Source organism: Petromyzon marinus, chromosome 62 (genome assembly GCF_048934315.1).
Source record: "Petromyzon marinus isolate PM22_M1 ecotype Great Lakes invasive population chromosome 62, UKy_Petmar_22M1.pri1.0, whole genome shotgun sequence".
Lineage (NCBI taxonomy): Eukaryota > Metazoa > Chordata > Hyperoartia > Petromyzontiformes > Petromyzontidae > Petromyzon > Petromyzon marinus.
In genome coordinates, this window is record NC_133728.1 from 10700126 (window position 1) to 10772214 (window position 72089).

Consider the following 72089-nt stretch of genomic DNA (forward strand, 5'->3'; position numbering starts at 1 on the left):
CCTTGTGGGCAATCACAGAGGTCAGACGTTTATTGTAGTTGGCCACCAGGTTTGCACACATCTCAGGAGGGATTTTGTCCCACTCCTCTTTGCAGATCTTCTCCAAGTCATTAAGGTTTCGAGGCTGACGTGTGGCAACTCGAACCTTCAGCTCCCTCCACATATTTTCTATGGGATTAAGGTCTGGAGACTGGCTAGGCCACTCCAGGACCTTAATGTGCTTCTTCTTGAGCCACTCCATTGTTGCCTTGGCCGTGTGTTTTGGGTCATTGTCATGCTGGAATATCCATCCACGACCCATTTTCAATGCCCTAGCTGAGGGAAGGAGGTTCTCACCCAAGATTTGACGGTACATGGCCCCGTCCATCGTTCCTTTGATGAGGTGAAGTTATCCTGTCCCCTTCGCAGAAAAACACCCCAAAGCATAATGTTTCCACCTCCATGTTTGACGGTGGGGATGGTGTTCTTGGGGTCATAGGCAGCATTCCTTCTCCAACACGGCGAGTTGAGTTGATGCCAAAGAGCTCCATTTTGGTATCATCTGACCACAACACTTTCACCGAGTTGTCCTCTGAATCATTCAGATGTTCATTGGCAAACTTCAGACGGGCATGTATATGTGCTTTCTTGAGCAGGGGGACCTTGCGGGCGCTGTAGGATTTCAGTCCTTCACGGCGTAGTGTGTTTCCAATTGTTTTCTTGGTGACTATGGTCCCAGCTGCCTTGTGATCATTGAGAAGATCCTCCCGTGTAGTTCTGGGCTGATTCCTCACCGTTCTCATGATCATTGCAATTCCACGACTGAGATCTTGCATGGAGCCCCAGGCCGAGGGAGATTGACAGTTATTTGTGTTTCTTCCATTTGCGAATAATCGCACCAACTGTTGTCACCTTCTCACCAAGCTGCTGGGCAATGGTCTTGTAGTCCATTCCAGCCTTGTGTAGGTCTACAATCTTGTCCCTGACATCCTTGGAGAGCTATTTGGTCTTTGCCATGCTGGAGAGTTTGGAATCTGATTGATTAGTTGCTTCTGTGGACAGAGATTAGGAGCACTCCCTTTAAGAGTGTGCTCCTAATCTCAGCTCGTTACCTGTATAAAAGAAACCTGGGAGCCAGAAATCTCTCTGATTGAGAGGGGGTCAAATTATTTTTTTCCTCATTAAAATGCAAATCAATTTATAACATTTTTGACATGCGTTTTTCTGGATTTTATTGTTATTCTGTCTCTCACTGTTCAAATAAACCTACCATTAAAATTATAGACTGATCATTTCTTTGACAGTGGGCAAACTTACAAAATCAGCAGGGGATCAAATGCTTTTTCCCTCATTGTACGTACAATATGGATTCACGTGTATAAAGGAATGTGATGGGAATCAGCGGCCTCACATGATTTGCAATGACAAGTTGAGCAATTCTAGTCTAGCACCGGCAAAACTAAAGGAACACTTCCTAAACTGCATGGAGATGGGAAATACAAGAACACAACGCTCGCTGAATTCAAGGTGAAGAGAGCCAGATTCGATGAAAAGGCTACTCTGCCTGTTCTCGGGTTTGTACCCATCGGCAAACCGATCCTCACAGCATCGTACGATGTTGCGTACCTGATCGAAAAGCAGGGCAAACCACACACCATTGGTGAAACACTCGTAAAACCAGCTGCGTTGAAGATGGCGAATATCATGCTGGGAAAATCTGCTGAAGATAAGTTATCCCAAATTCCTCTTTCAAATGACACTATCAGCAGCAAAATAGACATGAGCGATGACATCTTGGCTCAAGTAGTTGCAGATCTGATTTCAAGCCCAGCAAAATTCAGCCTCCAACTCGACGAGACCACCGACGTTTCCAATCTAAGCCAGCTTGTTGTATTCGTGCGCTATATGGAAGACGACGTGATAAAGGAGAATTTTTTTTAATTTTGTAAGCCTCTTACAACAACCAAGGCAGTCGATGTGAAGAAACTCGTGGATGACTTCTTCAGAGACAACGATCTTTCCTGGAATATGGTTTCTGCATCTTCTGGGTTCTTTCGGTAAAGTCACGTAGAATGGGAATAAAATAATAAAAATAATAATAACAGAATAAAATTCTCACGACGTATCGGCCACAACACAAGTAGCCTTCGTCAGGTGAAGAAACAGGACTGTCCGGAAGACAGTGCTTGAGTGAACACTGCCAAGCAGGGCCAGCGTCTTTGAAGCTGTGTGGGAGGAACAGAGCGCCTTGACAAAGGAGTTAACATAAATTAGCATGTAACTGGGGGATTAGCATGATGTTGGTATGAGGGATTAGCACCACGGAGAGCGGCGAGCTATGTTCAAACGGACGAGGGGAGGGGGGAGAGGAGTTTACATATAAATTAGCATGTAACTGGGGGACTAGCATAATGTTGGGGTGAGGGATTAGCAGCAGTTTACATATCAACAGTAAATTAGCATGTAACTGGGGGATTAGCATGATGTTAGTATGAGGGATTAACACCACGGAGAACGACGAGCTTGTGTTCAGACAGACGAGTCCATCTATGTTCGGAACGGAGGAGGGGGGGGGGGGAAGAGGAGGAAGCAGCCACGGTGCGCTACTCTGTCCTGTGTTGCGTTATAACTATGCTATAAACTGGACTACTATACATTACAATATTATACCTTCCAATCTAAACTACATTGTATAATATCGTATCCATAGACAAATCCCACCCTTGAATTATATAATGCGTTACTATACACTACCCTATACTTTAGACTATAAAATATTAGGCTTGTAGTATTACACTATGTATTATATTAACCCTACTGTATACCACACTGCTGTATATTCACTATACAATTACGGTACTATATATTGCCTTATGAATTATATTAAACATTACGTGACTTTACCGAAAGAACCCAGAAGATGCATCCCTGCAGTCACGAAAGCTTTAAATCGAAATGATTTATGCAGTTTGTTCGGAAGGAGCTTCAGCCATGCTGGGACGACACTGGTTTTGGAGCGCTGGTGAAATCCGATGCACCACACATCATTGTTATGCACTGTGTTCTGCAAAGGCATGCGTTGGCAACACAAACCTTGCCTCCAAAACTGGCAGAAGTTTTAAAAATTGTAGTTGAATGTGTGAACTACGTGCGAAATAGTGCTATGACGTACCGCATCTTCAAAGATCTGTGTAAGGAAATGGGCCCTGAATTCGAGGTACTTCTGTAACATTCTGACGTTCGGTGGTTATCCCGGGGAAAGGTACTGAATCGCGTTTTTGCCATGCGTTTCGAATTAGCCCTGTTTTTGCGAGAGTACCAACATTGTCACGCAGATTGCTTCGAAAATTCTGAGTTCATTCTCATTTTGGTGTACATGGCCGATATTTTCAATGCTCTCAATCATCTCAATCGACAGATGCAGGGCGGTGGAGTCAACATCATCGAAGCGGAAGAAAACCTGAAGGCGTTTTAAAAAAAGCTACCTTTATGGAAACGACGAACAGAGAATGATAACTTCGCAAACTTTCCCCTGCTGGACGACTGTGTAAGTAAGATCGAAGACGTGTCTGGAATTGGAGACATTTCTGTACCTGGGGAGCTGAAGCAAGCAATTGCCATGCACTTAGATGAGCTCGCAAAGTCACTCGACGGATACTTCCCCACCAGAGAGTCATATCCAGAATGGGTGAGACAGCTGTTCACGTTTAGTGTTGCGACAGCAGATGTCAACGATGAATACCTCGAGGAAATCATTGAACTTCAGCAGAGCCAGCTTCAACAGCAACTCTTCAGAACAACAACGCTCTCAACGTTTTGATGTCACTAAATCGTCACCTCTTATTGCTAAGAAAGCCCTTGAGATACACCGTTTGTTACAACGTATCTTTGCGAGAAATCTTTTTTGAGGATGGTAGACATAAAAACTAAGAAAAGGAACAGACTTTGTTGCGAAAATGATATGAGAGTGGCACTTGCCAAGGTGAAGCTGCGCATTTCTGAACTTGTATCTGAAAGGCAACAGCAAAAGTCACATTGATTTGCAGTCAATATTCATTGAGTTATGTTTTTGCGTGAAATTCATGTTTTGTTGGTTTTGTTCTTTGAACACAGTGATTTTGTGTGCAACTGACGCATGGTTCTTTTTGTGCACTAATAAAATATATACCTATGTTTTGAAGTAATACTATTTTATTTTTCCAATTACGAAGGTTTCGGTGAATGCACTGATGAAGCTTGCAGGGTTCAGTACCTCCAATAAGGTTAAGAACCACTGCACTACACTATACATTGCTACACACTACTATACACTACATTATTATATACTACTCCGCGGTACTAATATTGAAAACTCATTTCATTAGAACTGATTTTTTGTGTTGTTAGTTTGTTCTTCCCCTGCACCTCCGATTAGCACGGTTGGCTGCGTATGGTGCGAAATAAGTTCATAAATGACGTCACGCGATTTTGGACAAATTTTGACCCCCCCCCCCTCGTCACACGGCATCACAAAAAGTCAGACCCCCCTCAAATATGACGTCACAAAGCTCTGCCCCCCCCCCCAAACCATATTTCCATTTTAAAGTGCGCATTTAATGTGGCGCTGCACTTTGATGTTGTAGGAGTGTTATAACAATTGGTGTTATAACAATTCTATATTTGTTTAAAGTTGCGCATTTTGATGTGACGTCATATTTCTCACCCCCCCCCCCCTCGTCACACATCGTCACAAATGTCTGACCCCCCCCTCCCCTTAGGTGCGTGACGTAATTTATGGACGGCCCCATACCTACACACATGCATAGGTACAAACCCTCTCTGCTGCCTCCACAGTGCTGGATTACAGGCCACGTGCAGCATACCCACCACCGCCACCCGGCTCATTGTAACCCGATTTGTGAGATTAAATAGTTGAGAATATTTGGCTGCTGCTGGTACATTTCCTACATCATGATGATGATGATGAGTCACTTTCGTTGAGATATCATTACGGGTGGCCACGTCGCTTCTGAAAAAACAGGCTCATAGCTCAGTGGGGTTTACCTGGTAAGATAAAAATAGTTTATTTGAATAAGGATAGTTTATTTTTATTTGTACTTTTTCAATAATGTGTTTACCTTTCCTGTACTTTGCACTCCCCTCATGTTTTTGTATTGTGTTTATTGTTGTTGTTATAACGTTCTGAACCCGTGCCCCTTACTTGGACACCCGCGAAGAAAAGTGCTTTCCTCCCAGTTCCAAAATAAAGATTCTGATTCTGACAGATCTATTTCGCCACGAAGCAGTGAAGGCCTTCCTCATGTGTGGCTTTGTGGGCCCTCCGAATTAACGTGGCGGGCGGATAGTGTTCGGCCCGCGAGTCCCGTGAGGTTCCCCCATCCATCCCCTCCCACCTCCCGTTGTGTTTGACGGGCTGACGATTGGCTGCCCACTCGCAAACTGCGTGGCCGTCGTGGCTTTAGTTGTGGCACAGGGGTCCATTGTTCTGCCACTTGTTTGATCGGTGTCGGTGTTTGGAGGTGGAGGTAAATGAATTGTGACGCCGCTTGGTTTGTACAGATGGCAGGGCACGCCATTCAGCAAGCGGACACCGTGTCAATGTTTGGGCGGGCAGGGTTCTTGGCGGTCGTGGTGACGCTGCGGCGATGATAACTCACGTTTGCTCACATCACAGAAGGGAGACCCCTGGGTTCGATCACACCGACTCGGGCACCTTTCTGTGTGGAGTTTGTATGTTCTCTGCCCTGTTCTGCAGAGTGAGGGTGTGAGTGCGCGTGAGTGAGTGTGAGTTTGTGTTTGGGGAGCGGTGGTGTAGTGGTTCGCGCGCTGCACTATGAACCTGGTGACCCGGGTTTGATTCCCGCTCAGGGCCAACGCCAGTGGCGATTATTTGAACCGGTCTGGAGCCTCCCCAGGTCGATTCAGCCTCAAATGACTACCAGGTGCGGTGTGTAAAAACATCGCCGCTGGGGAGACAAAGGCGGTCGGGCGTGGTGCTGGCCAGGTGCGACTAGCTAACAATACTTGCCCCAACTGTCTGTTAAGGCTATACGGTGGATCTTTGTCTTTGTTTATGTGTGCAGCTTCCTGTATGTTCTCCCCCTGTTCTGGCATGGGTTTCCTCCGGGGATCTCCGGTTTCCAGCAAATATAAAAAAAACACCAACACACAACACCCGCCATTCGCCACGAAGTGGCGGTCACGTCACCACTGCGCTTGTGCCAGGCTATGTGGACGTTGAGGACACGTGAAGTGTCACGGGACAGACCCAGGTGCCACGGGTCGACTGACTGAGATGACTGGCTGATGCACCACCTTTGCCCCCTACTGTGCCAACTTGCTGTGCTTTAGCCACCCGGCGCTCCGCTCGTTGTTGTGAGCGTCGCTTCTCTGCTCTCCATTGTTGTTGGAGGGCGACTGCCTCCAACTGCCCAGTAGCGTCGTTCACGAGCCTCCTCCACAGAGGCCGATCTTGACACCGTTGGTACCAGTCATCGGCAAGTCACTCCATCTCTTTTCGAGCCCTTGCCGCGACCGTTTAACCCCCTTTATCCGGCGAAACAAAAGCTGTTTATGAATGCGGTGGCCGGGCATGTGGGCTACATGACCCAGCCAACGCAGCCTTGCCTGCTGGAGGAGCTCACTGATGGGTCTTTGTCCAGATCTTTCAAGGATTTGTGAGCTCCTCACACAATCCAGCCTGTTTAAACCAAGGATGGATCGTAGGCAGGTCAACCTAAATGTTTCTAACTGGCGACAATGTTCCATTAGGGGGGGTCCACGTTTCGCAAGCGTAGAGAAGGGAGGGAATGATCGTGGCCAAAAAGGCCTGAAGCTTCGTGCGGAGCGACAAACCAGGTAGCTTCCACGCAGCATTACACAACCAATGAAAATGTAATGCTGCTTGACTGATTCGGAGTGAGACCTGCTGTCAAACCGGAAATTTGAAAACACTCCTTTTTTCGATTTTCTTGCTGTGGTTTTCACACCTGATGATGATTGCTTGTGTTGCAGTCGAAACGTCGTGATAATTTTATTGTTTTATATTTTTATTATTTTATTGTTTCCCTTCTACGTGACTTTACCGAAAGAACCAAGATTATGAATTCCTGCAGTCACAAAAGCTTTAAATCAAAACTAAAATCCTAGCCACGTAGTTTTACCCGGACCCACGCACCATCATGAAGGTTCTTAATGATCGTGAGCAGAGGGTCAGGGACTCTCAAAGCAGGAAGAATAACCCAGAGCCCAGGCCTACTGATGGTATAATAGGCCTTGATCAGGTCAACAAAGCAGAGATGTAGGTTTTGTTGGAATTCCCTACTTAAAGAGGGGACCACCAGGGCATCCTTCCATCCTGCAGAACCCGTCTAGTGGTCCAGATTGTTGTTATGATGTCATGTAGGGCAGTCTGTGCACAAACGCCACCCTCCCTCGGAATTACACTTGGGAGATCATCTCTGCCCAGTGCCTTTCCTGTTTTCAGACTCTAGATTGCCTTCAGCGCTTCTTCAACAGATGGCACCTCAGCCAGCCAATCACAGTGGGTGACTTCTTCTAATATTTGAGACACCGCAGCCTCAACAGGGTCATCCCCACCACATCTATTACCCAATTATGGTAATAAGTGTGGTGCTGCAGGTTACTTTATGATGGAGTTAAATAGCTATTTGTGATCGCAGGCCATTGAGGCAGACTCTATCTCCTCAGCAACCCGCGACCACCACCCATCCTTGCAGCACCTCAAGGCTCTCTGAACCTACGAGCAAAGGCTGCGGTATGCCTCCTCATTTTCTGATGTTAGATGTTGTAGACGATGAAAGTGGGCCTGTCGCTTTTTCTCGGTCAAGCCTGAACACCTCTTCTGTCTACCAGGGTCTCTGGGGAGGTCTGGACCATGTTCCAAAAGCAGCCATTGCAGCTACATGAGCCACAGTCCTAAACCTTGCCCATTTTCCTTCGACATCTGGAGGAGTGGGGGACGATGCCAACCCAAGCCATAAGCGATGATGAAACTCTCCCTTGCAACTTTTATCAGTTAGCTGAGACTAGGCCGCTTTGGTTTTGAATGGGGTCCTGGTGGGTGTACACCCACCACCAGAGTGGAAGAATGGCAGGCGCATCTTACAGATGACAAGTCGATGGGCAGTGGGCAGATCAGCTCTGTGGTAGGTCCTGGTGTCAAGGACATGGGATCGCATCCGCTGTTCCGTCACTATGTAGTCCAGCAGATGTTCTTGCTTGGACCTGACATGCATCCATGATGTTGTGTGGATGCGCCGATGCCAGAACAGCGTGTAGGTAATTACGAGCCCATGGGCTGCACAAAAAATTAGCAGCCTCCTACTGTTGTTATTGAGCTGATCTGGCCCATGCCTTCCAATCACTCCAGACCAGGTGCCAGCTTCGTGACCAACTCGGGCATTGAAGTCGCCCAACAAGATGACTCTATCCTGAGAGGCCACTTTAGCTAGCACCTGTGGCAGGAGGTCATAGAAGGCATCTGACTCATTGGCCTGGCCTGCATCCCTCCACGGATGTTCCTCTTCAGTGGGGGCATAAGTAACCACGATCACCACTCCTCTCCTCCGGTTGATGGAAAGGCGAGCCCAAAGTAACCTGGGGCTTACCGCTTCCCACACCTCACCACCATGCTCTCACGCCCCTTCATTTTTTTGTTCAGAAGAAGAGCCACTCCCTGTTGTTTGGCAGTTTCCTGCCTCGAGTAGAGGACTCTCCATCCCTCATAGTGGTAGGAGCCAGAGCCAGTCCACCGGACCTCCTGAAAACCACAGAGATCCAGGCAGTACCGGTCCAGCTCCCGACAGAGGAGTGGCAGCCTCTCCTCCGCAGTGAGTGTTCGAACATTCCACGTGGCCACCTGCAGTGGTTGTTTGTTGTTTCTGGAGGACCCCTGAAGGTAGTGATTCAGTCTCTAGGCTCCACCAAATGGGGTTTGGTCAGATGCCTGTCCCCCCGGGGCCTCCAGCACAAGCTTAATTAGATATTTTAGACGTGGTTTTCTTATAATTATTCGAAGGTGGAGGGGTTACCAGCCCCTCGCACCTATCCAGAGCCCCCATTTGCTCTCACGCCCCCTTCATTCTTTTGTTCAGAAGAAGAGCTACTCCATGTTGTTTAGCAGTCTCCTGCCCCGAGTAGAGGCTCTCCATCCCTCATGGTCGCAGGAGCCAGAGCCAGTCCACCGGACCTCCTGAAAACCACAGAGATCCAGGCAGTACCGGTCCAGCTCCCGACAGAGGAGTGGCAGCCTCTCCTCCGCAGTGAGCATTTGAACATTCCACCTGGCCACCCACAGTGGTTTTTTGTTGTTTCTGGAGGAGCCCTGAAGGTAGTGATTCAGTCTCTAGGCTCCACCAAATGGGGTTTGGCCAGATGCCTGTCCCCCCGGGGCCTCCAGAACAAGCTTAATTCGATATTTTAGACGTGGTTTTGTGGTAATTATTTGAAGGTGGAGGGGTTACCAGCCCCTCGCACCCGTCGAGAGCCCCCATTTGGCCACTGTGGTGGTCACAAACGCCATGAGGGGAATGGCCAATCAAAATTGGCCCTCCCCCAAATGGCACTGCTCACCACAGTGTTGCCGTCCGGCACCAACGAGGAGGTAGGGGGTTGTTTTTGCCGGATAAAACCACATGCATACAATGTGACCAACATTGGCCAAAACATCCCAATGCTGACGAAATACCTGGCAAATTACTCAATTGGGATGTACACAGCAGCGGCATCAACGTCGCCACAACCTCTGCTGCTATGACAACCTTCACCCTCATGTGAAGTCTTGACAAAACCCTGCTGACAAAATAACACTTTCAAGTTGTTAACATCCCGCCACCGTGGCACCCCACGTTAACTAGCTCGCCTGGTATACAAGAGGTCGTGGGCTCTATCCAGACCCTGACGCCTGTATATTAAGAGTTTGCATGGTCGCGTGAAATTTTCTCCGGGTCCACCGGGTTTTCCCTCCACATTTAGAAACATGCATTTATAATATTTGGATGCTATAAATTTCCATACAATAAGCTACTTCGCTTAACTGTCATTTGTGATAGCCGGTCGCTTCTGAAAAAAAGCAATATAGCTACAGTGAGGGAAAAAAGTATTTGATCCCCTGCTGATTTTGTACGTTTGCCCACTGACAAAAAAATGATCAGTTGGTTTATTTGAACAGTGAGAGACAGAATAACAACAAAATCCAGAAAAACGCATGTCAAAATGTTATAAATTGATTTGCATTTCAATGAGGGAAATAAGTATTTGACCCCTCTGCAAAAACATGACTTAGTACTTGGTGGCAAAACTCTTGTTGGCATTCACAGAGGTCATACCTTTCTTGTAGTTGGCCACCAGGTTTGCACACATCTCAGGAGGGATTTTGTCCCACTCCTCTTTGCAGATCTTCTCTAAGCATTAAGGTTTCGAGGCTGACGTTTGGCAACTCGAACCTTCAGCTCCCTCCACAGATTTTCTATGGGATTAAGGTCTGGAGACTGGCTAGGCCACTCCAGGACCTTAATGTGCTTCTTCTTGAACCACTCCTTTGTTGCCTTGGCCGTGTGTTTTGGGTCATTGTCATGCTGGAATACCCATCCACGACCCATTTTCAATGCTCTGGCTGAGGGAAGGAGGTTCTCACCCAAGATTTGACGGTACATGGCCCCGTCCATCGTCCCTTTGATGCGATGAAGTTGTCCTGTCCCCTTAGCAGAAAAACACCCTCAAAGCATAATGTTTCTACCTCCATGTTTGACGGTGGGGATGGTGTTTTTGGGGTCATAGGCAGCATTCCTCCTCCTTCAAACACGGGGAGTTGAGTTGATGCCAAAGAGCTCCATTTTGGTCTCATCTGACCACAACACTTTCACCCAGTTGTCCTCTGAATCATTCAGATGTTCATTGGCAAACTTCAGACGGGCATGCATATGTGCTTTCTTGAGCAGGGGGACCTTGCGGGCGCTGCAGGATTTCAGTCCTTCACGGTGTAGTGTGTTACCAATTGTTTTCTTGGTAACTATGGTCCCAGCTGCCTTGAGATCATTGACAAGATCCTCCCGTGTAGTTCTGGGCTGATTTCTCACCGTTCTCATGATCATTGCAACTCCACGAGGTGAGATCTCGCATGGCGCCCCAGGCCGAGGGAGATTGACAGTTATTTTGTGTTTCTTCCATTTACGAATAATCGCACCAACTGTTGTCACCTTCTCACCAAGCTGCTTGGCAATGGTTTTGTAGCCCTTTCCAGCCTTGTGTAGGTCTACAATCTTGTCCCTGACATCCTTGGAGAGCTCTTTGGTCATGGCCATAGTGGAGAGTTTGGAATCTGATTGATTGCTTCTGTGGACAGGTGTCTTTTATACAGGTAACAAGCTGAGATTAGGAGCACTCCCTTTAAGAGTGTGCTCCTAATATCAGCTCGTTACCTGTATCAAAGACACCTGCGAGTCAGAAATCTTTCTGATTGATAGGGGGTCAAATACTTATTTCCCTCATTAAAATGCAAATCAATTTATAGCATTTTTGACATGCGTTTTTCTGGATTTTGTTGTTGTTATTGTCTACTGTTCAAAAAAACCTACCATTAATATTATAGACTGATAATTTCTTTGTCAGTGGGCAAGCGTACAAAATCAGCAGGGGATCAAATACTTTTTTCCCTCACTGTAGGTGGGCCTTACCTAGTTTGAATAAAAACTCTGTGAGGCTCTCCTGGGCAAAAAAATGGAATAACAAACATAAAATATGTAAAAATTGCGAGTGTTGGTCAGTATTGGGTTTTAAGGTCGTGGATGCCATTGCCCTCTCTGTTGAAAATTCATTAATCACGACAACAGCGGGACTTCTTTTCCTGTCATCCTCGCAGCAGCAGCGGCTTCTGGTTAGCCCTCAAACAAAGACGGTCACCGCATCACACACTTTAAAATGCACTTCTGCGGCCGTCTGGAACGCTTTTTCTTCCAATATTAGGAAGCCACTGGAGCTGTGTCCACTTTGAAATCATATAGATTGACAAACTAATTTCTTTAGAACTGTTTTTTGTGTGTTTAGTTTGTTGTTTTATTTGGTTCTTTCGGTAAGGTCACGTAGAATGAGAATAAAATAATAAAATAATAAAATAACACAATAAAATTCTCACGACGTTTCGGCCACAACGCAAGCGGACGAAACGTCGTGAGAATTTTATTGTGTTATTTTATTATTTTATTCTCATTCTACGTGACCCTACCGAAAGAACCAAAGAAGATGAATCCTTGCAGTCACGAAAGCTTTAAATCGAAATTTAGTTTGTTGTTCTCATAATAAGTTTAATAATAATTTAATAATAATTCAAATTTATAATACGCATTCCATCCTCCGATCCCTCGAAATTACAATTAACACGGTTGGCTACGTACAGTGCAAAATAATTTCAACATTATACAGTAATACAGTCAGTCTGTTCTCCCATAACGCGTAGCATCACCACACAAGGCAGTGGAATGCTGCTGGATGCTTCTAGATGCTGCCACCCAGGTGCCTCAGTCTTTGTTCGGCTTGCGGTACACATCTCACACGTTATATCATGGACTGTGCTTTACCCCCTATGTTATGTATTATTTATGATAACGCGATTTTTACATCACACGGTGTCCTTCAGGAACGCAACTACTACCGTGTTACAGGAGAACGAAATGTATTTCAGGCTTCGTTTCAACCAATGCCTGTGGAACATCAACAACAACTGGCAGTGGACCAACAATAATTCAAGCAAACCTGACGTATGAAAGACACTGAACGTCTGTCATAGTTGAACGCATTTGGTTAATGGCGCTGTCGTTCTCACAGTGTGGGGTGATTATCGCTAACAAGCGGTTTCACAGACGCAGCCTGCGGGAAATTCACAGCAGGGAGAGGTAAAATCAGTTTAACACATAGGCTTTCGTGACCGCCTGATGATGCTAATTGTAATTACTGACCAAACGTCGTACTCAAGATTGTAAATGTTGTGGATTTGGTCTCCAACACACCGGTGTGCTGTACCAGTGTAATGGCGACTTCGCTGCACTTGTCTTGAGATGGTTTCTTTATTAAGGAACCACATGCTCACACTCGAACACCCCATTACAACAGCCCCAAGTCTCCCCACACATCTCCCTTATATACTGTCTGAGGCCACCCCCCCATTCCCTTCTGTGACCACTAGTCCTATCGACACTGCAGGCTGACTTTCCTGTCATTACCTCCCGTGGCCACTAGTCCACTAACACCATAGGTTGACTCTACTATCATTACACTAGTAACGGATTGGCATGTTTTGTTTACGGGACAAACCTTACCAATTGGCTGTGTCGGTTGGTGGCGGGTTTAACGACTTTCACATTTACGCAATATAACCTGAGAAACATATATTATGGTGGCAAAATGTTGCCACCGCTGCTGCTGCTACTGCGAGCAATCACAATTGAGTAATTTGCCGGTAATCTTTGATAATTTCCGATTTCGGGCCATGACTGCTGCCACGCCAATGGCCCCTCTACTCTTTTCGAGGGACCTCTGCCAGGAGTGATGCAAAAAGGCGGCGGCACAGTATATATTCTGCCTGCACAGTGGCCCGGCCAGATTTCGAAGCGGCAAGCAGCGAGAACGCACTTCCGTGAAGTGGAGGCGTATTTTGTGCTGGCGTCACGGCCAAGATTTGGTAACATTTCCAAAAAGAGTGGAACATCTCTGGAGTTGGGATTTTAAGTCTATTTTTAAGTCTATTTGGTGTTTGGAGATCTTAACAACTGTTTTATTGCCAGAAAGACTAAAACCTATTCTTATTTTTCATCACTTTTGATACTGCCAAAAAGACCCCATTGATATAACTGCTCAACTAGAGATATGTGTTCTGATACTTGCATTGTCTTTGTACTGTTCGCGTTCCCTGGTCTAATGCTGGTGGTTATACAAGGCCATAAAGAAGTCTGTCTCTGGTGTAGGCCAATCAGTTTCAAGGACAATGCAAACATTAGTATCAGAGCATGTTTGTTTGAATGTTCACCACAAGTATGTGTGGTTAATGCACTGATTACCAATCGATTATATAATTACAATACCCCCCTCCGCCTCAAATCACTGCACCTGAAATGAGTTAAATGATGACGTCACCCTGCTGCTCTATTTAAGACCGGGAGCAAGCGAGGGCTTTACCATTCTGGCGAATTGCCCGATGCTGCTGGAGTAATTGCCAGCGAAACGCGTTCCTGTTCTTGTTCTTCCTGACGCACTACTGCAGCGCTCATCGGTGTCTCGTGGGTTCTCCAGCCACCCCGGGGTGTGCGAGGGCCCCAGGCCGGGTGGTCTGGGGTGGCCTTGCTGCCGGAGGGTGGGGGAGCCACAGGCGCCGCAGGAGGAGTGACCCCGCTGCAGCGGCCACGTGGAGATGGCGGGGATGGAGACAAAGTCGCGGCGCACGTCGCGGACCAAGGAAGACGCCCGGGGTGCTGCGAGCGACCGGAGGAGCGGCGCGAGCCCGTCTGGTGCGGGGGTGATGTTGGGTGAGGCGCAACGAGGGAAGAGAGTGGAGGGGGTGGATGGGCTGGAGAGTGCGGGGAGGGAGGAGCGGGGAGGAGAACGAGGGGGAGCGCCGGGAGGATGGGGTGGGAGTGCCCCTAACCAGAATGGGGAGGAAGGGGCAGGAGAGGCGCCTGCAGCCCAGGGGCCGGGGGAGGGGCAGTGGAGGGAGAAGACCACGGGCACTGGCCCGGTGGGTGCGGGCAGGCCCGGCGGAGGAACGGGGAGGTGGCGCAGCGGAGCTGGGGCGGGCCTGACCCCGATGCAGGCCAGGAGGCACAACTGCGTGCGAGTCGAATTTAAGGAAGATGTGGAAGAGGGAGTGACCCTGGACGGGACGACCTTCGTGAGGTCGGTGGTGCTTGGGATGCTGCGGGTGGAGGTGGAGGACCTCTATTGCTTGATTGCTCTGCCGGGGGGGGAGGGCGTTTGATGTGAGCTTCAACTCCAACATTCTGCTGCAAAATTTCCTTGCCCGTTTCGAGGAGAAGGCAGGGGAGAAGCCGCTAACCTCCATGAGGACGCGGTTACTGTCGGACCTGGAGACAAAGGTTGTGACCGTGTTCCTTTATAATGAAGCATTATATGATCAGGACGTGGAGGTGTGGCTGAGGCAGCATTGTGTGGTGCTGTCGGGTTGCAAGAGGGTGCTGGATGCGGCGGGGATATGGACGGGGGCCAGACAATGGAGGGTGCGTCTGAAGACGGAGGGGGGGGGGGGGGGGCACTGAGGCACGTCCCGAGCGCATTGAACATTGGGGGGAACAGGGGCTATGTTGTCTATGCGGGACGGCCCAAACTGTGTAGGAGGTGTGGGGGAGGGGGGCACCTGGCGGCAGCGTGCGTGGCACGCGTTTGTTACAGGTGCAGGGCGCTGGACCACACGGTGGAGGAGTGTGGGGAGCCGGCCCTTTGCAACCTGTGCGGCAGCAGAGGGCATCTGTATAGGACCTGCCCAGAGTCCTATGCTAACAGGGTGCGGGCATGTCGGAGTGGACAGGTAGAGGAGGCGGCGGAGGAGGTGGCCGGACGGGAAGCGGGCCGGATGCATGGAGGGGAAGGGAAAGGGGAGGTAGAGGAACCACGACCCCCTGGGGAGGGTGAGGGGGGGGGGGATCTGTGGGGGAGGGAGCACCACCACCACTGGAGGGGGAGGGGGGGAGGAGGGGAGGGGAGATGGAAAAGAGGACTCGGAAACCCCAGTGGGGGACTGGGCGGAGGTGATGGGCGAGGAGGAGGGCGAGGAGGGGCAGCGGGTGGAGGAAGCGGATGACGCATGGGAGGAATCGGGGGGGAGAAAAAGGAAGCTGGACAGAGTTCTGAAAGAAGCTAGTCCCCAGCAAGATGCGAGCCTTTCAGGATCCTCGCCGGATTCGGGGGAATCTGGGTGGAGGTGGGCGGAAGGGGGGGGGGACGTTTGAACCGGGGGAAGCCCCGGAGGTTGAAGGGGAGAAAAAAGGTGAAGGAGAAGACGGACAAAGGCAGACGGGGGGAGCGCGCACCAGAGTCCGACACGGAATAATGTACGCCTCGGCATGGACATATCTGTAGCATCTGTTAATATGAGAGGAATGATGGGGAAGGGAAGGAGAGGGGCAATCATGCAGTGGCTGCAGATCACCAGACGTGACGTAATTTTCCTCCAAGAATGTCACCTACCCTATACCCTAGGGCTCGGAGGCTCTGCTGGACGAATGGAAGGGACACTACATTTGGTACGGCAGCAACGGGAACAGATGTACAGGCGTAGTTACCCTCCTAGGAAGAAGGGGAATGAGAGCGGTAGGGACCCAGGAAATAATACTGGGTCGGCTCCTCTGTGTAGATGCATCTTACCAGGGTGTGGAGCTACGGCTGATAAATGTGTATGCCCCGGTACGATGTATGGACAGGACAGAGATGTGGGAGAGCCTGGCGGGCTTACTGGCCACCAGGAGGCAGGTCATTGTGGGGGGCGATTTTAACTGCCCGTTGTGTCTGGCGGATCTGGTGTCGGTAAAGGGGAGGAGGAAGTTAGATTCCTCTTCCAGGAAACTGAGGGAGTTGATGGAGGACTTTGGGATGGTGGATACGTTCAGGAGGGTGCATGGCACGCAGCCAGGGTTCACGTGGGCGGATAAGAGTGGGGGCACACAGTCACGTATTGACTTTATTTTCGTCTCCGACAAGGTGAATGTGGGAAGTGCGGGGGTGGAACCTTTTCCCCTCTCGGATCGCAGAATGGTGGTGGCGGGGCTTGTGATCCCAGGTGGGGTGAAGAGGGGGAAGGGTGTGTGGAAGATGAATGTGGGCTTACTGGTGGATCAGGAGGTGGCGGAGGATTTCACGCGAGCGTATACCAGCTGGAAGACGCTGCAGGTGTGCTTCCCCACGAGGGTGGAGTGGTGGGGGCAGATAAAGGGTAGGATAAGAACGTTCTTTCAGCGTTATAGTAGGAGGAAGGGGGTGGGTAGGGAATTGAGACAGTGGAACGCTAGGTTAGAAAGGCTGTATAGACTGCTAGAGCTAGGGTTCCCGGTGGGAGAAAGGATAGAGTTGAAAGGGAGGGTAGCCTCAGTCCTGGAAAAGAGGACTAGGCAATTAGTGTATAGGGCGAGGGTCAGGGCAACAGAGGATAGGGAACAGTGTACAAGATTTTTCTTTAAGGCGGGTAGGGAGGGAGACAATGAAATGAGGGAGCTGGTTAGTCCTACTAGGGGTAGACAGGTGATGACGGAAGGGATGATTAGTGTAGCGGAAGACTTTTATGGGGATTTGTATAAGAGGAAAGGGATAGATGGGGGGGGGGGGGGGGGCGGCGGGAGGAGCTGGGGAAGAGGGTTGAGAATCCGGAGGTGCTAGAGGAGAGGATTCGACGGGAAGAAGTGGAAGGGGCGGTGAAGGGGCTGAACAAGAACAGGACCCCAGGCCCGGACGGGATCCCAGCGGACTTCTATATAAAATTCTGGGAACTCCTGAAAGAGGATATTATGCAAATTTGTAGGGAAACTCTGGAGGAGGGGCGGGTGCCGGACGACATGCGGGAGGGCCTGGTCACATTGATTTATAAAGGGAAGGGAGACCGAAGGGACCTGGGAAGTTAGAGGCCAATAACCCTCCTGAATGCGGACTACAAGATCTTGGCAAGGGTAGTCGCGGGGCGACTGGGGAAGGTGGTGGGTGAGGTGGTGGGGCCGGACCAGACGTGTGCGGTCCCGGGGAGGAGGATCGGGGACACTTTGGTAGTTTTGAGGGAGGCGATTGAAGGCGAGAGAGAGAGGGGGTGCCCGTTGGGGATCCTAAGTCTGGACCTGGACAAGGCCTTCGACCGCCTCTCTCATGAATTCATGCTGGCAGTGATGGAGAGGATGGGGGGGTGTGTGGGCCCCTGGTGGAGTGGGTGGAGCGACTTTATGGGGGGCTCAGAGCCAGGCTCCTGATAAATGGGGAACGCTCCGGGATCATTCCAGTGGGTTCCGGGGTGCGGCAGGGATGCCCGATGTCCCTAGTACTATTTGTCATGTGCATAGAGCCTCTGGCGCAGATGATAAGGAATGACCAGAGGATTAGGGGGGGTGGTAATACCGGGGAGCAAGGAGCAAGGAAAGGTGACCCTGTACATTGACGATGTGGCCGTGCTATGCAGGGACGTAGCATCGGTATGGAGGGCAATGGAGGGGATGGGGAGGTTCTGCGCGGCCTCTGGATTGAAGGTTAGTGTGGGGAAAAGTGAGCTGATGGTTTATGGAGACTCGAGGCTTTTAGAGGGTCGGCCACCGGAATTGAGTCTACAAACAGAGGGGATAAAGGTACTGGGGGTGTTCTTCTGTGGGAATAGGATGGGGGAAAATAACTGGAAGGGGGTGAGGAAGGCAAAGGGCTGTCTGGGTAAGTGTGCTGGGAGGCGGTGGTAAAGACAGAAATATTTCCATCCCTAAACTACTTGGCGCAGGTTTTCCCGCCAGGTGGGAGGGAGGCTAAGGCCTTGACCTCGGCGATTTTCAGGTTTATCTTGGGGGGAGGGATGGAGAGGGTGAGGAGGGCTGCGGTGTGTCTGCAGGTCGGGAATGGGGGGAGGGGTGCCCCAAATGTGGGGTATACCCTGCAATCGACTTTTGTCTGCAACGCGCTGCGGCTGTTTTTCTCTGCGGAGCCGCGGGGCAAGGCAGCGTGCTATATGAGGTATCGGCTGACGTGGCGGTTGCGGGGGCTTGGGATGACTGAGATAGGAAGGAGCTCTCCTTTGGACTGGCCGGGGGGCTGGGTCAGCGACGTGGTTGGGAGCTACGTCGGGCAGCACGGCCTGAACCGGTGGGGGGGCCGGTGGGCTCCCAGGGAGGTGCGAGCTGCGGCGGAGAAGGAGGAGGCCTGTGACGAGGAATGTGTTGTCGGCAGCGCTCACGAAGGAGCAGAGGGACCTGTCATGGCTGGCTGTCCGGGACAAGTTGGAGACGCGCGGTTTCTTGTACAGCCGCCAAATGGCGCATACCCCCAAGTGTCCGAGGGGCTCCAACGCAGACGAAACTGCATCGCACGTGATGGTGGCGTGCCCTTTTGCCCAGGAGGTCTGGAGGCGGAGTAAGCCGTTGCTGGCCCGTTTCGCGCTGTCGAGGGTGACGGCACGCTACGTCATGTGGGGAGAGCAGCGGGGGGTGAGGAGGGAGGACAGGGACCAGGTGTGGGCTGTGATAGGAGCGACGAAGGAGGCGCTGTGGAAAGCGCGAAAGAAGGAGCTGGAGGGGTCCCTGATGTCCCCGTTGGAGACATGTTATGTTGCGAGGAGATTTTTGGAAAGGGTGGTGGAGGTGGACCGGGTGAAAATGGGGCGCGATGCCGCAAGGGAACGATGGAAATGGCCGCTGCCCAGGGTGGGCTAGGGCGGTCGGGGGGGGGGGGGGGGCTCGCCGGCGTCTGGGGGTGAAGGTGTGCGTGACTGGAAGGGGAGGCTGCCCCTCTAGTGCTGTGGCAGGGGTGACTCCGGTCCAGAGGATGGGTCGGTGGCCGAGCGGGGCCTTTATGGCGCGAACGAGGGGGCGGCCCCTCGGTCTTTGCTTTGTTTTGTTTTTGTTGTCTCCGCTGAGATACTGAATAAAATTTTCAAAACCGTAATTACCAGCGAAACGTCGTGCTCAAACTGTAAATGTGGTGGATTCACTCTTCAACACACCGGTGGGCTAAAGTAGTGAACTATTTGTCTTTTGTCAACGTGACATTTTTTTTGCTGATTGGCCGTGTCGGGTGGTGGAGGGTTACGACACATTTATAAATAACGCGATCTAACCCAAAAACCTTTATTATGATTAATGCAGACTTGATGCCTTGCAAAAGGTATCTATTTAGTGTTTGAACATCTTAATACACAACTCCTGTTTTTATTGCCAGAAAGGGTAAAACCTATTACTTTTTTTATCATAATTTGATACTGGAACAAAAGGTCCCATAGATATGTTACGGATCACATTTGCAATGTGGCTGTATCCAGCACTACTCTTCTGCTTCGAGATTTTTGTGAAGGAAAATGTTTAGGGAGGAAACAAAGGTTGTTGAAAAACATTGGTGACCGCAACAGCGACGATGTTTGCCAGGCGTTAGCAATGTGATAACTGTGTTTCCAATTATCGTTAATCCATCCCCAGTTCACCAACTCGTTCTGTCACGTGCGTCACAGCACCACGCGGGCTATTTGCACGCGGCTGGGGTATTTAGTTGAATACACAACGCGGTGGGGCGTCGAGATGGGGTGGGAGTTATTTTCATGAATGCGGAGTATACAATGACAACGCGGGCTCGTAACTGGAAAACAATTAAACGCCGCTCGTGTTGGTGTGCGTGCGTTGTTGCGTGCGTATGTGTGTGTTGTTTGATTTGTCGGGGGAGCGGTAGAGTAGTAGTTTGCGCGCTGCGCTACGAACCCGGTGTCCCGAGTAGGCCGGCCATGGTAGCTAGGAGATGTTAACTACCTCGTCTGGTATACAGGGGTTCGTGAGTTCGACCCCGACACTGATGCCTGCTGTATATTTTGGGTTTGCATTTCCTCACCGTGGATTTTTCTCCCGGGTCTTCTAGTTTTCCTCTCCACATTTAGAATCAACATTACGTGTTTAGAGTATTGGACTGCTATACATTTCCACGTGATGGTGATAAGCGACTTTGTTGAGCAATAATGTACGGGCAGGTCACTTCTGAAACAGAGCTACATAGCTCAGTGGGCCTTACCTAGTCAAATAAACATTGTTCATAGGTTGTATAGTTTCGTTCGATTCCCGCTAACGGCCTACACCAGTGACGATCATCTTAACCGGTCCTGGGCCTCTCCTAGGTCGACTCAGCCTCAAATGGGTACCCGGCACTGTTATAAACATCGCCACTGAGGCAGGGCGTGGCTCTGGTTACTACTACACCCCCTTGTGAGACGTGCCGCACCTTCATAGGTGCTACTCACTTACAGAACTTTCCCCTGCAGTCTGTTCAGGCTATATGGCACAATGTGAATGCGCGATGTGCATATATTATGTATGTTGATTAACTGTGAATAACCCAACAAATAATATATATCCATCGTAATTTATATGAAGACATTAACCCCCCCCCCTCTGGTTTTGGCACTTGGTTGGCTCACATTTGACTACATCACATTTATCCCTCTAAGACCGAAACAGGAGGATGATTTCTCCATAACTCCGGCTGTCACCTGATGAGGCTGGTTGTAGTTATTACCGGCGAAACGTCACGGTACTCGAATTTGCACTTTTTGTTTACGTGACAAACCTTACTAGTTGGCTGTGTCGGGTGGTGGCTGGTCTAACAACACATTCATATTAACGCAATTTCACCCCAAAACATCTGTTATGGATATACGGAGATCTTTTTCTTCATAGGTGTGCTACTCGCTAACAGCACTTGCCCCAAAAAGTTTGTTAAAGGCATGGGCTGTATTATCCAATAGGGCTTAGGAAAAATAAAGGGCCTACAAAAAAAATGTTGTGGCCGTGGTTTTTTTGCATGGTAATTTTTTTTTACCAAGATATCGTTTTGAACAAATATATTTATATATTACAAGGATAGGCACAGTGTATATACAAAGAGGCAGTCAAGTCAATCGATTTTGTTCATAAGATGAGATAAATTAACACCGGAGATTAACTTTTTGAAAAATTTTCATTGCAAAATTCGCAACAACAACTTCAGAAGGTGTTTTTCGCACATACTCATTCTCAATAGAGAGCAATGCAAGGGAAGACAAGCGTTGTTGGCCTATGGTTGATCGAGAGTTTTTTTTATATCACCTGAGCTTCAAAAAAAGAACGTTCCCCATTCACAATTCGTTCCCAAGATGGCAAGATACATCCTTAGAGCAATGTAAACATTCGGAAAGCGGTAGTAACGAGGGGCAGCAGCAGTAGAAACTGTATAACCTTATCACTGAAGGCCTACAAGAACCTTAATCCGGCCCGTTTACAGGCTATACGGGGGAATCTTTGTGGTGTGGGCGCGCATGGATCATCTGTTCACGGTGGCCGTGTTCCTCCCCCGCCCCCTTCCTCACCTGTCCGCAGGTGAGGGAGGATGGTTTTTGGGCCATCGCGTTGTGTGGCAGAGCGCATCAGGTGTGACTCTGCTTAACCCCACAGCTGGGGCGTATCAGCACGTGTTCAACTGCGCGCACAGACGTCTGGGTATAAATCACACTGTTTTAATGTAACGCTATTATTATTATTTATTATTTTGTATTTAGCTTGTTCACCCAGGAAAGCCTCCGAGTCTCGGGATGGTCCTGCCAGGCTTTCGTAGTCGGGGGATGGTTAATTTAAGTAATTTGCAGGTAATGTTTACCGGTTACAATGTACGTGTCTTTTTTTTAGCTACGAAAGGAAACCGTAGAACTCAGAGGAAATCCATGCATGCAGAAGAAAGGGAGAACAAAACTCTCCATTCACTCACTCACTCACACCACCAAATTACATGCAAAGACAAAGACCCCCGTGTAGCCTTAACAGACTATTAGCGAGCACCCATGAAGGCCGACACGGCACGCGAGGGGGTGGGTGGCCGACACCACATCGTACGCGAGGTAATTATCGGAATAAAGTAATCCGCAACGCGACGTACGCCCTGGCACCGTAACCCAATGGCGTTGCCAGGAGCCAGTGCGGTACAATAACTAGCGTGCTGCACTCTATAGCCTCTCGCCGCGTGTACACCAGCGCGCTTTTCCCTTCGTCTCCACATCACAACTCCGGCGCAGTTGCAAGTGTGTGGGGACTAAATGGAGAAGAACGTATTCCTGTCGTTGCTCTGCTAACTGTTGGTCACCTAATATACAAAGCTATAGCCCATATTTTCAACCTGTCCATCAAAGAAGCATCGTAACCTCTAGAATGGAAACATTCCTATGTTCGTCTACTTCACAAAGGGGGCCCTAAAGATTAACCAATTAACCAAATAACCACCGACCTATCTCAATTTTGTCCCCGTTGATGAAAATTTTTGAAAAAATATTGAACTACCAAATTAGCAGTTTCCTGTCCGACAACAATCTCTTACATCGAAACCAATCTGGGTTCCGGAAAAAATACAGCACCACATTTGCTGCATTAGTCTATCTTTTTCTTGACTTGTCCAAAGCCTTCGACACAGTCGACCACAACATCCTGCTTAGTAAACTAAGTTGCCTCCATTTCTCCAAACACGCAGTGGAAGTTAACAAATTACCTCTCTTCTCGCACCCAAACTATATTCATAGATGGTTGGAGGTGAAACAGTTTTAAGATAACATCGTATATAAATCACCCCCCAGTACTGTACTGAAGAAGCTTGACCCAATTTATCGCTCGGCCTTAAGATTTGCATTGAACTGCCCATATAGGACCCACCATTGCGATCTCTACATTGGGTCAAACTTAACTTCTCTTAATGATCGACGGCTTGTGCATCAGATCTTATTTATTCATGATGTACTTACAAAAAAATCAGCAGACTACCTGCTGGATATCCTCATAGTTTCGAAGAACAAATATGACCTAAGCTCTTCGCTCATTTACCAGCGTAACATTCCTTATTGCTGTACAAATACTGGAGTTAGGTCCTTTGCTGTTGATGCCCCCAGGGTCTGGAAATGCTATCGCCAATAAAATGCAACTTGGATCACTATCTGTGAGATCTTCACTCTAAACTGCTCTTGAGGAGCTGTACACCCCCCGCTGCCACTGCTATGCAGAGTGGCCTGAAATCAAATGCACCGCTCCGGATGTCCGCTGCAAAGTATGATCTTAAGTATTGATTATAGTGTGTTGATCTTAAAAGGTACATTGAAAAATGTTGATGCTCCTGCTGATACCCCTGCTGCTATGGAGTGACTCATGCTGCCAGCTATGGCTGCAAAGTTTGGTCGTACATGTTCTGTATATCGTTTATTGTTACATTTGAATCACAGTTCATATGATCACAGTTACATTGTTTTTATAGCTTTATTTTGGTGATATTCGAAAACGTATGGCCAAGCCATGTTTGTTTGTTGGAGTGCGGAGTTAGCTTGATAACTTTATCTAAATTGTCTTATGGTTGTTATTGTTCGACTTGCATCCCATTGGGATGTTTGCACACAGCGTTGATATGCGGTGCTTTTTTTCTGGAAGATTTTACTGTTTTTTCCTGGATGTTTCTGTTGCGCGTCGTCACTTTAAGATGTTCTTTGTTCATGTTTTGTTTGTTGCGGTTGCACCCGAGTCGAGAGCCTCATGGCCCACAGGGCTATACCTAATACATGAAACTGAACTGAAACAGAGCTAGTAAATATTTATCAAATAGAAAGAACACAGGTGCTGAGAGAAATTACAAAGCGACCAGATTGTAAAGGGATAATTATCAAGAATATAGATCAAGAATATAGGTGAGGAAGGGGCACGGGTGGTGAAGGGATAATGAATGAGAGGGCACTGTAGCAAAACAACACAGGTGGTTAATATTGAAGGACCGAGTATTATATTGTGTGTACATGTATTGCATTGATTTTTTCTCGGATAATATAGGCGATTATTCATAATAAAGGTTTTTGGGTTAGATCGCGTTATTTATGTGTCGTAACCCTCCACCACCTGACACGGCCAATCAGCAAAAAAGTGTCACGTTGACAAAAGACAAATAATTAACTACTTTAGCCCACCGGTGTGTTGAAGAGTGAATCCACAACATTTACAGTTTGAGTACGACGTTTCGCCCGTAATTACATTCAGCATCATCGGGCAATTCGCCAGAATGGTAAAGCCCTCGCTTGCTCCCGGTCTTAAATATAGCAGCAAAGTGACGTCATCATTTAACTCATTTAAGGGCAGTGATTTGAGGTGGAGGAGGGGTACTGTAATTATATAATCGATTGGTAATCAGTCAATGGTTATGATTAGTAATGAGTTGTAGATTAGTAATTAGTTGTAATGTGAGAGCAAGAGAGGGCTTTACCATTCTGGCGAATTGCCCGATGATGCTGGATGTAATTATTAGCGAAACGTCGTACTCAAACTGTAAATGTGGTGGATTCATTCTTCAACACACCGGTGGGCTAAAGTAGTGAATTATTTGTCTTTTGTCAACGTGACACTTTTTTGCTGATTGGCCGTGTCGGGTGGTGGAGGGTTACGACACATTTATAAATAACACGATCTAACCCAAAAACCTTTAATTTGAATAATATTGGTCGCGAAAGCCTACGTGTTAAATAGGCGATTATGTTTGCAAGTGTGAGCGACATCCCGTAACCCTCTCCTTTATCATTATTTCTTAGGGGAAAATTGCTTTTGACATACGCGATTTTTAGATAAACGCGCTTTTCCAGGAATGCATTTATCGTGTATGTAAAGGAGTGCCTGTAACATTCACCCTCATACACACTCTCACCCACCCACTCTCACTTACCCACTCACTGTCACACATATAACAACAACAACCGCCATTCGCCACTAAGTGGTGGTGACGTCACCACGACGCTTGTGCACATTGAGGCCACGTGAAGTGTCGAACGCCCGCTGGCAGGAGGTCACGGGGCAGACCCAAGTGCCACGGGTCGACTGACTAAGATGACTGAGATAGCTGGCTGATGCACCACCTGTGCCCCTTACTGTGCCAACCTGCTGTGCTTTAGCCACCCGGCGCTCCGCTCGTTATTGTGAGCGTCGCTCCTCCGTTGAGGTTGGAGGGCAACTGCCTCTAACTGCCCAGTAGCGTCCTTCACGAGCCTCCTCCACAGAGGCCGATCTTGACACCGCTGGTACCAGTCATCGGCAAGTCCACTCAGCTCCACGTCCTCCTGTACCACATCACTCCATTTCTTCTCTAGCCCGTGCCGCGCCCGTTTAGCCCCCTCGATCCGGCCGAACAAAAACTGTTTAGGCATGCGGTAACTGGGCATACGGGCTACATGACCCAGCCAACGCAGCCTTGCCTGCCGGAGGAGCTCACCGATGGGACTTTGCCCAGATCTTTTGCCACAAATATACACACTCTCACACACACACTGCAGAAACAGGGGGAGAACGTCGTACACACTCTACACAGAGAGGTGCCCATATTGGGGAATCGAACGTTGGGTCCTTTTTGCTTCTTGACACTAGTGTCCATAGCAAGGGGGGGGGGGCAATTTAACAAGAAGCAAAGTGAATTATTTGCAGTTCAAACGGCACAAACTGCATTAATTGAGGCCGGGTTTAACATCAATATTTTCGTGCTGTATCCAATTTAATATAATATAGCAAGCGAGATACCGTCTGAAATTGATTACGAAGCGTCCATTTACAAATGACTCAACACTCTCGTGTACCAGCACTGCCTTAAAATTATACAGAAAATCGGCGATCTTTCGGGAAATTGCCCTTCATAGCACATAGAGAAGGGCCACTGCCTGAAATATCACTGATTATATAGTTTTTCTTTAGGTTTTTTGGTCTCAAGGCAAGACCACTGCCAACAGAGTAGCGGTTTCACCAGCTAATGTTTATTAAAAAAAAAAGCTCAGGAATAACTACGTTAAATAAATAAATCAATGGGACCCCCCTCCCATCCGCCCTCATTCATCGCATAAATTTAAATAATGTGTGGTGAAACCCGCCACCGCCACACACGGCATATTAGTAAAGGTTTGACACGTCAACAAAACGTGACAATTAGTTACGACTTTGGCACACCGTTTGTGTGTTGGAGAGTAAAACCTACTGCAGCATGTACAATTCGAGTGTTGTGTGATGTTTCGCCGGTGATTACAACCACAACCGGCTTCATCAGGTGATTAACCAGAATTGTGATGAAGTCCTCCTGTTTCCGATTTTGTAAATTCAATCTGCCAGGTCAACTGTTGCAAGGGTCGGTCCGGGCAATCCTCTCCCGGAGGTAGAGTTCGAGAAAGTAAACAAAAAAAAGCCCTCTGAAAAGGTTCGACGCACGAGCTAGATGCAGACAGCCACCGTCACACGCAGTCCAGCAAGAAAACTTGTATTTCTGTTAATTTATTTTCTCCTTCAACGCCTAAATTACACACAACGTATATAAATAAGTGATAAAACAACTGTTATAAAATGTAAATGTCTCGCGCTACATTTGTCTGCGGTGATGGTGGCTACGCTGCTGCACGTGGCTGCCTGTAACCCAGCACTTTGGAGATAGCAGCAGCGAGGGTTGGTGGATCACACACAGGTGTGGAACTCCCTTCTACCCGTGGGTGTGTCGAGGAGGAGCCGTACCCCTGGCTGCCTGGGGGAATGCATTAAAATGTAAACTTAAATTATACCGTATGTATGTGGAAAGGATTCAATTGAGTCGTATTCCTTGGAGGCAACACATTTATTGATACCAACACAAAGGGGTAACTGCCCCTTTACCAGATAACAACCTATGATGGTGGACCACCAGGCTAACCACACACTATGGTGGTGGACCACCAGGCTAACTACACCCTATGGTGGTAGACCACCAGGCTAACTACACACTATGGTGGTGGACCACCAGGCGAACTACACACTATAGTGGTGGACCACCAGGCTAACTATACACTATGGTGGTGGACTACCAAGGCTAACTACACACTATGGTGGTGGACCACCAGGCTAACTATACACTATGGTGATGGACCACCAGGCTAACTACACACTATGGTGGTGGACCACCAGGCTAACTACACACTATGGTGGTGGACCACCAGGCTAACTACACCCTATGGTGGTGGACCACCAGGCTAACTACACCTTATGGTGGTGAACCACCAGGCTAACTACACACTATGGTGGTGGACCACCAGGCTAACTACACACTATGGTGGTGGACCACCAGGCTAACTACACCCTATGGAGGTGGACCACCAGGCTAACTACACTAATTACACTGGGAGTAGCTACAACGACGGGACCCCGGCTTGGGTCCAGGTCCACGTGTTGGTGACTCTTCTCAGACGTAGAACGTCGATCTTCAAGATAACAACAGCAACGCTGAACCCCAGTCACTCTGGGGACCCGGTTTATATCCTCACTGGTCGTGGCTAGCCCCGCCCTTGGCCACGACCACCTTCTCGAACTCTCTAGCAGGATCTCGCCCCAACATGTGACAACGCCTAGCCCCCACTTGGGGCCACTGTGTGGACTTTAACCGTCACGTGCCTCCTAGGGTCAACCAGAGTGCCAAGGCCTGGGGTAACCACACTCATGGCCGGCACTCTCACACCCCTCTCCTATAGGGGACAGCACTGCATGCCGAGCGTGGTGCCACTCAGCGCTCTCTTATCAGCGCTCACCGAGCCCCTCTAAGGCTGGTACTACACCCACATATATGGGGAGTCTGTGATGTAAATACATCGCACGCCGTGCCTCGCTAGAGCCGGCATTACCCAGTGACATCTAGGATGTCGCTACACACGTGATGTCCATGATGTGAGTACATCGCACACCGTGCCTCGCTAGAGCGGGCATTACCCAATGACATCCACGATGTCGCTACACACGTGATGTCCGTGATGTGAGTACATCGCACGCCGTGCTTCACTAGAGCGGGCATTACCCAGTGACATCCATGATGTCGCTACACACGTGATGTCCGTGATGTGAGTACATCGCACGCCGTGCCTCGCTAGAGCCGGCAATACCCAGTGACATCCACGATGTCGCTACACACGTGATGTCTGCGATGTGAGTACATCAGCCTCTCTAGGGCCGGCACCACACAGTGACGTCCGCGATGTCACTACATGTGTGTGCGTATGGGTAGCATTTAGAAGCATCCAGCAGCATCCCAATACGTTGTATGATGCTACGCCGAGGCAGCCGTACAACCACTTATTCCTACTCGTGTGACGTAGTTCTGTTTACTCAATCGTGTTGTATCCAATTCACATCGGCGTAAAAAAAAGTGTTCCCTATAATACATTCATCGCGTTTTATCCAATTCACGTTATGAAAACACGCGGCGTTATAAGGAGAACAGACTGTATGTATGTTGCACTTCTTTCACAACATATGCAGCCAACCGTAATAATTGGAGACGCAGGGGAAGGACAACAAAATAAACACGCAAAAAGCAATTTGAAATAAATGAGTTAGCAATCTATGATTCTTTAAAAGTTCCGTCGGTATTGGATACAGTGTTGTCACACTCTCACGTGTGAGGAGTTTTTTTTTTCCATGGTGCTCTGGACTCCTTCCACAATTAAGTAATGCGGAATTATCAATAGTTACCTAAAAAAATGTATACAATGTTTATATATGTATATGGTAGGGTGTGGGGTAATACGCCTACGTGGGGCATGAGGCCTTTTCGTCCTGGTACCCACACATGCTTCGTCTGTTGAGCTGTAGACACAATCATCAGCAGCAAGCAGCAGCAGCAGTGTCTCTAGAGGTGGGCACCAGTCTCTCCACCTCAACCTGAGCAGGGCTGATGATGGAATTTTCCGTTAGCTCCAAGATGAGAAAGGCCTTTCTTTCACCCCATGTAGGCCTCTTACCTATCTTATCCTACATATTGGGTGATGAGCTCCTTTAGGTAAGACGGAGCAAGGCCATTTAGAACTGTACAAGTGACATTGAAGTCAATCCGGAATTGCACAGGAACAGATCAAGTCAGATCATTGGGCAGGTCAAGGCAGATCATTGCACAGCTCCTTGAAACTTCTGCTCAATGCTTCTGCCGCGTGCATTCTCCCTGTACTGGTGGAACGCCGAGTAAATATGCACCCTGTGGACTGAATGAGCGACTAAGGCCTAGTAGGGTGTGGGGTAAGAGGCCTAGGTGGGGTAAATGCTTTATGTTGTCCTGGTGCTCACGCGTGGTTAGTCCATTAAACTGCAGACACCAGCAGCAGCAGGGCCCTCTAGAGGAGGGCGCCAGTCTGCACCTCAATATGATCAGCGCTGATGACCACATATTGTTAGCTCCAGGATGAGAAAGGCTTTTCACCCCACGTAGGCCTCTTACCCTGCCCTGCCACCGTCAGCCGTGAGTCTACCCCCACATCACATTCAAAAATGCCACAGGACATCCTGCATTGAAAATTCGCAGGTGGGTGGCTAACCTGGTGACATGAACGTCCCGTTTAAAATATTATGATTAACTCTGGCCATCAGAATGCGGAATTCCCATGGGTGGCTCAAAGCCGCTGAATAGAGATGCGCATGCCGTCGCATAGCTCCTTACGAGTGGGGAAGATATTTATATGTGCATTTGTTGTGTCCTGGATATAATGAAGCCGTTGTCAATTGGAATTTCCAGCATTGACTCAAGGCAGAACCAGTACTAAACTAAAAACTATTTTGTTTCATTACCAAGTTAAGGCCCACTGAGCTATATATAGCTCTTCTTCAAGAAGCGACCTGGCTATCTCAAATGATCACTCAACGAAGTGGCTTTTCATCACGTGGAAATGTATTGCAGCTAAATACTCGAAACGTGTGATGTTGATTCTAAATGTGGAGGGAAAAATCGGTGGACCCGGAGAAAACCAATTTTAATTTTAACAGGTAATGCCCACTGAGCTATATAGAGCTTTTATCAGAAGCGACCTGGCCACAAATGATAGCTCACGAATGTGGTTTCTCATTAGGAAATGTATATCAACCAAATACTCTAAACGGATGTTTTTAGATGTGGAGGGAAAAACTGGAGGACCTGGAGAAAATTTAACGCGACCACGGGGAGAGAGGTAAACAAACTCCAAATATACAACTGGTGTCAGGGTCGTGATCGAACCAACAACCTCCTGTATACCAGGCGAGGTTGTTAACGTCTCCTAGCCACTGTCGTGTCCATGGCTGGTGTCAGTATGGCGAGGCATATGGTCGCAACAACGCACAGAGCCACATTGGCTTGTCTTCGCGTCACAGGCAAGGGGCGTGCCATGTAGACTAGTGGTGGTTCTCAACCCGGTGGGGTACGCGGTGGACCCCTGGGAGGTAACGCGTGGCAATGTCCCGTGGGGGAGAGGAGGGGGGTGTGGTGTGTGATTTATAAATGCGTTAAATTGTTGTACATGAGAGTCATTGTTGAATAATAACATTTGAATCTGCCAATAATAATAAAAAATACGACAAAATTTTCACCCATGTGGTAACCTATAACGATGTGAAAGACCTTTCTAAACTCATTGATCGTAAACAATGTTAGTTTCCAAGAGTAACCGGCGAACGCGAACAATTTGCGTCATGCACGCAGGGCGTCCATTGATATTATTTTGCATTTACTTGCAGTTGCTTAGCTAGTTAGGATATTCCTCACAAAAATGGACAATTGGTTCAAATATTGATGTTCATTATTAATTTCATTTATTTCTGAGAACCACGTTGGGTAAGGCAAGGGGGGTACACTCGGTTAAAACTAAATTAAACAAGGGGGTAGAGTAGCCAAACAAAGTTGAGAACCACTGCTGTAGACAACCAAACGATGAGTCTAACCTTCATGTATCCGTGTCTTCACATACAAAAAAAAAACTAATTAAAGTTGTATTTACTCAAACCATTGGCCCATATCCTTTTACGAGTGCATAATTTCTGCAACGTTGATTTAAATATAAACAAAAAAAATTCTACACCGGTTTCAACATTCAGTGTCTCTACAGCAAAAACTCAGGCTCCATGGGTTGTGTACGAAATATTTGTATTTTTATGTGATATATAAAGGAGAAGCATTGCCTACTTATCTATCTTGTTATTTACGTGTCTTTTTGTGTATATGTGTGTATATGTGTGTGTATGTGTGTGTATGTGTGTATATGTATATGTGGGGAGCGGTGATGTTGTGGTTAGTACACTGCGCTACGAAACCCCGAGACCTGGGTTCAATTCCCGCTCACGGCCAACACCAGTGACGATTATCTGAACCGGTCCTAGGCCTCCCCTAGGTCGACTCAGCCTCAAATTAGTAGCTGGTGCGATGTGTAAACATCGCCACTAGGGAGACAAAGGCGGCCGGGCGTGGTGTTGGCCACCCACCCCATCGTGTGGCGTTCAGGCCTTCATAGGTGCTCGCTAACAGCACTTTCCCCTTCAGTCTGTTAAGGCTATACGGGGGATATTTTTTGTATGTGTATGTATATATGTGTGTATGTATGTATATATTTTTGTGTGTGTTTATCTGTGTATCACGGCCACGGGCTGCGTGGTTGTCACCACCGTGACGGCTGTCCCGCGGTTCTTCTGGTGTCGCAGTTCGCGCGCCATCTGACACGTGGTGCAGTGATTGCAGCACCACAGGCTCACGAAGTCGTCAAACACGGTGCCCTGCATCGCAAGAACAACAACAACAACGACCGCCGCTGTTCACCACTGAGTGACGGGTGATGTTACCACGGTGCTTGTGCCATGCTTAGGTCCACTTTGAGGCCACGTGTCGAAGACCCCGCTGGCAGGTCACACGGACAGACAGGTGCTGTGGGTTAACTTCCTAAAATCGCTGACAGTTGCAACTCCTGTAATCGCCACTGACAACTCTGTGCGTTTTAGCTACCCGGCGCTCCGCTCGTTGTTGTGAGCGTCGCTCTTCCACCCTCAGTTGTTGCTGGAGAGCGACTGCCTCCAACTGCCCAGTAGTAGCGTCCTTCACGAGCCTCCTCCAAGTCTGATCAGGTGCCCATCCACCTGTACGACATTAGCCCATCTCCTCTCTAGCCCATACGACATCCGTTAGCCTCCTATATCCGGCCAAACAGAAGCTACTTGGGTATGCCGTGGCTCGGCATGCAGGCTGCATGACCCAGCCATCGACGCCTCGCCTACTGAAGGAGATCACTGATGGGAATGTGTCCAGATCTTTCATCATCTGTGAGATTATGGTTGCGCTTTGGGCGTCTATTTGTGTACGAAGACGTGGCACCACGGTGGCGAGATGTTAACTACCTCGCCTGGTATACAGGATGCCAGCTGTATATTTGGAGTTTGCGTATCTCTCCCTCCGTGTTCACGTAGATTTTTTTCCGGGTCTTGTGGTTTAGAAACATGCGTTTAGATTATTTGACTGCTATCAATTTCCACGCAATGATAAGCCACTTCGTTGAGCTATCATATGTGGTGGCCAGGCCGTTTCAGTGGGCCTTACCTGTTTAAAAACAATAGTTGAATAGTTCAGTTTTATTTTAATCATTTGACCAATTTTCAATCGGGTATAAACCTAACAGCAACATAGATCTATGCCCGACGTTTAATTTGCGTCGTTATAAGGGGCCGTCCATAAATGACGTCACGCGATTTTGGCCGTTTTTTGACCCCCCCTTCCCTCCTCGTCATACGGCGTCACAAAAAGTCAGACCCCCCTCAAATATGACGTCACAAAACTCTGCCCCCACCTAAAACCATATTTCCATTTTGAAAATAAACATGCTTCAAATCACTTTTAACTATTGTCGTTGTAGTGCGTATTTAATGTGGCGCTGCACTCTGATGTTTTAGGAGAAAACATTTATTAAAAAGGAGGCGTTGAAAAGCTGAAATTTAGCATAAAATTCACTTGAAAATATTCAACATCTAACTAAAACTGCAGATGTTCAGAATATTATATTGAAATTCTCTTATAATTACCAAATATTAAATGTAATTATAACTATAAAAAATACTTGAAACTTTGTAGTAGAACGAAGCAAAATGGAGAGTACAATTATAACAATCACATATTCATTCCACAGAATGAAAAGCCCTGGTAGAATCATTAAAAATAAAAATGTTTAATAACAATCATTCAAAAATTGTACAAAATGTATGCTTCTCCATTCTCGCATTGAGAAGCAAAATGCTCCTTCATGGAGTAAATAAAAGGTGACCTTAGTAAAGTAAAATAATCAAAACGTTTATAATGAAATTTCATCAAAATTAGTGTTGTTATAATAATAATTAAATTGTTTATTTTTATTTAAAGTTTGCACATTTTGATGTGACATCGCATTTCTCAAACCCCCCCTCCCCCCCTCGTCACACATCGTCACAAATGTCTGACTCTCCTCCCCCCCTAGGTCTGTGACGTCATTTATGGACGGTCCCTAATTTGCTATCATGTTCTCCCACCGCGGGCATGGACAGTGCTGGCGCATCAGCGCCATCGGGGTGGTGGCGCGGCCAAGCGCCAGCGTTTGCGTTCCTCATTCGTTCCCAAGAGGGTTCTCGTGTTTTTTTAAAAGTTGAAAGGCGGCCCCTGGTCACCGTGAAATGCGGCGTGCCATCTGCTTCACGTTGGCAGTTAAAAAAAAATCCCATAACGTCATTTGAAACGAGTCTAAAATCTCCCAAATTGCAAATCGCTCAATTGGGACTGTATGTACAACCAGCAGCAGCAACCATTGCATCTTGCTGGCAGCAGACTGATGTCCACTTGTTTACAGGCTCAAGTTACTGAGTCACCTCCATGCCAACACAGGGACAGCTGCCACCGGGGGGTGGGGAGGGGGACCGTCCCCCTTTCAAATGTGTTAATGATGAGGTGCAAGTCGCTCTAAGACATGCCTGCGTAAAGTAGGGTGGCTCGATATCAAATGCAGAAATCAGCATCATTGGCATCATCGTCATCGTCATTGTCGTCGTCGTCGTCACTGTCGTTACTGTCATAATTGTGATCATTGTCGTCATAATCATCGTCATCGTCGTCATAATCATCGTCGACATCATCATCATCATCGTCGTTGTCATCGTCGTTATCGTCATCATCATCTTCGCCATTGCCGTCGTCATCAACATCATCGTCGTTATAATTACCTCGATATGGTGCCTCTCTCGAATGCCAGTCCGCAACGCCATTAAGGCCCCAGGCAGCATCGGGACGCAGAAGCACTCGCCGAAATCCGACGCCACCTTGCACTGCAGCAGCGGCAGGCAGAAGAACCCGCAGACGCCTGTCACAACATGGAGGAGCAGTGGGAGAAATTATCAATCTAAAACGAATCTATTAAACAATTTTCAATTGACCAGGTAAGGCCCCGGCTGAAGCGACTTGGCTATCGCAAAATGATGGTGCAACGAAATGGCGGCTTGTCATCATCACGTGGGCATTTATAGCAGCAGCAACCTGAACGCGTGATGTTGATTCTAAATGTGGAGAGAGAAAAATGCGTGCAACATATAATAATAGGGTTTTTTCCACGTTTTTCTGGCAACAAAACTGAAATCTTTTTGCAAGGAATCACGTGTGCATTAACCACAATACTTGTGGTCAAAATGCAAACAAAAAATACACTCTTTGATACTGGCAAAGGAGGTCTAATGATGTAGATGCTTACCCCGAGCCCTCATTACTTTGATAGTGCATTGTCTTTGAGCTGTACGCCTTTTGGCGTCCTCTGGTCTAGCACCAATTGAGACGAGGCTCAAAAGAAAGCCGCCTGTGGTATGGACCAATCAGTTTCAAGGACAATGTACATATAATCAGTGTATTTTTTTTGCATTTTGACCACGAGTATTGTGGTTAATGCAGACATGATTCCTAGTAAAAAGGTTTCAGTTTTGTTTCCAGAAAAAAGGGGAAAACCCCCTATTACTGTATTATACTTTGATACTGGCAAAGGAGGTTTAATGATGTAGACGTGCAAGACTCCAAATACATACAGGGGTCGGGATCGAACCCACAACCTCCTGTATACCAGGCGGGGTAGTTTACATTTTGCCACAACTAACGTCTTGGACTTGCCTGCCGTGATTATACCAGGTTGTCAAGTTATTCTTATTTGTCATTATCATTACAGTTGTGTACCCAGGGAAGCCTCACTGAGAGTATCAGAACTCATTTTCAGAAGGGTCCTGTTATTATTTATTTTTGCAGAAGGGGCCGATGGTGCGATGTGTCATACCAATTGCGTAATTTCCAGGTAATTGTTTGAGCATGAGGATGCGAGTAATATTTTGTCTTTTTTTTCTTTAGCTATGGGAAGAAACCAGAGAACCTAGTACAGGAGAAGAATGTACAAACTCGACACAACAAAAAAAGCAGCCACTATTCACGACGACGTGAAGGTGACATCACTATCACGCTCGACCGAGGCCAAATAGACTTTGGGGCCTTGTAAAGTGTTGAAGCCTCATTGACAGAAGGTCATGGGGCAGACCCAGGTGTTGAGGGCTAATTTCCTGAGATGGCTGACAGATGCATCACCTCTGCTTTCCACCGGCCCTCTGCCCATTGTTGTGAGGGTTGCTCCACTGTCCTCCATTGTTGCTGGAGGGTGACTGCCTCCAACTACCCAGTAGCAGCGTCGTCACGAGCCTCCTCCACAGAGGCTGATTATTGACACCGCTGGGACCATTCTTCATCTGAAAATCCAATCAGCTCCACATCTTTCTGAACTTCATCAGCCCATCGTTTCTCGAGCCTATGCAGTGCCCATTTAGCCCCCTATATCCGGTTAAACAAAAGCTGCTTGGGCATGCGGTGTCTGGGCATGTGGGCTGCATGACCCAGCCATTGCGGCTTCGCCTATTGGGGCAGCTCAGGGATGGGTCTATGTCGAGATCTTTCAAGGATCTGTGAACTCCTCACACAATACAATCTGGTTAAACCCAGAATGGATTGTAGGCAAGCTAGCCTTATTGTTTAAAACCGGTGCAGATGTTCCTTTAAAGGGCTCCACATTTCACAGGCACAGAGAGGGGAGGGGATAACTGTGGCTGAAAAGACCCAGAGCTTGGTGTGGATCGATAGGCCAGGTAGCTTCCACACAGCGTTATGCAGCTGATGAAAATATAATGCTGCTCGACTGCTTCAAAGTTAGACTGGACTGGAACTACTGCCAAACCGGAGCTGGTCATAAGCATACTGCCCAAAGTATGGGAACGTCTCAACTCTATCCACAACTGCCTCATCACTCGTGCAGAGTTTCAGGGGGGTGGAGTATTTGATGACATAAAATACCCAGGCAAGTGTCGTATTTTAGTGGGGCTCATGTGGTGCATCGGCCAGTCATTTCAGTCAGTCAACCCATGGCACCTGGGTCTGCTCCGTGACCTCTTCACGTGGCCTTAACGTGCACATAACCTGGCACAAGCGCCGTGGTGATGTCACCACCACTTAGTGGCGAATGGCGGTTGAACTTCTTTCACACCGGACGCAGCCAACCGTTCTAATCGGAGGCAGTGGCTGCGAACACGCCATGAAGGTAATGGATGTTCATTAATAATAACAGCTCATTAGGATCGGCATCCCCCCCCCCAACGGCATTGCTCACAGCACACCTCAGTGATTGCCAACACAGTCTGTTCTTCTATAATGCGGTAGAAGTTGCGTTCCCGAAGAACACCGCATTATGGAAACATCGCATTGTAACAAATAATAAAGGGGGTAAAGCACAGCCTGTGATAATGTGTGAGTTGCGTAACGCACGCCGAACAAAGACAGAGGTGTCGTGGGTAGTGTTTAGAAGCATCCAGCAGCATCCCGCCTTGTTTGATGCTACGCCGAGGCAGCCGTATGACTGCTTATTCCTACTTGCACGATGTAGTTCCGTTCGCTCAATCGCGTTATATCCAATACGCATCCACGTTATAAAAAAATCTGGTCCCTACAATACAGCCATTGCGTTATATCCAATTCGCGATCATAAAACAAGCGGCATTAATGGAGAACAGACTGTACGTGTATATGCAACAAACACATACACATGTGCATTGTGTGTATGTGTGTCTGGGGGAAGAGTAGTGTAGAGGTTAGTGTGCTGCGCTACAAACCAGGCGACCCGGGTTTGATTCCTGCTCACGGCCATCAACACCAGTGACAATTATTTAAACAAGTCCTGGGCCTCCCTTAGGTCGACGCAGCCTCAAATGAGTACCTGGTGTGTTGTGTAAACATCGCCACTAGGGAGACAAAGGCGGTCGGGCGTGCCAGCCTTCATAGGTGCTGCTCGCTAACAGCACTTGCCCAAAAGTCTGTTAAGGCTACACGGGGGATTTTTGTCACTCTGACGGCAGTGACCCATGGTCCTTGTGGCTTGTGGTGGCCGGGAAACTCACGAGTGGAAAAAAAAACTAAGAATAGGTTTTACCCTTTCTAGCAACAAAACAAGAGGTGTCATGAAGGTGTTCAAACACCAAATAAGATACCTTTTGCAAGGTATCAAGTCTGCATTGATACTCTTTGGTTCTATTCGTAGGTAAAAAACAAAACAACAAAAAATCACGACGTTTCGGCCACAACACAAGTGGCCTTCATCAGGTGAAGGGACCAAACTGTCCAGAGGACAGCGTTGGAGGGAAGAAAGCCAAGCGCAGGTCGCCTCCTTTAAGCTGTGAGGGGGTAAACAGAAAACGCCTTGACAAAGGAATTAGCATAAAATGTACTATTGTGAAAGCTTGGACATTACACCACAGTGAAAGTTTGGAATGCCACTACTTGAATAAATATACTGTACCATTGAAAATTAGTTTAATGTTTGGTTCGATTTAGAACATCTTTCCAATGTATGCTTAATTTTGTTTTGTTTTTTTACCTACGTGACTTTACCGAATAGAACCAAAGAGTATGGATCCTTGCAGTCACGAAAGCTTAAAATCTAGAATCTGCATTGATACTTTTTATAGATAGTTCATGCAACTTCGGAGCTAGGATCAACAAGTCACGAAACAAATACTGGATACTAAAGACTCCCCCCTACCCCCCATGAACTGGCTTTGGAACCATACAACCACATACAGTATAGCTGAATGAAACAAGATCACAGAGCGATACAACAGGCCAATCAACCATATAATTGGCACGGTTAGCCATGTACGGTGTGAAAGAAGATGCCTTTTGCAAGACATCAAATTTGAAGACCAATTTTTATTTTTCATAATTTTGGATAATGGACAACAACAAAAAAGAGATGCCGTAGATACAAACTCACAGATCTCCGTATCCTGGAAGCAATCCATCATGTGGGATGACCACTGGGCCTGTCCCTGTACATTCACTGTGTGCGCCACGGGCTGCGTCACCAGCACGGGGGGCTGCGTCACCAGCACGGGGTGCTGTGTCACGATCATCTGCAACAGCGCAAAGGAGCAGAAATAACATTGCAAACGATGATGACAATAATCATAATATAGTAGATTCAACTGAAATCTAGAATTAGATTCAACTGAATCGCAGACGTACTCTTTGGATTGCAACTCATTTATTGATACCAACACAAAGGGGTAACTGCCCCTTTACCAGATAACAATATATGGGGGTGGACCACCAGGCTAACTACACACTATGGTGGTGGACCACCAGGCTAACTGCACACTATAGTGGTGAACCACCAGGCTAACTACACACAATAGTGGTGGACCACCAGGCTAACTACACACTATCGTGGTGGACCACCAGGCTAAATACAAACTATGGTGGTGGACCACCAGGCTAACCACACACTATCGTGGTGGACCACCAGGCTAAATACACACTATGGTGGTGGACCACCAGGCTAACTACACACTATGGTGGTGGACCACCATGCTGACTACGCACTATGGTGGTGGACCACCAGGCTAACTACACTAATTACACTGGGAGTAGCTACAACGGACCGGACCCCAGCTTGGGTCCAGGTCCACGTATTGGTGACTCTTCTCGGACGTAGAACGTAGATCTTCAGGATAACAACAGCAACGCTGAACCCCGGTCACTCTGGGGACCCGGTTTATATTATCACTGGCCGTGGCTGGCCCCGCCCTTGGCCACGACCACCTTCTCGAACTCTCTAGCAGGATCTTGCCCCAACACGTGACCACCCCTAGCTCCGACTTGGGGCCCCTGTGTAGATCTTACTCATCATGTGCCTCTCAGGGTCAATTAGAGTGGCATGGCCTTTATCCACCCCATTCATGGCTGGCACTCTCACACCCCCTCCTATAGGTGACAGCACTGCACGCCGAGCGTGGTGCCACTCAGCGCTCTCTGTCAGCGCTCACCGAGCCCCTCTCGGGCTGGTACTACACCGCAATGGTAATACATCGCACGCCCTGCCTCGCTGGAGCCGGCATTACCCAGTGACATCTATGATGTCACTAAAATAATAATACATATTCTATTAGACTGAACACTCCGGTAAGCACGGTTGGCTATGTACGGTGCGAAAGTTCCACATACATACACTACACTTTACGCTACTATACACTGCACTACTATACGCTACATTATACACTACTATACACTACATTGTACACTACACTATACACTTCTATACACAACACTCTACCAAACACCACTATTCTAAATTGAAAACTGCTTTTTGTGTTTAGTTTTTGTCCTTCAATTAGCACGGTTGTCTACGTATGGTGCGAAGTTCAGCATATATGTAGTGTTTATAATGACGAATAAACTTACGAGGCACACTCTGTTTATTGTAATACTTCTCTTACACAGTCCTTAACACACAGAGGGGTATACGGTCCCCTCACCCGATACCCTAAGAAGGTACAGCCTTCGGACTTAGCATGATCTACACACAGGTCTCTTGCTAACCTAAGGAGGTACAGCCTCCTATCTTGGCGGGACTTACTCACACGTCTACCGCTATCCTAGAGTCCTCTGGCTGGGACCTAGGGGAGGCTATCTGACCCACCGCTGGCCCCGGCGGGTCTTGACCACTGGATATGCCGAGACTTAGCCCTCAGAAGGGCTGGAAGGCTGGGTCCAGGGTCCTGGCTATCTTCAGCCTGGGCTTCGGTCTTCGTGTAGAGAGAGAACTCCCCGCGCTCTGCGCGGTCACCCTTCTTATTCCCGTTTGTGGCCAGGTGTAACCAATCCCACATTCCCACGTGGAACTGTCTGATTGGTTCTTACCAAACTGTGGCTACGATTCACTTCACCTCGTCTGACTCCAACCGTTATGTACACAGAGGTAACGCTGCACTGCCCCTTTGATACCTAGTGGCAATGCAGGTTACCGAACAGTGAGTAGTTAACACCTCTACATATGTACTATGCATACGTACACCAATGTCCCCAGCAAGAATGAGAAGAACACCTTGCACTCCCAGACTGCTATGAGTATTACACAGCTATTAGAAACATTCAATCAAATATATGGGTAAATGGGAAAGCTCGAGATACCCGAAAAAACTGGGAAGGGGTTCCGCTAGGTCCATGGCGACTAAGAGGGCAATGCCTCTACCAGTAGGCCCATGGAGACTTACAGGACTAAACCTCTTCCCCCTTCCCACACCCACCAATTGTAAGCAAAATCACCTGGAGACTGATGTTGTACTTCCCCACCTCATGTACTGTATCTGGTCACACTTGGTTTCTGGGGGACCTCGTTTGGTATACAGGAGGTCGTGGGTTCGATCCCGACCCTGGTGCCTGCTGTATATTTGGAAGTTTGCGGTGTGCCCTCTCTCTTCACGTGCTTGTGCGGATTTTTCCCCAGATCCTCCAGTCTTTCCCTCCACATTTAAAATGTTTGCATGTTGAAGTTATTTCGCACCGTACGTAAGCAACTGTGCTAATCAACATACGTTTAGAGTACTTGGCTGCTATACATTTCCACGTGATGATAATCCACTTCGTTGAGCTATCATTTGTGGTAGCCAGGTCGCTTCTGAAAAAGAGCTATAGTATCGCTCAGTGGTGTCTTAAGCTGGTAAAATGAAAATGTTTAATTTAAAAGTTCGACCCATTACTTTACATAATGAACAATGGAGTATATTGGCCCTCCTGGAGGAACGCATACTTTCAAAAGATTGAACTATTCACTGAAGAGCATCCGGTTGATACTTTTAAAATATCAGAGCCGACAATACATTTACAGACAGTACCTGCACCTTAAGAAGCCGCGATCAATAAGTCACAAAACAAATACCGGCTACCAACACTTCCCCCCATTAATCAACTGGTTTTGGAACCATACGACCACATACAGAATAATACAAGATCACAGAACGATAAAACAGTCCAATCGAACATAGAATTAGCAACGTTATATATGAACGCTGCGTAAGAAGTTCAAGATACATAGAACGAAGGCACTATGGGACAAAATAATTCATAACCCCATCACTGACCCACAAAGGTCCTCGAACCTGCCCCTTAAAGACCGTTCAATAAAAAAGTATATCTGTATGGCACCTACCTTAAAGACAGAAAACGAGCCCTGGTTTTACAGCAATACCTCCCCCAAATTGGCTCAGATGCCCACAGTGAAGATCCCTAACATACGCACAAGCATTCTGGTCTTGTCCGGACATAGCAAAATGCAACGCAGCCATCATCAAACGCTTCAAAATGAATGACACGACATTACAGGTACTCCTCTACTTATGAACATTCGACTTACGAAGTTTCAGAGATAGAACAAACCTGTCCGGATGTCCAGTTGCCTGTTTGGACCCAGTGTCGTAAGTTCAAACGCCGAACAATGGATGGTGACGGTTCGGTATCATTACCCAACATTCCCAGCATTTCTGCGTGGGCCGCCACCATTGTCTGTTGTTGTGTTGTTGCTGTGCGGTTCACTCCGACGTTCTCTTCTTTTCACGATCAATTATCAACCCTCATCATGTCTCAGAAGCGTAAGAGTGGTGAAAGTGTTGAGGGTGGTAGTTATTAGAACCAGTGGCATCTACAGGAGATTATACAACTTTTAAAGCCATCCCCCGTGTGTAGTGTACACGCCGTACAACGTGTTTGGAATCGACAGGAGTAAAGTTGGACTTACGAACAAATCGACTTACGAACAGACCTCTTAAACCTAACCCGTTTGTAAGTACAGGAGTTCCTGCACTATTGTCACTGTCAATAGAAGTGACCCTTCTCGGCACATCAAACACCGGGGCATCTTCAAATACCAGCATGCTCGTCTCCACACAGAGTAGCAGCTCAGTAACATTTTACTGAACACTTGGAAATTCTGTGAACCTCCATCACTAGAGTTATGGAACAACAGCCCCACCACACAAGCCTTATCCTCTCTGGCTCACGTGGTGCACAAATTGAACGGTAAAGATGCAGACTTAACCCCCCTACCCCCTGAACCCCATCCCCCAGCAAATCCAAGAATCCAGGAATATACCCCACTTACGAATAACATGAGATTGGCTATGTACGGTGCAAAAGAAGTGGAATATACACACGTGAGATTCCTTTCTCCTAACACGCACAGTTCATCACCCTTCAATATAATTGCCACTTACCCCCTCCTCTCCCCTCCCTTGGCCCGCTTCCCTTCACTCATTATAGGAGGGGGTGAGGGGGAGAATAAGACACCATCAGTGTGAGTGAGGGTCCGCCACACATTTCAAACCATTGGGGGGTTCATGACAGCATCACGATGATGATCGGGGTGGAGGGAGTGTGTGTTCACTCGTTGTGTATTGTCGGGGAGGGCCGCACGTTAGGGGCCCGAACTACAGGCCACGAGGGAGACGCCGGTGGCCCACTGGTGGCTTGCTCATGATGAACGCTGATTTTATAATAACAATGACAGCTTAAACAGCACCTTGAAACATAATACAATCTCAAAGTGATTTATGTAACAATTAGGGGGGGGTGAGTAACAATTGGTGAAGTTAAAATGTTAAAATAGCCGGGACGTGGAGATACCAACCGCACCAGACTCCCTCACAGCCTTCGGCAGAGAGTTTCACATCCCGGATCCACATAAGGCCCAGAGATGAACTAAAAACTCAACAACTTATTTTCACCAGATACTGTAAGTCCCACTGAGATATACAGCTCATTTTCAGAAGCAACCTGGCTATCACAAATGAAAGCTCAACGAAGTGGCTTATCATCATCACGTGGAAATGTACAGTATACAAACACTCTAAAAGCCTGACGTTGATTCTAAATGTGGAGGGAAAGCCCGGAGGACCCGGAGAAAAATCAACGCGACCACGGGTAGAGAGACACGCAAACTCCGAATATACAGCAGGCGTCAGGGTTGGGATCGAACCCACGACCTCCTGTATACCAGGCGAGGTAATTAACATCTCCGATCCACCGTGACATAACATCCTGCTATGTCCGGACAGAGCCAGAACGTTTGTTCGCATGTTCCACCGAGATCACGTGTGGACGTGAGTTTCGTTTCTGGGGAAGCAGAAGAGATGTAAGTCTGCCGACTTCACATTTTGTATGTATGTTGAACTTCTTTCGCACAGTGCTAATCGGAGATGCGGGGTGAAGGACAACAAACAAAACACAAAAAGCAGTTGTAAAGACATAAAAAAAAATCTAGATTGAAAATTGCACAGCTACAGTGGCTTCCAAAGATCGGAAAGAAGAGCGTTCCAGACAGCCGCAAAAGCGCATCTGAAAGCGCACAATGTGGTGGTCGTATTTGTTCGATGGTTAGCCCAAAGAAGAGCTGAATGGAGTAAAAAACAAAACTCACAGACAAACATCTAGTTATTATATTCATATTCTTAGTTTTTTCGGTAAAGTCACGTTGAAGAGAAACAACAAAATAACAAAATATATATAAAACAATAAAAAATTCTCACGACGTTTCGACCATAACTCAAACGGTCATCATCAGGTGTGTTGGTTTGCATAAATTTATTTTTAAACGGTACATTTATTTATAAATAAATATGGTCGAAACGTCGTGAGAATTTTTTATTATTTTATATATATTTTGTTATTTTGTTGTTTCTCTTCAACGTGACTTTACCGAAAAAACTAAGAATATGAATTACTGCAGTCACGAAAGCTTTAAATCAAAATTACATCTAGTTATTGTTTCATATTTTATTATTGTATTGTTTCCCTTCTACGTGACTTTACCGAAAGAACCAAGAATATGAATTCCTGCAGTCACGAAAGCTTTAAATAAAAATTTAAACATCCAGTCATAAAAGACACAAAACACAGAAGAAGATCCCTCGGTTTGATCTTCCACGAAGTTCACGGTCCACCCAAAAACCGCATCCACTTCACAAACTATAGCAGCAAATGCGGATATCTGATGGTGCACAAATGTTAAATTAAACACACTCCAGCAGTGTGCGACTGTGGTCATCCAGAACATACCGTACACAAGGTATAACACCGCAATGCCTCGATCCACAAATAGGAAGGAGACATCACAGCGATACACTCCGCTACTGCTCCTGACGCGGTTCTGTAATTGACCAACTTAATGTGAAATTGTAGTCGTTGTCACTGCATCTACATCAGCAGCCATACAAATAATAAGATAATGATGACTGGGAGGTTCCGGATAGCAAGGGGTTGCAGGAGTCAATGCGTGAGGAAGTAAAAGTAGAGAGAATGGGGGTGGGAGTATATCCGGACAGTGTTTCGGGAATAAAATAAAAGAAATCATAATAAAATAAATTTACATTGTCGACCAAGGCGATTTTATTTTATTCCGTTACAGGGCCTCGAAAGTGAATGGGAAAAATTAGGGGAAACCCCGCTAGACTCCAACAGTGGACTTCGAAGATCAATGGTCACATGCGCTCTATTATTTCGAGCAAAGTGTTTATTGATGGACATGTGCCACGCTTCGCAGAATTCGAATGGAGAGATTTTGCACCAAAAAACCCCCCTATTTATTTATCCAGAAAAATCTAGATACTTTTTGTTTTATCAATTGGGACCTGCATTGGCATGCTTGGTTAAAATCAGTCGGTTTTATTTATTCATTTAGGAAGAAACTCGGAGGACAGGGAGACAACATACAGAGTGCACAGGCAAAGATGAAGATCTCCCGTATAGCCTTTGGCAGACTGTGGGGGAAAGTGCTGTTAGCGAGCAACATCTATTGAAGGATGGCACGGCACACGAGGGGGTAGCTGTCCACACACTATAGAGCAGGGGAAGAACATACAAACTCTACTCACTCTGTAGAGCAGGGGGAGATCACACAAACTCTGCTCATTCACTTTGTAGAACAGGGGGAGATCATACAAACTCCACTCACTCACTCTGTAGAAGAGGGGGAGATCATACAAACTCCACTCACTCTACAGAACAGGGGGAGAACATACAAACTCCACTCACTCACTCTCACTCTACAGACAGGGGGAGATCATACAAACGCCACTCACTCTGTAGAACAGGGGGAGATCATACAAACTCCACTCACTCTCACTCTACAGAACAGGGGGAGATCATACAAACTATACTCACTCTCACTCTACAGACAGGGGGAGATAATACAAACTCCACTCACTCTCTGCAGAACAGGGGGAGATCACACAAACTCCACTCACTCTGTACACCAATGGGAAAACATAAAACTCCACTCACTCTTCAGAGCAGGAAGGAGAACGCAAAAATGCGCCCGGCTCGGGAATCGAACCTCGGTGTTAGTTTTACTTGTATATTTTGTCAGGTGATTTGTTTACCTGTCCTATACCCTTGCACTCCTATCGTGTTTGTGTGTTTGTTGTCGTAACGTTCTCACCCGCCCCTATTGGGCATCGGTGGGGGGGGGGAAAGCTTCGGAGCTCATCGGATTCCTCCCGCAGCGCCAATCCACGAATCCGATTCCGTTCCTTCGCCGTGAGACGCGACCACTGCCAGCGACGCCGCAGAGCCCTCACCTTGGGAACGGCGTTCCACGTGCAGAGCCTCCTTCACACGCGCTCCCGCTCGCTGCTGACAAAGGGGGCAGAGGAGCAACGTTGGACGTTATAAACCCACGGACCACAACACGAGAGAGCGAGAGAGAGCTCAAATTAAACACGCACGGAACAAGAGCCACGCGCAAGTTTACTCGTCAAACAAAGTCGCGTGTTCTCAGGCACACGAAAGGGACACACGGCAGCAGGGCGTGTCCACTCAGGGCCATTGCTAACACGAGCCCCGGGTGTGGCTCTGTATGCACGTGTGTGTGTGATGCACTTCTTTCGCGCCGTACGTAGCCAGCCGTGCTAATCGGAGGTGTGCGGGGGGAAGGACAACAAACTGACGCACAAAAAGCAGTTCTCAAGAAATCCGTTTTCAAATTAGTATAGTGGTGTTCTGTAGTGTATAGTGGTATAGTGTAGTGTATAGTGCAGTGTATAGTAGTATATAATAGTGTATAGTGTAGTGTATAGTAATGTAGTGGATAGTGTAGTGGATAGTAGTGTATAATAGTGTAGTGTATAGTAATGTAGTGGATAGTGTAGTGTATAGTAGTGTACAGTAGGGTATAGTGTAGTGTATAGTAATGTAGTGGATATTGTAGTGTATAGTAGTGGAAATAGTGTATAGTGTAGTGTATAGTAATGTAGTGGATAGTGTAGTGTATAGTAGTGTTTAATAGTGTAGTGTATAGTAATGTAGTGGATAGTGTAGTGTATAGTAGTGTATAATAGTGTATAGTGCAGTGTATAGTAATGTAGTGGATATTGTAGTGTATAGTAGTGGAAATAGTGTATAGGGTAGTGTATAGTAATGCAGTGGATAGTGTAGTGTATAGCAGTGTATAATAGTGCAAAGTGTAGTGTATAGTAATGTAGTGGATATTGTGGTGTATAGTAGTGTATAATAGTGTAGTGTATAGTAATGTAGTGGATAGTGTAGGGTATAGTAGTGTATAATAGTGTATCGTGTAGTATATAGTAATGTAGTGGATATTGTAGTGTATAGTAGTGTATAATAGTGTATATTGTAGTGTATAGTAATGTAGTGGATATTGTAGTGTATAGTAGTGGAAATAGTGTATAGTGTAGTGTATACTAATGTAGTGGATAGTGTAGTGTATAGTAGTGTTTAATAGGGTATAGTGTAGTGTATAGTAATGTAGTGGATATTGTAGTGTATAGTAGTGGAAATAGTGTATAGTGTAGTATATAGTAATGTAGTAGATAGTGTAGTGTATATTAGTGTTTAATAGTGTAGTGTATAGTAATGTAGTGGATAGTGTAGTGTATAGTAGTGTATAATAGTGTATAGTGCAGTGTATAGTAATGTAGTGGATATTGTAGTGTATAGTAGTGGAAATAGTGTATAGGGTAGTGTATAGTAATGTAGTGGATAGTGTAGTGTATAGTAGTGTATAATAGTGCATAGTGTAGTGTATAGTAATGTAGTGGATATTGTAGTGTATAGTAGTGTATAATAGTGTAGTGTATAGTAATGTAGTGGATAGTGTAGTGTATAGTAGTGTATAATAGTGTATCGTGTAGTGTATAGTAATGTAGTGGATATTGTAGTGTACAGTAGTGTATAATAGTGTATATTGTAGTGTATAGTAATGTAGGGGATACTGTAGTGTATAGTAGTGTATAATAGTGTATAGTGTAGTGTATAGTAATGTAGTGGACAGTGTAGTGTATAGTAGTGTATAATAGTGTATAGTTTAGTGTATAGCAATGAAGTGTATAGTGTAGTGTATTGAACTTATTTCGCGCCGTACGTAGCCAACCGTGCTAACTGGAGGTGTGGCGATGGTTGCCACTGTGTCATCGAGCCTAGGAGCACCCCCAGTGGTAGCTGCCCCTCTGTGACACAAGGCGATCAGCGTGAAGGAAGGCGCTGTTGCTGCTGCTGCTGTTTGACAGACACCAGTCTGCGGTGGTTTCACAGAGGAGGGGCGATGTTGCTGCTGTGTGACATACCGAGCAAGTAATTGGCTATGATCCTCTTTTTGAATGCCATCACAGACAGCATCTTTAATGAGGGGATGGTTTGCGTGGGGAAGAAAGCACGTATTTTACATAAAAAGCACTGGGTTATTTTTTACATAGAGACCGATTAATGGAGGAGACATTGTCTGCGAATGTATTGTTTGTTTAATACTTAGTCGTGGCAGGCTTTCGTGATGAATATTATATATGAGAGGGTTATTTTTGGGTTAGATCGCGTAAAATTATAAATGCGTCGTTTAAATCCGCCACCACCACCACCCGACACAGCCAATTAGTAAGGGGTTTTCACGTAAACAAAACGTGTCCAATTCCCTTACTAGTCCAGCACTCACCAGTTGTGTGTTGGAGAGTAAACCCACTGCAACATTTACAATTCGAGAACGGCGACATTGAGGCTGCTTGCGAGAGTGAGATGCGGGATCACGAACCTGTGCCTCGGGTTGCGCTCTTCTGATCTCGCTGATGCTGTAGTTGTGGTGGTAGTTGTGGTGGTCTCGTTTCAAGCTGCGCCTCTGTCTAAATATGAGCCAATAACCTCTGCCCCCCACACCCCCCAACTAGCCCACACCCCCTTCCCCCCACTAGCCCACACCCCCTGCTCCCCCCCCCCCCCACTAGCCCACACCCCCTGCCACCCCCACCAAAAGCCCACATCCTCTGCCCCCACCCCCAGCCCTACTAGCCCACACCCTCTAGGATCACGTGGATCTCCACGTGAGTCCACCCATGCTTCTCGAATCCGAGTCGAAGAATTCCGATGCGAGCCTCAGGCTGAATTCCATCACCACTCTTGGACCCGCAATCAACACGTCAAACCTGTATAGGCCCAATCCACTCGAACGGCTGTGACCATCCTCCCAGTGTTGAATGGAACACAGTAACGTGTCCCCATCGGGAATCCCTGTCGATAGAGAGCTCTTGACCGGACGGTGCTTCTATCATCTCCCGACGACAGCACACCGTCCATCGTGGTGTCTTGTAGCGTATAGTGTCGTCTATGGGTCCATAAGTGAGTCTTTAGATCTTTACATGAGGCTATGAATCGCTATATGAGTCTATGGGTTTCTTTGTGAATCAATGAGTTTCTAAACTTATCTATACATCTCTATGTGAGCATATGGGTCTCTATGCGAGCCTATGGGTCTCTATGCAGCTATGGGCTACTATGTGAGTCTATGGGTCTCTATGTGAGTCTACGGGTCTCGATGTGAGTCTATGGGTCTCTATGCGAGCCTATGGGCTTCTATGTGAGTCTATGGGTCGATGTGAGTCTATGAGTCTCTATGTGAGTCTACGGGTCTCGATGTGAGTCTATGGGTCTCTATTCGAGCCTATGGGCTTCTATGTGAGTCTACGGGTCTATCTGAGTCTACGGATCTCTATGTGAGTCTATGGGTCTCTATGTGAGTCTATGGGTCTCTAGGAATGAAGCGGTCTGAAGGCACGTGGGGGGGGGGGTCGTTGCAGAGGAAGGTTTGAGGAGAGACTCGAAGGCAGAGAGAGGAGAAACCAAATGCAGTTGCCTGAACGTGCACGCACCGCCCTCATTCAATGTTATTCTTCACCAGGCTGGCCAGTTCGTGAAGGCGGGGCAGCATAGAAGTACTGAACAACAATGTGTTTTGCTGCACAGCCCTCACCCAAAGGTGGACCCAGGATTTTCAGGTAGGGGGGGCAACCCTTCCAGCAATTAAAAATGATAGAGGAGTTGTTAGTAAGTAAAGACTTGTCCCTTGCTTCTTATTGGACGCGTGTGCGGCGATGGCGCAGCAATCGATCGAGGGTCGATTTCAGACCTCGTTGTGTGAACGGCATCGCGCTCGCTGAAGGTGAATGACTTCAGGGAAGTCGTGGACTCTGTAGACGCGACTGCACACAATTCTGTGAGTCGCTTATAACCGCTTTACTGTTACTTATTGCCAATCATGGACTCAGACTATTGTCCTATTATCCCATAGAGTCCCTGGCACGTAATAAAATGCTACACAGTGGCAGTGGGGGGTCGCAAAATGCCGATTTATTACTAATAAACCCCAATGATCCGATCGAAATTTTGGATTTCGATCGGATCATTGGGGGGGGGGGGGGGCACGTGCCACCTCCCCCCCCCCCCCCTCCACTGGTTCCGCCAGTGCCTCTACCCACATTAAGTGGTCGACAACATCGCAGAGCTCGGCTCGTTGTTGGTGGCGCCTGCAGCTCACCGGCTCGCTCGCTCGCTCGTGCGCGCTTCCTCGCTTGGAGAGTGCAGCAAGGTACGGCCGTGCGCGTTACCCAGTTGGACTTTTTTCGCACCGTACGGAGCCAACCGTGCTAATCGGAGATGCGGCGGAAGGACGACAAACTACACACACAACAAGCAGTTCCAAAGAAGTGGGTGTTCGATCTAGATTTAAAAGTGCATGGCTCCCAGTGGCTTCCGAACAACGTGGGCGCCGTGGTGGCGAGATGTTAACTGCCGCGCCCGGTATACAGGAGGTCGTGGGTTCGATCCCGATCCCGACCCTGACACATGCTGTTTTTATGGAGTTTGTGTGTCTCTCTCTCCACGTGGTCGCATGGATTTTTCTCTGGGTCCTCCGGTGTTTCCCTCCACAATTAGAATCAACGTCGTCACGCGTTTCGAGTATTTGGCTGCTGCTATAAATGTCCACACAACGATGATGACGATTATGATGAGTCCCTTTCGTTGAGCTGCCATTTGTGATCGCCAGGTCGCTTCTGCAAAAAAGAGAGCTACACATCTCAATGGGCCTTAACCTGGTAAAATAATAAAACAATGTTTCGTTGGTGCTCTGGACCTGAGAGAGAGAGCTGAACTTCCCGAGATATGATTCCGCTTCTTTACCCCAGCAATTGAAGCCTCACTGGGTCTCGAGGCTTTTTCTTTCTTGCATGAGGGGGCAATGTTGCTTCTGCTGCTGTGTAATCCCAGTTCAGTTTTCTGCAGGCAAATTTGTTAACGCTGGGGATGTTTTGGCGCAAGCCGGCTACACACTAGCTATGGGGGAGCAGTAGTGCAGGGGTTAGTGACAATCATTTGAACCGGCCCTGGGCCTCCCCTAGGTCGACTCAGCCTCAAATGAGTACCTGGTGTGGTGTGTAAACATCGCCACTGGGGAGACTAAAGCGGCCGGGCGTGGTGTTGGCCACCCACCCCCTCGTGTGTTATGCCGGGCTTCATAGGTACTCGCTAACAGCACTTGCCCCAACAGTCTTTTAAGGCTATAAGGGGGGGTCTTTGTCTTTGTTTAGCTATGGGAGGAAACTGTAAAATCAGACAGGGAATGAACAAACTCCAAAGACAGTGATCGCCGGTATCGCCTAAACAGACTGTTGTGGCAAGTCCTGGTAGCGAGCGCCTATGAAGGCCGGAATGGCACACGAGGGCGTGGGTTGCCAACACCACGCCCGGCCGTCTTTGTCTCCCCAGTGACGATGTTTGGACATCACATTAGGTACTCACTTGAGGCTGAGTCGACATAGGGGAGGCCCAGGACCGGTTCACATAATCGTCACCGGTATTGGCCGTGAGCGGGAATCGAACCCCGGGTTTCCAGGTTCTGAGTGCAGTGCGCTAACCACTACACGACCGCTCCCCACTCGCTCCACTCACTCATGCACATTCTCGACCTCACAACTCTGTAGAACAAGCGGAAAACATTCGAAGTCCACCCACTCAATGTCGTACCCACACTCTGCAGAACCAGCGGTAGAGCATACAAACAACAGCAACCACAGTGACAGCCGCCATTCGTCACAAAGTGGCGGTGACGTCGCCACTTGCTCCTGTATCAGGCCAGGTGCATTTTGAGGCCACGTGACATGTCCAAGGCTCGCTGCTGAAAGAAGGTTGCGGGACCCACCCAGGTGCCAAGGGTTTATCGACTGAGATGACTGGCAGATGCACCATCTGTGCCCCCTACTAGCCGCCTGGCGCTCCGCTCGTTGTTGTGAGCATCGCTCCTCCGCTCTCCGTTGTTGTTGCAGGGCAACTGCCTCCACCTGTCCAGGAGCAGCGTCATTTTACGAGCCTCCTGCATAGAGGGCGATCTTGACGCCGCTGGTACCGATCATAGGCAAATCCACTCTGCTCCACATCCTCCCGTACCACGTCAGCTCCATCTCTTCTCCATCCCGGGTCGTGCCCGTTAGACATCTCTCTATCCGGCCAAACAGAAGCTGCTTGAGCGTGCGGTGGCTGGGCATGCGGGTTACATGAACATACAAACTCCACTCACCCACACTCTGCAGAACTGGGGGCGGAATATATGACCTCCATACACTCACCCACAGAACTGGGGGGAGAACAATGAAAAAACTCAATCCTGAAATGCGCCTCAGTCGGGAATCAAACTCATGTAGGGGCGGAGGAGAGTGGCCTCCCCGGGGAGTCGCTGCTGTGGTCCGTGAAGTCGTCACCCGTACGGAGGCAGCCGCACTGAGCACAGTGCTCGCTATGCGACCCCTAGCGGGGAGAGGGCGCGGCTGCACGTAGTGGGGAGGGCGCGGCTGCACCTAGTGGGGAGAGGGCGCGGCTGCACTTAGTGGGGAGAGGGCGCGGCTGCACACTAGTGGGGAGAGGCGGCGGCTGCACACTAGTGGGGAGAGGGCGCGGCTGCACACTAGTGGGGAGAGGGCGCGGCTGCACACTAGTGGGGAGAGGCGGCTGCTGCACACTAGTGGGGAGAGGGCGCGGCTGCACTTAGTGGGGAGAGGGCGCGGCTGCACTTAGTGGGGAGAGGGCGCGGCTGCACACTAGTGGGGAGAGGGCGCGGCTGCACTTAGTGGGGAGAGGGCGCGGCTGCACTTAGTGGGGAGAGGGCGCGGCTGCACACTAGTGGGGAGAGGGCGCGGCTGCACAAGGTGGGGAGAGGTCACGGCTGCACTCAAGTGCCGGCGAGTGGCGTGCGGGGAGAGCCCCGCCTCCATTCGTTACATTAAAAATAGTTTCGAATAATAATTTTTATAAACGTAAGAACTATTATTCCTGTCATATCAATCGACAGAATTTTAAATCACACACATTTGTTAATTAAATGTTAATTTTTTATATCATTATTACATTTTTATACTATTATTATGTTACGATAACATTTATAATAATATAGATAACTTTTTTTGGAGTACAGTACATACTAAATAAACGTCATTGGGCAAGCGTACAATCGCCAACGCGTCCTCCATTATTAATTATTCCTCCATAAAAAAATTTGTTCTTTGTACCCAGAAAATGACGTCATGCTTCTTTTCGCCATTGTCCTACTATGAGTGACTGAATTGAACCATTTAGGATCTTTACTTTATATCTTTAATTTAACTGCGGAGTTCTATTATGAAAATGAAAAAAAAAATAACCGCTCACGATTCAGTATATCGTGTGCACGATTTAGTATTTTACGCGCAAAAATAATATATTTTTTACTCCATGAAGGAGCATTTTGCTTCTCCATAGGAGGATGGAGAAGCATACATTTTGTCAATTTTTTGAATGATTGTTATTAAAAATAAATAGTCTAATGATTCTACTAGGGCTTTTCATTCTGTTGAATGAATATGTGATTGATAATAGGGTTTTCCCCTTTTTTCTGGCAACAAATCAGCTGTGTTAAGATGTTAAAACACCAAACTGAAACCTTTTACAAGGAATCATGTCTGCATTAACTTGTGGTCAGAATGCAAACAAAAAGCATAATCTAATAATATATTCAGTGTCCTTGAAACTGATTGTTCCACACCAGCAAAGGAGATGCCATGATGAATGTAATTGTTATAATTGTACTCTCCATTTTTCTTTGTTCTACTATGAAGTTTAAAGTATTTTTGTTACAGTTATAATGACTTTTAATATATGAAAATTACAAGAGAATTTCAATACTTTCTGAACATCTGCAGTTTTAGTGAGACGAATATTTTCAAGTGAATTTTGTGCAAAATTTCAGCTTTCCAACGCCTCCTTTTTAATAAATGTTTTCTCCTACAACATCAGAGTGCAGCCCCACATTAAATACGCCTTGCAATGACAATAGTTTAAAGTGATTTGAAGCATCTTTTATTTTCAAAATGGAAATATGCTTTTTGAGGGGGGGGGGGCAGAGCTTTGTGACCTCACATTTGAGGGGAGTCTGACTTTTTGTGACGCCGTGTGACGAGGACGGGGGGGTCAAAAATCGGCCAAAATCGCGTGACGTCATTTATAGACGGCCCCCAAGTTAAGTTCGTAGTGTCCCATCACGTGTCCGTGAATCGTCAACGTGAGATGGAGTTTCCCCAGGGATCGGCAACCAAAGCACCAACCAAGAAGAGGCGTTTCTTACTTCGAATTCGGTGACAAAAAACATTGGCTCAGCATTTGACAACAACCCGCAATGCAACGCGGTGGTTCCCTAATCAATAAATAACTGTCACGAAGCGGTTCCTTAAAGAGCCGCATGCGGGACTCGGGAACCCCCCCCCCCCCCACCTGTCACTCAGTGGCCACAGTCCCCTCCTGCTCCTCCTCATTCAACGGGCAGCCGCCACGAGGCACTGCTGCACCGGCTGCTCCTCCTTCTTCTCGTCGTCTTCGTCGTACGGCCAGTGCCGGATTATCCTAGCAGCTCAAGTGGCTCCAAATGCTACGGGCCCCGCACTTTCAAGGGCCCCGCCCTAAATGCTTTCAAGCGATCAATTCCGGTTCAGTGATTCTGCACTTGCTCTATTACTATAGTACTATACTGCCTTCAACTTTTATGAACGACTGGGTGTCTAAGGTTAGTGATTTGTCGTATTATCCGGCTGTATAGCAAATAAAAAATACAATTACTTTACAATGTAAGTAAAAAATTTGTGTTTTAATATTGACGTGTTTTTTTATTTATTTAGGGTCCCTTTATAACATATGCTACAGGCCCCGCTCTAGCTTCATCCGGCACTACGTACGGCCGCTGACGTAGATGGTGCAGAGACAACGACTGCAATAATGTCAAATTCAGGTGGTCCAGCCCAGACAGCTACAGGAGCAGCAGAGTGTTTCATCATCGCTGTGATGTCTCTTTCTTCGTATTTTTGGATCGGGGCATTGCCTTGTTACACGTTGCACGGTCTGGTTCTGGATGACCACAGTCACACTCTACTACTGGAGAGTTTTCAATTCTAGATTTGTGCATCATCAGGGATCCGCATCTGTTGCTGCCATGGTTTGTGCAATGGACGCGGTTTAGCGTTGACCATGAGCTTCGTGGAAGGTCAAACTCCAGGGATCTTCTTCGCCGGGTCTTTCACGAGGCCGTGTTGGTTTGTGAGTTCTTTTGAACGCCCTTCAGCTCTCAAAGCTTCATCGGGGGGTTGAACTTGCATCGTTGAAGGTTAAGCGCATGGGGTCCAAAATGGGGCTTGCGTGGCTTCAAGCGACGACGAAGGGCGTTATTGAGGTCCTGATGAATGCTGGGGACTTCCCAGAGGGTTGCAGCGTTGCGGCGGATGGGTGGGGTGGAGACGTGGTAACAGCACGGGCAGTCAAGGTGTTCAGTTGGACATCAACAAGTTGAGTGTGCTGCTGCTTCATGTTGCACGAGATGGCAGCAGCAGCAGAAGCATCAGCAATGAGCTCAGCAACGAGATGATGATGACGATATCAGTGTACGAGACATCTGTTAAAAAGGCGCTTGATAGCTCATTGGATTCCTCCAGTATAAATACATGTTCTTATTCTCAGTGTCGATGTCTGCTGCTGGCCACGGCCAGAGAGAGGGCTTCAACAGAGAAGAGAGTTCGTGTGGTTTGGCGCCATGGTTGCTATGAGATGTTAACTACCTCGCCTGGTTTGCATGTCTCTCCTCATGGTCGCGTGGATTTTCTCCAGTTCCCCAGGGGTTTCCCTCCACATTTAGAATCAGCGTCAGGCGTTTAGAGCTTTTGGCTGCTGTTAATTTCCACGTGATGACGAGCCACTTCGTTGAGCTATCATTTGTGATTGCCAAGTCGCTTCTGAAAAAGAGCTACATAGCTCAGTGGGCCTTACCTGGTAAAGTATAAAAATAGTTTCGTATTGCTGTTCCTCTTCCTCCGTTGAAGGAACGCAGACCACACTGGGTTTACTGTGCGAGTACCTAGCTTGGGTTGCATGTCCACGATTGTGCCGTGGTTTGTCTTTGATGTATCTCTATGCGTCTCTGTGTATCTCTATGCATCTCTTTGGGTTTAAGATATGGGTCCATAGTTTGGGTTCCATGGCCACAATCGCACTACCGTGGCTCGTGTCTTAAACGTTCCATTCATGAATGAGATGTGCGCATCGCGCCTGTTGATGTTCTGATGCGGTTGATGGTTACGCCACCATTAAGCCTGAGCAATGTCAATTGCAGGAGGTGCGATGTGTGGGTCTCGAATGAGGTGTTTGTTCTGGATGTCTGCGTTGTTCCACTCTGTCCGCGTTCTTCCGCACTGGTTGAGATTCTAGGATGGTGACAGTGCGAACCCAGAATCAGAATATGTATTTATCCTGGATGACTCCGAAGAGCTATGAAGCTCTTTTTTCACAGATCGGGACTTTGAGTCATCCACACAGCTGGTCACGAAAATACACGTATCCCGAAAGAGTCGGTGGCGAAGTGATATTGCTGAAGGGCTGTTGTATTTAAGGAATCTAAACTATTAAAACTAAATATTTGTTTGAATGTTGCCAGATAAGGCCCACACTGAGCTCTGTGGCTTTTTTTCAGAAACGACCTGGCTATCACAATTGATAGCTCAACAAAGTGGCTCATCACGAGGAAATGTATCGCAGCCAAATACTCTAAATGCACGTTGTTTATAAATGTGGCGGGCAAAAACCAGAGGACCCGGAGAAAAAAACCACGCGACCACGGGGGGAGAGACACGCAAACTCCAAATATACAGCAGGCGTCAGGGTCGGGATGGAGCCCACAATCTCCTGCATACCAAGTGAGGTGCTATAAATGTCCCAATGATGGGCCACTTAGTGGCCAGGTCGCTTCTGAAAAACAAGTTGATAACTCACTGGGATTTGCCTGGTAGGATGGGGATGGTTTAGTTGTATTTGTATGTGTTTGGGTAATTTGTTTACCTTTCATAATAAAGGTTTTTGGGTTAGATCGCGTTATTTATAAAGGTGTCGCAACACTCCACCACCCGACACGGCCAATCAGTCAAAAATGTGTCACGTTGACAAAAGATAAATTGTTCACTACTTTAGCCCACCGGTGTGTTGAAGAGTGAATCCACAACATTTTAAAAATTTTAGTACGACGTTTCGCTGGTAATTACATCCAGCATCATCGGGAAATTTGCCGGAATAGTGAAGCCCTCCACAAATGTATAAATAACGCGATCTAACCCAAAAACCTTTATTATGAATAATATTGGTCGCGAAAGCCTCCTACGTGTTAAATTATTTACCTTTATTGTACTCTTCACTGCTATCATGTTTTTGTATTGTCTCTTACCCCCGTGCCCCGACTTGAGATTTATGAAACAGAGCTTTATAGCTCATCGAATAAACCTCCCACTTCCAACAGATCCAGTGTAGCCTACGGACGCTGCTGGGGCAAATGCTGTTGTTATGCACAGGTACACACACACAACAAAGATCTTCCATATCGCATTCAACAGATTGTTGTGGCAAATGCCATTAACGGCCAGCATAGGTGCACCATGAGGTGTTGTGGCAAAGGATCGTGCCCCTGCTGCTTTTCTCTCCGCAGTATTGACGATGTTTAATGCAGAACATTCGGGAGATGTTAGCCGTGTGGCCAGAATTAAATCGAACTCGAGTCACCACTGACCGCTCCACCCACGTATGAACATTTCAACACGAATCGATAAATACTACAAAAAATATATTACAACTTTGATAGGGCTTCTTGTTGCTGGCTGCTTGGCGTTTCGGGTAATTGGGCCCGGTGCAAAGCAATTGACAAAACAAAATCGATTAATCACAGGCAAGGGGCAATGTATTTATCAGATCAGAATATTTTTTTAATTTATGAATCGTATGCACTCCAAACATCACTCACTTGCAAGTAATGAAAGGCAAAGATCCCCCCCCTATAGCCCTCAACAGTCTGTAGGGGCAAGTGCTGTTAGCGAGTGCCTGTGAAGCCCGGCATGACACACGAGGGGGTGGGTGGCCAACACCACGCCCGGCCGCCTTTGTTTCCCCAGTGACGATGTTTACACGCCACACCAGGTACTCATTTGAGGCTGAGTCGACCTAGGGGAGGCCCAGGGCCGGTTCAAATGATTGTCACTAACCTCTGCACTGCTGCTCCCCCATAGCTAGTGTGTAACCGGCTTGCGCCAAAACATCCCCAGCGTTAACAAATTTGCCTGCAGAAAACTGAACTGGGATTACACAGCAGCAGAAGCAACATTGCCCCCTCATGCAGGAAAAAAAGCCTCGAGATCCAGTGAGGCTTCAATTGCTGGGGTTCAGATAATCGTCACCGGTGTTGGCCGCGAGCGGGAATCGAATTCGGGTCGCCGGATTCGTAGCGCAGTGGAGCGCTGACCACTACACCACCGCTCCCCAAGCACGCACACACAGACGTCACACACACAGACGTCACGCACATACACAGTCGTCACGCACACACAGACGTCACGCACACACACACTCATCACGCACACACAGACGTCACGCGCACACAGACGTCACGCGCACACAGTTGTTCGTCATCGCGGCGGCACAGATCTCAAAGTGGCGGCCTTCGTAGGCAATCACTGACCGCACGACCCACTTTGTGCTCAATCCACGCCTTCGCCATTTCTCTCTCTTCTCGCCCCCACCCAATTCATTCAATCATAGTCGTCACGCTCACACATCATCTACTGATGTAGTGTAGTAGAACGACACTACTGTATTGGCTTGGTATGGGGGCTGTAGGCAGGTGTCACGGGGTTCGTGTCAGGCAGTGACACTCTGCGTGAACCCAACAGGACACGTGACCGGATAAAGGGGGGCCAGGGGCCCCAGGGGGGTCATGTGGTTGGGAGCTCGGGCCTTCCCGAAGGATCGGGAAGGGGGGCGTGGCCTGGGGCGGAGCCGGCCATGCCAGAGTGTTTATAAGCGGGGCATGGACATGGAGCTGGGCTGTTCCGTGCTGTTCTGCTATGCTGCTGGGTCATCTTTGGGATGAAGCTCTCCGGTCTCCGCTAGTGGACCAGGCAGCGTGTTGGGCTGTCCTGGTCCAGTGATGTAGTAACCCCCGTGGGTTAGCCAAGTTAGGAACGGTGACTACCCCCTAAAGTCGTTATGTTAAGTGTTACCTGTGGTGTTAGCTAATCAATAGTGTTGCCTCCAAAGTCCAGTGTGCGCCTGAATTTAACCCACTACACGGCTATCACTCATTAACCCAATTCAATCAATCCATTCACCATTTACTGTCATCAATTTTGCTTTCACCGAATTCACGCATCATCATCACAGATTCGCCCCCATTGCTTCCTCTCAACTATTTCATTCACCTCATCTCGTTATGTTAAGTGTTACCTGTGGTGTTAGCTAATCAATAGTGTTGCCTCCAAAGTCCAGTGTGCGCCTGAATTTAACCCACTACACGGCTATCACTCATTAACCCAATTCAATCAATCCATTCACCATTTACTGTCATCAATTTTGCTTTCACCGAATTCACGCATCATCATCACAGATTCGCCCCCATTGCTTCCTCTCAACTATTTCATTCACCTCATCTCCACCATTACATTCACACACGCGTTGTGTCGTTAATTATCCGTGAAGTGTGTTGGTTAATGCACTATTTAAATTCCGTTAATATAAGATCCAAAAACGTCTGTTTGGTAAATCTATCCGTAACATCCACGCACGCACCACCACCACGAGCAGCAATGCCCCAACGAAAAGTCTAATTGGACCACATACGGCGAGATTCAACTTGGGATGCCAACAACAACAACAACAGCAATTCCTGGAACAGAGTTCCCAGACCCTTTTTTTACGGCTCAAAATAATGGTGGGCTACTGCTGTGGCTACTGTGGCTGCTGATGCCGCTGCTACTGCTGTAGCTACTGTGGCTGCTGCTTTGTAGTTACTGCTATAGCTGCTGCTGTTGTAACTACTGCTGTAGCTACTTCTGGCTGCTGCTGTTGTAGCTATTGCTGTAGCTGCTGCTGCCGCTGCTGCTACTGCTGTAGCTGCTGCTGCTGTTGTAGCTACTCCTGTAGCTACTGCTGTGGCTACTGCTGCTGCTGCTGTGACTGCTGCTGTAGTTACTGCTGTATCTACTACTGTGGCTACTACTGTGGTTACTGCTGTGGCTGCTGCTGTAGCTACTACTGTGGTTACTGCTGTAACTACTGCTGTATCTACTACTGTGGTTACTGCTGTAGCTACTGCTGTAGCTACTGCTGTATCTACTACTGTGGTTACTGCTGTATCTACTACTGTGGTTACTGCTGTGGCTACTGCTGTATCTACTACTGTGGTTACTGCTGTAGCTACTGCTGTTTCTACTACTGTGGCTACTGCTGTGGTTACTGCTGTGGCTACTGCTGTATCTACTACTGTGGTTACTGCTGTATCTACTACTGTGGTTACCGCTGTGTCTACTACTGTGGTTACTGCTGCTGTAGCTACTGTTGTATCTGTAGTGGAATAAATAGGCGCATGGGGGTAATTGGTGAGATTGCGCGGGAGCAGGACAGTAGGGGTCATATTGGGATGATGAGGTAACGATTGGGCCAATTAAGCTGGGGGAGCCAAGGACGGCTGTGATTGGCTGGTGTTGTTGTCAGGGCTGAGGTGGCGTCTTGAAGTCTGGCGAGGTAACAGGTGGACGGGCACGCGGAGCGTCGTTGGGACGCGGGTTAATTAATTGGGGTGTAATGATAGCGGGGATAAATTGGGGAGACATGAGGAGAAACGGGAGTTGGAGTTGGGGGCTGGACGAGGCAAGACGTGGAGCAGCTGAAGGGAGAAGCAGCTAGCAGTGGATAGAGCATAGTGATAGCAGAGAGCAGAGACGAAGCAGTTAGCAGTGAGAGAGCACAGTGATAGCGGAGAGCGGAGAGAAGAGACGAAGCAGTTAGCAGTGGAGAGAGCATAGTGATAGCGAAGAGTGGAAGACAGAGACGAAGCAGTTAGCAGTGGAGAGAGCACAGTGATAGCGGAGAGCTGAGAACAGAGACAAAGCAGTTAGCAGTGGAGAGAGCACAGTGATAGTAGAGAGCGTAGAGCAGAGACGAAGCAGTTGGCAGTGGAGAGAGCATGGTGATAGCGGAGAACGGAGAGCAGAGACGAAGCAGTTAGCAGTGGAAAGAGCATAGTGATAGCGAAAAGCGAAGAGCAGAGACGAATCCGTTAGCAGTGGAGAGAGCATACTGATAGCGAAGAGCGGAAGACAGAGACGAAGCAGTTAGCAGTGGAGAGAGCATAGTGATAGCGAAAAGCGGAAGACAGAGACGAAGCATTTAGCAGTGGAGAGAGCACAGTGATAGCGGAGAGCGGAGAACAGAGACGAAGCAGTTAGCAGTGGAGAGAGCATACAGATAGCGAAGAGCGGAAGACAGAGATGAAGCAGTTAGCAGTGGAGAGAGCATAGTGATAGCGAAGAGCGGAAGACAGAGACGAAGCATTTAGCAGTGGAGAGAGCACAGTGATAGCGGAGAGCGGAGAACAGAGACGAAGCAGTTAGCAGTGGAGAGAGCACAGTGATAGCGGAGAGCGGAGAGCAGAGACAAAGCAGTTAGCAGTGGAGAGAGAACAGTGATAGCGGAGAGTGGAGACCAGAGACGAAGTAGTTAGCAGTGGAGAGAAGGTGATAGCGGAGAGCGGAGAGCAGAGACGAAGCAGTTAGCAGTGGAGAGAGCACAGTGATAGCGAAGAGTGAAGAGCAGAGGCGGAGCACCCAGCAGTAGAGAGAGCACGGTGAGAGCGGGGAGCAGGGACGAAGCAGCCAACAGTGGGGGAAGCACAGAGACATCGGAGCTGATGGAGAAGTGGAGATTGGAGAGACAAAGGTGGCGAGCGAGTCGAGTGAAGCACGGCGAGTTAGCCGTAGCAAGCAAGGGAACTGTGGAGCATTGAGGACATGTGGAGAACTGTAAATAAAGTGGTGTTGGAAGAAAGACAAAAGTTGTCCGAGTGAAATCAACCACTTAATTTGGTGTCAGAGGTGAACAAAACCACGCCGACATGTCGAAGAAATCGGTCAAGAGGAAGAACGTGCCGACGGACTCGTCCGACGACAGCAACGACGTGGACGCGATTCCTGTGTCGGGCCAAGTGGCTGTTACTCCTCCCGAGGACCTGGTCGAGCAAGTGTCTGCAGAGCGGGATGACGGCTCAAGCGGGACCGAGACCCCGGTGCCGTCGGGTGACTGGAGAGTCCTCATGGCCCAATTGAGGGCCAGCCTGGCGACGTTGAAGGAGGCATTTGACCGCTTTATGACAATGGAGCAGGTGCTATCGACGGTGTCAAGTCGTCCGGCAGCTGTTCCCGCAGCATTGGAACGCTCCGACGCTGGACCCGCACCTTCTGGGGAACGGCCAGCTGAATCAGATGACGATGGAGCACTACCATCGAGAGCGGGACGGCGACTTCACGTCCAACGAATTGAGGCCAAGGTTGGCGATTGGACAACGTTTACGAGACGGTTCCGAGCGGCATATCAATCACTTGAATGGACTGAGAGCGACGCACTGTGGGCACTGCCGACTGCCCTCGACGACGATTCATTGGTGACGTTTAATGGAATCCCTGCCGCCGTCCGGTCGACGCTGGACGGGGCGTTCGCGGCGATGCAGAAGGTGTACGAGCCGCGGTCGGTCGCCAAACGTAGATTCCAGCAAAGGAAGCGGGAGGGCACGGAATCCCCCCTCGCGTTCCGCAGCGCGCTGTTGGCCCTCGCACAGGCAGCATAGCCGGCGATGGACCAGAAGGCCCTGGACTCCTTGCTGCAGGAGAAGCTTTTACAGTTGGCGAAGGAGCTACGTGTCATCCTTTTGCTATCCGACAGCAACAGCGACGATGACATGTCGTCTCTACAGATCACCAGGAACATCCAAGTCAACCTGGATCTCCGCGACGAGCCAGCGGTGGCGGGTGCACAGCCTCTGATGGTGAGCGCCACCACGTCCGGGAGCACGGTGGAGGTGGAGGAGACGCTGCTGACTGCAGCGGCGGCCGGATTGCCACACGCGGACATGCTACGTCGTCCCGCGGTGTACGGAGGTGGCATGCAGCGGACATGCTACGAGTGCGGGCAGAGAGGATACCTCGCCCGCGACTGCTGGCAATGCAGGAGCGGCCTTCCAAGGGGGCCGACCAGCTACAACCGAGGATTTCCCCCGAACCGAGGTGTCCGGGTAAGTCGCGATGCATTCAATACACTGCCGCTTTTTCCACATCACCCATCTGCGTCATCTCACCCAATAACCTCTCATTCGTATATTTTGCACAGTCAGGACGTGTGGGGCGCATTGGTACATCGTGTTTTGGGCGCTGCGCCGGGTTCGTCGGACGTGATGGCGCTTATTCAAGCGGTGATGGTCAGGGTCATTGTCGATACCGGGGCTTCTGTGACCCTTTTCTCTTTACAAACCTTTCTCTCGTTGCCAACTTCGCCCCAGGCCCTAGAACCGGTTGACGGGCTGTGAATAGCAGCAAATGGTGGTAGCCTCAGGATTTTGGGCCGTATGGTCGCGACAATTCAGATTGGAGAGGTGTGCGTAACGGGAAATGTTTTGGTTTCCACGGCCTTGGCGGTGCCGTGTTTGCTGGGAACAGATTTTTTGCAGAGGATGCCGCTTAAAATTTCCATAGAGAAGGGGTGTTTGGAATTGCCATCGGGGAAATGTCTTAATTTTTTGAGTACGCCGTCTAAATTCGCGGTGGCGAACGCCATGGTGCAGGCCGTGGTTAGCTGCACCGTTCGCGTTCCGCCTGCCACGCAGATGCTCGTGCCGCTGCGCTTTAAAAAAACGTTTGCCTTTGGACGATCAAAGGCGGGGTATATTGCTGACACCCTCCAATGCTGTATTGCGCATGCCCGCTTTGGTCGGGGCTTTAACTACTGTACCGGCAAATTGCGACCCCTTCATACAAATTGTAAATGCGGGGCACGAGCCTGTCCTCATTCAGGAGGGTACCACGCTAGCGCATGCAACGGCAGCACCTGGTCCAGAAGGGGAGGCGTGTTTGGCAATGGGACACGGTGATACATTGCCGTCGGGCGGAGATGACCCAGACTGGTTGCGATATCTATATATGTGCAAAACCCCGAACTGACACCTGTGCAGCGGTCGCATCTCCATGGGTTGCTCGTGGAATTTAAGGATGTTTTTAGTTCTGGCAAATATGATGTTGGTCGTACGTCCTTGTTGCGGCATCACATTGATACTGGGGATGCACCCCCATTTCGCTTAAATACCCATCGCGTGAGTCCGCTGGAGAAAGATTGTATTTGGCGAGCCGTTGATGAGATGTTAGAAGAGGAGATAATTTCTCCTTCCTCCAGCCCGTGAGGAGCTCCCATTGTACTCGTTAAGAAGCGCGACGGGGCCATGCGATTTTGTGTTGACTATCGGAAACTCAATAAGGTTTCCCTTGCAGAAGCGTACCCGCTCCCACGCATCGATGATTCACTAGATGCCCTGTCCGGCACAAAATTTTTTTCGACCCTCGATCTGTTGGACGAGGAGTCTAAGCCAAAGACCGCTTTTCGAACACCACAAGGGTTGTTCCAATTCAACATACTCCCGATGGGGCTCCACTCCGCGCCGGCCACCTTCCAACAATTAATGGATCTCGTGTTGTCCGGACTGCAGTGGGAGTCGTGTTTAATATATCTTGACGACATTGTATTCAGTAAGGATTTTGACAACATTTGCAGCGGTTGCATGCTGTCTTTGGCCGAGTGCGGCGCGCTAACTTAAAATTTAAGCCCCAAAAGTGCCATTTGCTGAGGACGTCTGTTAAATATTTGGGTCATATTGTTAGTGCATCAGGGGTGGCCACCGATCCGGAAAAGACGAGCTGCGTGCGAACGTGGCCAGTACCAAAGATGGTAGCTGAAGTGCGTAGCTTCGTGGGCATCGCGTCGTATTATCGACGGTTCGTTAAAGATTTTGCCACGATTGCGCGGCCGCTGCACACGCTCACTGGTAAGGGCATGAAGTTTCAGAGGGGGGGACGAAGAACAACGTTCATTCGAGGCGCTGCGGGCCGCTTTGGCGAACGCGCCGCCGCTTGGATACCCTGATTTCACGAAAACGTTTATTCTCGACACGGATGCCAGTGACACGGACATAGACGCAGTCTTGTCGCAAAATGTTGATGGTATTGAGAAAGTTGTGGCGTACGGCAGCCGCATGTTGTCTCCGGCTGAGCAGAAATATTGTGTAATGCGCAGGGAGCTGCTGGCCATCGTGCACTTTGTTCGATTGTACCGACCGTACTTGTATGGCAGGGAATTCTGATCCGCACTGATCACGCGACGCTACAATACTCGTTTCGGGTTGACCAGCCGTTGGGCCAAATGGCCCATTGGTTCGAGATCCTGCAGGAGTATTCCTTCACGATCCAGCATAGGAAGGGGACGCGTCATGTCAATGCTGACGCTTTGTCGCGATTGCCGCAACCGACGGGCTCGTGTCGGTGTGCGGAGGGCTCGCTGCGTTGTGGTCCGCCGCTGCAGGGCGTTCCGGCTATGGTCCCTGCAGCAGATTCAATTCGGCCGGAAGCGATTCCCGCTGTGGGATCGGGTTTATTGGGATTAACGCTGGCCCAGTGGAAACGCTTACAGGCGGATGACTCCTCCCTGGCCAGAATGATGCTTCGGGCCTCTCGTTTAAGGGGATCGGAAGATCGCCCCTTTCTGTGACTCGTTGATGGTCTCCTCATTCGCTGGGATGTCAAAGCGCCAAGATTCTGTATTGTTGTTCCGATGGTGTTGCGCGGGAAGCTCATTTGTGATACCCATGACAAATTGATGCACTTAGGGGAGAAAAAGACCGCGCTGACCTTGGAAAAAAATTTACTGGCCAGGAATGTATAACGATGTACAACGAGATGTTAAGGCATGCCACGAATATGCACGGCGGAAGGCGCGGCGCAACCCTATCGCGTACCGCTGCAATTGATACAGGTTTCGTGCGTCAACGAAATTGTCGCCCTGGATATAGAGGGGTCCGTTTCCCGTCACCCCCCGGTGGCACAAGTATCTACTCGTGGGTGTAGAGTACCTTACTCGCTGGCCTATGGCATGGCCGCTAGTGGACCAATCTGCGGGGTCGATCACAGAAGCTTTCTTACAAGGATACGTTCTCGATAAGGGCACCCCGGAGCACTTGCTCACCGATCAAGGCAGGGATTTCTCGTCCCGATTGCTTAAAGAAGCGTGTGATTCGTTGGGGACTTAAACGATTCTAACGTCCCCGTACCACCCGCAAACCGACGGGATGGTCGAACGCCTGCATAGGATGCTGACGTCTATGCTTTGCCACCAGGTTAACTCCTCGCAGGATGGTTGGGACCTGCACGTTCCGGCGACCCTTGCCGCTTATAGACTAGCCCCGCATGCCTCGACGGGGTACTCGCCTTTCTATTTAATGTATGGTCGCGAACCAGAGGCGCCGGCCTTGGTAAAATTGGGTGTGCGAACACAAAGGAAGTCGTCGATTGTACCTGCTCCTATGCAGGTGGCATTGGACCGTCTGAGGGAGGCTCGGGTGGCCTCGTTGGGTAACACAGCACGACGACAAGCCGCCAACGAATGATTGCATGGTACGCAGCCTCCTCGAGAGCCGTGGTGTGTGGGGGACAGGGCTTGGTTGCACTGCCCCATGGTACCGGTGGGAATGTCTCCGAAGTTCCATCGGCCCTGGCAGGGTCCCGTCGAGATTGTTGAGGTTCTCCAGGACCAGAGTGTATGGATTCGGTTTGGTGGTCGAATATGGTATGTTCATCTGTCACGACTTATGAAATTCGTATCGTCCTATGACGCGTCATCTCCCATCCCAGAGCGGCCTGTATTGGATGTATTTGACGAACCTGTGATACGGTCGCATGTGAACGCGCCTCAGAAGTCTGCCTCCCGTGTGCCTGCAAGACCATCCCTATTGACTCGGAGAGAGGGTTCTGGCAGATTTACTAGCCGGAAGCCGGCTGACCGGCCGCAACCTCGGGATACTGTCCGGAACGCACAGGGGCGATGGGCGGTCCCGCCGGCGGATGGTCGCGGTGACAGGGACGGGCATGTATCAAGGATGGGACGCAGGGCTGAATTAACAGGGGAGCATTCCCCGCGCTTGCCCCACAGTGTCCCGTTCAAGGGAAATGGGCCGGCGCCTGGAACTCGCTCCCAAGGAAGAACCTTCCGTTAACTCTACGTCTCTTACGGTTGTTGTACAAAGTTCTGTGATCCATTGTTGTTATTGGTATGTCCTTGTTGTGCTCCACTATCCGGAAGTCGAAGTATGGTCATAGTCGGGATGGCTAGATTTTTTTCATCGGGGGGGGGGGGGGGGTGGGTGGTGTAGTGGAATAAATAGGCGCATGAGCGTAATTGGTGAGTTTGCGGGAGAGCAGGACAGTAGGGGTCATATTGGGACGATGAGGTAACGATTGGGCCAATTAAGCTGGGGGAGCCAAGGACGGCTGTGATTGGCTGGTGTTGTTGTCAGGGCTGAGGTGGCGTCTTGCTGTTTGGCGAGGTAACAGGTGCACGGGCACGCGGAGCGTCGTTGAGAGGCGGGTTAATTAATTGGGGTGTAATGATAGCGGGGATAAATTGGGGGACGTGAGGAGAAACGGGGAGTTGGAGTCGGGGGCTGGACGAAGCAAGACGTGGAGCAGCTGAAGGGAGAAGCAGTTAGCAGTGGAGAGAGCATAGTGATAGCGTAGAGAATAGACGAAGCAGTTAGCAGTGGAGAGAGCATAGTGATAGCGAAGAGCGGAAGACAGAAACGAAGCAGTTAGCAGTGGAGAGAGCATAGTGATAGCGGAGAGCAGAGACGAAGCAGTTAGCAGTGGAGAGAGCACGGTGATAGCGGAGAGCAGAGGTGGAGCAGCCAGCAGTAGAGAGAGCACGGTGATAGCGGAGAGCGGGGAGCAGGGACGAAGCAGCCAGCAGTGGGGTAAGCACAGAGACATCGGAGCTGACGGAGAAGTGGAGATTGGAGAGACAAAGGTGGCGAGCGAGTCGAGTGAAGCACGGCGAGCGAGCTGTGGCAACAAGGGAATGGTGGAGCTTTGAGGACATGTGGCGAACTGTAAATAAAGTGGTGTTGGAAGAAAGACAAAAGTTGTCCGGGTGAAATCAACCACTACATATCTCGTACTGTAGCTACTGCTGCTGTAGCCACTGCTGTATATACTACTGTGGTTACTGCTGTGGTTACTGCTGAATCTACTACTGTTGGTGCTGCTGTGGGTGCTGCTGTGGCTACTGCTGTGGTTACTGCTGTGGCTACTGCTGTATCTACTACTGTGGCTGCTAATGTGGTTACTGCTGTATCTACTGCTGTATCTACTACTGTGGCTACTGCTGCTGTAGCTACTGCTGCATCTACTACTGTGGTTACTGCTGTGTCTTCTACTGTGGTTACTGCTGTAGCTACTGCCGTAGCTACTGCTGTGGCTACTACTGTAGCTACTGCTGTATCTACTACTGTGGTTACTGCTGTGGTTACTGCTGTTGTATCTACTACTGTGGTTACTGCTGTGGCTACTGCCGTAGCTACTGCTGTATCTACTACTGTGGCTACTGCTGTATCTACTACTGTGGTTACTGCTGTGGCTACTGCTGTGGTTACTGCTGTGGCTACTGCTGTGGTTACTGCTGCTACTGCTTGTGCTCATCGATGACGGCGGCTCTCACGATCTGCATGGGGCCGGGCTGTGTTGTTTGGTGTTTGATCTCTCGCGCCATCTGACACGTGGCGCAGCAGAAGCAGAAGGTGAGCATCACGCAGTCGTCGCATATGGAGCCCTGGAACACAAAATACATAAACAAACATAATTAAACGGAGACAAAGATCTCCAGTTATGGCCTTACGGGCCATCCATAAATAACGTCACGCACCTAGGGGGGGCGGGGGTGGTCAGACATTTGTGACGATGTGTGACGAGGGAGGGGGGGTTTGAGAAATGTGACGTCACGTAAAAATGCTCAAATTTAAATAAATATAGGCAACACGTTCTAGTTCATTAAATATACTTTTTAACAAATGTTTTCTCCTACAACATCAGAGTGCAGCGGCACGTTAAATACGCACTACAATGACAATAGTTTAAAGCGATTTGAAGCATGTTTTATTTTTGGGGCTTGGGGCAGAGCTTTGTGACGTCTGACTTTTTGTGATGCCGTGTGACGAAGGGGGGGGGGGCAGGTCAAAAATCGTCAAAAATCGCGTGACGTCATTTGTGGACGGCCCCTTAACAGACCATCGGGGCAAATGGTGGTAGCGGAGCAAAGAAAAGGTGGGGGGCCACCACCACGCCTGGCCGCCTTTGTCTTCCCAGTGCTGATGTGTATGCACTGCGTGTGACGTGGAGCAATCAGCCGTGTGTGCTGCTGATTCGATTCGTGAGTACTTTTGAGTAGTAGTAATAGGTTTTTACCCTTTTATCTGGCACCAAAACTGACACCTTTATACAAGGATCATGTTTGCAATAACCACAACACAAGTAGTCAAAATGCAAACAAAAAGAGACAACTCTGATAATGATATGCACTGTCCTTGAAATTGATTGGTCCACACCTGAGACGGCTTTTCTTAGAGCCTAGTCTCCACTGGTGTTGGACTAGATGACGCCAAAAGGCGTACAACTCAAAAACAGTGCACTATCAGAGTATTGAGAGCTCGGGTAAGAATTTACATTATGAGACCTTCTTTGCCAGTAGCCAGATATAGTAATACGTTTTTTACCCTTTTATCTGGCACCAAAACTTGTAATAAAGTGTCAGGGGGGTCCTCTTGTAGCACCTTATCCTGGCACATGCAGGCTATGGCTCTCGCTCAAAATAATTTCCCAACACCTGTGCGCGTGCGATCCATCAAAACCTTGCATCGACAGTGGCTGGATCACAGGACAGGTGCAATAAGCCAGTGGCAGGACCCCCTCGACAAGAGTCTCCTCACCTGGATGTGGTAGCGCTCACGTATGGCGGTCCTCAGCGCCATGGAGCTGCCGGGTAGGATGGGCAAACAAAAGCACTCACCAAAGTCCTTGGCCATTCGGCAGTTGAGGCAGAGCATGCAGAATATGCCGCAGAGACCTGGGCACACAGCAACGGCATCGTTACAGCAGAGTCCACACCAACGCTCGTTAATTGGCCCGACAGTATAGAACCCCTCCCCTTAGCGACGGTAATTGGTTCCATGAAACCGGTCGTTAAGTGAATTGGTCGTTAAGCGAGTCAAGAAAATGGACGTTAAAGGCTTAATTCGTTCCGATAGCATCGAGAGTTACCCTTTTTCACCCAAAAAACGTACTTCATAATCTGTAAACAATGGATATTAATACATAAAGATAGTAACAACATAAGTGGTTAATCAATGCATTATTTAGTATTTACCATACCTACAACAGCCTTTCGTTAACAAGGGAATGGTCAGTAAGCGAAAGCATTGGGCACTATGGAGGCACTACACTATACACTACTATATACTACGCTATACACTACATATTAGGCTCTATGGAGGTCCATCTTTAAGCGATTAGTCGTTAAGAGGGGTTCTCGTTAAGAGGGGTTCTACTCTACACGACTAAACACTACTCTACTGTATACACTACTATACATTACACTACTATACAATACACTATACACGATAATACTATACACTAAAATACACTACACTATGCTACTATACAATACACTATACACGATAATACTATACACTACACTATACATTAGGCTACTTTACACTACACTACACTACTAAACACTACACTACTCTACTGTATACAACACTACTATATACTACACTACTATACAATACACTATACACGATAATACTATACATTACAATACACTACACTATATACTACATTACTATACACTACTATACACTACACATTGGACTCTATGGAGGCCCGTCGTTCAGCGATTAGTCCTTAAAAGGGGTGGTCGTTAAGAGGGGTTCTACTCTGCACTACTATACACTACACTATACATTACACCATACACTACACATTGTGCTCTATAGAAGAACATTGTTAAGCGATTAGTCGTTAACAGGGGTGCTCGTTTTAAGGGGTTCTCCTCTGCACTACTATACACTATACTACTATACACTACACTACTAAACACTACACTACTAAACACTACACAATACACTACACTACTAAACACTACACTATACACTCCACTACTGAACACTACACTATACACCACACTACTAAACACTACACTATACACTACATGTCTATACACTACACTACTATACACTACACATTGGGCTCTATCGAGGCCCGTCGTTAAACAATTAGCCGTTAACAGGGGTGCTCGTTAAGTGGGGTTCTACTAGAATGTATAATGAGGGCCCTGCAAAGATTGGGTCATTGTTTGGTGGTGCCCAAGGGCGTAACTATGGGGGAGGGGGTGTGATGTGGCAGCGTTATGAGACACAT

At 48.3% G+C, this 72089-nt stretch overlaps 2 protein-coding genes across 2 annotated transcripts in view; both read right to left on the bottom strand.

Annotated features, from left to right (window-relative positions):
* Positions 1–28816: 28816 nt before the first annotated feature.
* On the bottom strand, positions 28817–46638 carry LOC116955941 (cornifelin homolog). Its single transcript, XM_032977301.2, has 4 exons — positions 46458–46638; positions 38825–38963; positions 34710–34846; positions 28817–32252 (listed from the first exon to the last, which is right to left on the bottom strand). The coding sequence occupies exons 2-4, from the start codon at positions 38961–38963 to the stop codon at positions 32103–32105; spliced, it is 426 nt and encodes a 141-aa protein (XP_032833192.1). The 5' UTR covers positions 46458–46638; the 3' UTR covers positions 28817–32102.
* Positions 46639–68051: 21413 nt separating this feature from the next.
* Positions 68052–72089, bottom strand: part of LOC116955942 (cornifelin-like) — a 16265-nt gene continuing 12227 nt past the window's right edge. Inside the window, exons 3-4 of the mRNA XM_032977302.2 lie at positions 70598–70734; positions 68052–69444 (exon numbers count right to left, since the gene is read on the bottom strand). Of these exons, the coding sequence (XP_032833193.2) occupies positions 69298–69444; positions 70598–70734 (284 nt within the window). The 3' untranslated portion in view covers positions 68052–69297. The remainder of the gene's footprint in view (positions 69445–70597; positions 70735–72089) is intronic.

What these genes read in the sequence shown, in the direction of transcription:
- LOC116955941 (XM_032977301.2), bottom strand. Translation starts at nt 38,963, where the DNA reads ATGATCGTGACACAGCACCCCGTGCTGGTGACGCAGCCCCCCGTGCTG. An exon ending in CTTCCAGGATACGGAGATCT is followed by an intron (nt 34,847 to 38,824) that starts GTGAGTTTGTAT and finishes ATGTTGTGACAG; the next exon opens with GCGTCTGCGGGTTCTTCTGC. An exon ending in GAGAGAGGCACCATATCGAG is followed by an intron (nt 32,253 to 34,709) that starts GTAATTATAACG and finishes CTTGCGATGCAG; the next exon opens with GGCACCGTGTTTGACGACTT.